Source organism: Lissotriton vulgaris, chromosome 1_1, assembly GCF_964263255.1.
Source record: "Lissotriton vulgaris chromosome 1_1, aLisVul1.2, whole genome shotgun sequence".
NCBI lineage: Eukaryota > Metazoa > Chordata > Amphibia > Caudata > Salamandridae > Lissotriton > Lissotriton vulgaris.
In genome coordinates, this window is record NC_141685.1 from 90,060,674 (window position 1) to 90,132,762 (window position 72,089).

General features: G+C 45.3%; 1 protein-coding gene across 1 annotated transcript; it reads right to left on the bottom strand.

Moving 5' to 3' along the window:
* Window positions 1-21,856: 21,856 nt before the first annotated feature.
* Window positions 21,857-23,115, bottom strand: LOC147737506 (uncharacterized). Its single transcript, XM_086935545.1, has one exon. It carries the CDS (start codon window positions 23,032-23,034, stop codon window positions 22,048-22,050), a length of 987 nt encoding a protein of 328 aa, XP_086791671.1. The 5' UTR covers window positions 23,035-23,115; the 3' UTR covers window positions 21,857-22,047.
* Between the last annotated feature and the right edge of the window lie 48,974 nt (window positions 23,116-72,089).

The window sequence follows — 72,089 nt, forward strand, 5'->3', positions numbered from 1 at the left end:
CCGCTCCTCTGAGCAACGAATAATCCAAAAGGAAATGACAAGGGGCCCCGTAAGGCTTCAACAAACTCTCGAGTCTAAGATGGGCAGGCTTCACAGGTGACAAGCACCGGAAGGAGGGGGAATAGGAAAGATATAGAAAACGTAATGAATCACACACACAGACACAAACAACAGTCTAAGCAACAGGCACTCTGGGAGATGCAGTTCTCTCATTAAGGGCCTGAAACGTGACAAAAATGAAGTGGGAGATCCGTATTTAGCAGCATGTGTACTTCTGTACACGTTTTAGTAACATGAAGGAAAAATGTTTCATGAGAAGAAGTGAGAGCGACTTCTGTTTGAGACAATAAAGCTCTTATTCTGTTCAACTTGTTGAACTCTGCTTTCAGGGTCGGAATGGAAGGCCAAATCGAGATATCAAGCCTCCCATGCGTCGGCGGGAAAAGCAAATTTTTACAGCAAACTACTCGCTGTGAAACAGTGACAATGTACGTAAATCCAGCCAACATCCCGCAGCAAGCTTCATTATTTAAAAGGAAATAGCTACCGTTAGCTAATAGTGTGAATGTTGGTACGATAGCTGGCACAGGAATTCCCTTCAAATGGAAGCTAAATTCGGAGCTTCCACATTACATGTCGTGCAATTGAACATTCTTGCATACAAGTGAATGATCAGGTGTGGAAGTGCACTCCTCCCCCTTTGAGTAACCTCTTAGCCATCCATCAGACATCTGTATGAGAAGGGAAGAAACCAAACTTCATGGAGAAAAGCGGTACCAAGTGGTTCATATCTACCCAGGGCATGGTGTTTCATACATGAACTAAACTTAAACAGAGGAAAAGGCAATGTTATTAAACCATGGATGAGCCACACAGCTGAATTAGATTCGGCTACAGAAAATGGTAATAGTTCTAATTTTTAAATATGCAATAGAGAACATGACGCATCCTTCATGGACATGAACTGTTGTTTTTCTGTTAAATTAAACGGTAAAAACACTGACAAAATATTAATGTAGTCCCAAGGCACTTTCCCAGATTTTAGAGTTTGTAAGGTCCATGCAAACTGAGGATGAACCGCAATTCATTTTGACCATGGAACAAAACAGAAACATTATCTTGCACAATATGCACAACAGATGAAACAATATTATCCAAGGTGTAAATCCTGGAAGAGAGTGTGTTAATGCTATTATCAATGAGAGCAAGACCTTTTTCCAAATTAGCTTAGTCTATTGCTCTTAAACGGGAAGCAGCCTCAACCTGCGACAGTTTCCAAACTTCATAGTAATAGAACATATATATATCTTTTAGATCTTCCACTCACAGGACCCTTAACAAAATCAGTTAAATCATCATTGTCGGTCAACAAAGATAAATGATGTTTAACAGACGAAAGAGTGGAATGTTTCAGCCAATTTTGACATCATTTCCCCACTGACTAGGGGGTAACTGAATTGGAAGTTTCAAAAAGGGATCAGTTCTGTCCCGTGTAAGGCTAGGAGTTAAATCCAGAAAGCCATGTTGACAAGAATTAGAACTTGTTGGCCACAGTAGGCCAACCCTCAGGATCCAGGGGTGAAATGTTAAAGGATGAATTTAAAATGAAAGATTGTAATTCATCAAGGGATCTATCAGTATGATTGTTCCAATTAGGGTAAGCATGCAGATTAGGAGTTTTAGGGGTATTCATGTGTTTTGAAGTGGCCAAACTAAGACAAGTTGTTTGTGAGATCGTACTATTTAAAAACAACATGTGGCCGAGAATAAGACATGCTCGGTGTAAAGCTTCAGTGCCCTGCACTTGCCAGGGTCTAAGACCCCAAACAGATTTAAGATCTATGGTATCTTTCCATAGCTTGTAGCCATCCACTGCTTACTGATCCATAAAGGATTTGGAATTCAACAATTTTGAGTGAGTAAGTCTCACTTTCGAATTAGATTTGTAATCTAATTTAAAATAAAATGAGCTCGAGTTAGACCGATCAAAGTCAGTAAAATATGTGAATTTATTCAAAAGGGTATTTGAGCTGCCTTCTGTGGGAGTAGGACAATGTTCCCATTGGTTGAAATTAACCACATTTCTAAATGTATTAGCCTTATGCAGAAAGTGATGGCCATTATTTATTTATTTTTATTTTGAAAATGTTATATAGCGCGAACAAGATCTTTGCAGATATCAGAGCGCTTTACAAAAACAAGGGGTAAGAAAAACAAGAGAGTGTTTAACAGACTCTTTAAGCACAGAATATCAACATCAAGGAGCATAGTCGATCAGACAAAACAAATAGTACAAGTAGGTGCAGAGTCCCAAATAAATCCAAGGTAAATGTTCAGGTGAATTTAGCCATGAGGATAGCTTTTACTTCCTTCTTGAAAAATGCAGTGGAGGAGATAAGTCTGGTTTCTGGAGGGAGTGCATTCCAGATCCTGGGTGCCATTCCTGAAAAGGAGCGTTTATAAGTTTTTTCCTTCCAGAATCTTCGAGGTTTCAGAAGAAGATTTTTTGTGCTTCTAGTGGCTCTTGAGCCACCTGAGATTGTCAGCTTCTGAGTGAGGTAGCTGGGCGAGTTGTGGTGTACAGCCATGTGTGCAACAGCTAGTGGAGGACCACTGGTATACCAAACGCACAGCAATATTTAAACGTATTACACACGAAATCACTAGAATTCAAAAATGCTAATCACATTTATCATCAAAGAAACATTCTTGAAACCAAAAAGTTGTGCGATGTATTCATTGTAATTTTCATGAACATAATACTGAATGTGGGTATCATAAACAACATTCAATCAATTTCAGTGTATTACAAACGAAAGAAATCAATACTGTATATTGACAGTACAATTGATTATTTTGAAAACTTGATAAACAACACATAATAATAAAGCCCAATGCATTTCTGGAAGTTCTCCCTTCTTCAGGGCCACTGGTAAGAAAAAGAAAAACATATTCAAAGTTTTAATACTAATCCATCATATACTGTTGACTCTATACTCAATTTGATTATGATGCTTCTTTCAACAATGGCCAAGTGTACATTTTAACCGGAATGTAAGGTGCCTCATGTGTCTACTAGAGGTCAAAACGTCCAAACGTGTGCAAAAGAAAAGCTGTCACCAAGTATGTTAGTGTTAACGTAAATCCACTAATATCAGAAATCAACTTATGGTGCATACCAAATCTTTTCAATAATTATCACCATAAAGCGTGTTCAACCCATCTCTCCCTCTTTATGTCTAAATTAAGTTTGGAAATGCAAGCTGACTCACTGTGCTCTTCAAGTCTATGCAACTACTACCTGGGAGACTCAGCGATGTAAAAAAAGTCTCTGCATGAATACAAGGGTATCCAATAAGATGTCTGCCTCCACTATTTAGTACCGTTAATAAAACGCTAAACTCGCAAACTCACTTTTATTAACGGTAGGGGAGGGTTATGGTGGAGGGCGGGGAGAGTGAGGGTGGGATGGATGTAGGAAGAGGAGTGATCTACGCCTGGGATTGAGGGGTGTGAGGTTCCTGTAACAGGTGGGTGAATGACTAGAATACTGGGGGGAGGGAGGAGGGGTGTGTCGTTCTGATGCTGTGCTAGGTTAGAAGGAGGGAAGGTGGGGGAGGATAGGCGATTAGTGGTAGGAGGCGCTGTGGAGTCAAGGGTGCTAGGCTTGGAGGTCAGATGGATTGGAGTCAGAGGGTTGGAGATATATTCTTTGAAAGTGGGGAACAAGTTGTCGAATAGGTCAAGGTTCCTGTTTGTGGATTGAGTTAAGATAATACAGTTGTTGTAGATAGTGATGGTTGCTCTCGCTGGGAAGAGTTGGGATGGTGCGGTGGAAAGTGTTAGGCCATGAGCGGATTTCTCCATTGTGCTCTACGTATAGTGTAGAAGATAATATCGGTGCTCTTGGCTCCATTGTTTAGTGAGAAGTAAGTGTCCACAAAGGGGGTTTCAGGGTGGGAGTTGTGTTTAAAACGTGTGGCGGTTTTTTTGGGGAGCTGGGGGGGTAATTAATTGTATATGTGTGCTTACCCGTGGGTTCCATGTTGAGAGTAGAGGTGTAGGTAGGTGAAGGAGGTTGTGTGGGTAGGTGTAGATACAGGGCTATAGTAAGTGCATGTAAGGTGTGGGTGGTTAAGCTAAATAGTGGGCATGAAGGAATAGAGATTATGACCAGTCTAAAATGGCCGACTCCTTAGGCATGGTTAAGTAATGAGGAATAATAATAATAATAATAATACAGAGTTTTATAAAGCGCGAACAGTTACCTCAGTAGAGGTGTCCTGGCGCTAAGTGTGCAGTGCAAGCAAACGCATGATGGGGCAGAGGGAAGGACGCTCATTGCTCAAAGAACTACGTTTTCTGTAGCTTCCTGAAAGTGGCTTCAGATGGTGCCAACTTTATAACCAGCGGTAGAGTGCTCCATAGCTTCGTCACGCTGGCTGAGAAGGTCCTGCCCCCCATCCGGGCACGCCTAAGTCGGGGGACACAGAGTTGGAGCAAGGAGTTGGAGCGGAGATGTCTTGACTGAAATATCTGGGGAGACGAGCCTTAAGGTAGTACGGACAGGTTCCATGCAAGGCTCTAAATGCCAGGGTTAGGGCCTTAAATTTAATTCTGCTAGCTACCGGAAGCCAGTGTAGTCTATACAAATGCGGAGAGACACGTTGCTTGAAGGGAATACGCTTTACCAGTCTCGCAGCCGCATTTTGAACGGTTTGTAGCCGTTGGATCAGATATTTCGGAAGGCCCAAGTATAAACCGTTCGCATAGTCCAGCCTTGAGGTGACCATAGCATGGATTACCGTTTTACGGCATCCCTCTGGCAAAATGATTAGTCTAAGATGGCCAAAAAGTTGGGGAGATAGAGAATAGTATTGTAGTCCTCTGTTTGTTTTTATGCTTTGAGACCAGGGGAGTAGACCAGTTTCGCTTTCTAATCCGGGGCAGATCGAGATAGTCCAGTTTCTACAAGTCCTACATCTATTTTGGTGATCCCAGTGCCATGCAGAGTTGTTTATTTATTTATTTATTTTCAGAGTTTTGTATAGCGCAAACTAGATCCTTGACAGATATCAGAGCGCTTCACATACATATGAGAAGAGGACAATAAGGGGGAGAATGACATAAGGAAATTTGTGCAGGGTAAATGATGCATACAAGGGGGAGAACAAACAGGTGAACTGAGTTAGTAGAGTTTATGTTCATGTGAATTTAGCCAGGAGGATCGCTTTGACTTCTTTTTTGAAGGATGCCGAGGATGAGTTAAGTCTGGTTTCTGGGGGGAGGGCGTTCCAGATCCTGGGCGCCATCCCTGAGAAGGAGCGCTTGTATGTCTTTTTCTTGTGGAATCTTTGTGGTTTCAGGAGGAGAGTTTCTGCGCTTCTTGTGGCTCTAGAGCCCCCGGAAATTGTCAATTTCTGGGCGATGTAGCTGGGCGAGCTGTGGTGTAAAGCCTTGTGAGTAATGCAGGCGATTTTCATATGTATTCTAGCTTCTAATGGAAGCCAATTCAGGGATTTTAAGTCAGGAGAAATGTGAGAACGTTTTTTTGATCCAGTTATGAGCCTTGCTGCAGCATTGATGGAGGCTCCTAATGGAGCAGTTGTTGAAAGGGGGAGGCCACAGAGGGCGTCACTTCCATAGTCAATCCTAGGGATAACTAGCGCTTGGACTGCAGTTCAGAAAGCGTTGGGTGGGAGGAAGTGTTTCATTTTCCTCAAGGTATTAATTTGGAAATTTGCTCCCTTTGTTGCATTACTGATGTGTTGTTGCATATTCAGATTGGAGTCGAGGGTGATACCTAAGGATTTAGCTGAGTCTACAATGGTAGGTTGGACGTTGAGTGCAGTGAGGTGTTTCAACCAATCCTTGGCGATGGGGATTTTGGAAGGGGGTGCGATTAAGAGGAATTCTGTTTTTAGAGCATTGAGTTTCAGATGGTTCTCAGCCAGCCAGGTGTGTGTGACCTTGAGTGTAGAGTTTAGTAGCTTGATGTCTTCAGGGGATTGTAGTTTGAGGTAGAGTTTGGTATCATCCGCATACATGTGGAATTGCACCTTAGATGCATGAAGCAGTGAGTGGCTCCATGATTAGGTTGAACAGGGTCGGGGATAGGGAGGAACCTTGTGGGACACCAAGAGTAACTGGTACGGGTGTGGACATGGTGTTGTTAATTTTGAATTTCTGGGTCCGGTTCTGTAGGAAAGAAGTAAACCATTTGAGTACTGACCCAGAGATACCCATTCTGAGTTTCAGCAGGTCGAGTAGGTTCTCGTACTTGACCGTGTCGAACGCAGAAAAGAGGTCAAGTAGGATGAGGAGGCAGGTACCATTTTGGTCTAGAATTTGGAGTGCATCATCAATTATGTGTGTCATGGCTGATTCAGTGCTGTGGCCTGCACGGAAGCCGGATTGATGTCGGTTGAGGAGGTCGTAATGATCGATGTGTTTTGTCAGTTGGAGGTGAACACAGTTCTCTAACAGTTTGGCTAAGGTAGGGATGTTGGAGATGGGCGATAGTTATTGAGGTTGGTAGGGTCCGCTGTGGGTTTCTTTAGTAAAGGCGATACTTGTCCAATTTTGAGGGAGTCCGGATAGATCCTTGCTGGAGAGAGCTAATAATGATTTTGGTCCAAAGCGGGAGAAGCCATGGGGTGAGGTCTTTTATGGCGTTTGCAGGTAGAGGGTCAGAGAGGTGATTAGAGGGCTTCAGAGTACTGAGGATCTTGCCTATGGATTCTTCCGTGTAGGTATTGAAGGATGCCCAAGTAGCATTATTTTTTAGTGTGATGGGTGTTTTACAGAGGGGGTTGGAGTATAGGTTTAGGTCAGCGAGGAGATCCTTCTCGATGTTGTCTGTTTTTAGATTGAAGTAGGTTGCGAATTCTTCACAGGATGGTAGCGTGCTGGTTGTGTTATGTGTTCGCTGTGGGTCATCTTTGGATTGAGTTTTGATTAGATCGAATAGTTTTTTTGGTCGGTTTTTTGCTTGGTTTAGTTGATGGCTAAAGAAGTCCGCTTTCAATCTTTTGATTTTCCTGAAATAAGCATTTCTTTTTTTCCTTAGAGTAGTGAGATGTATAGCTGATGGGGCGGTTCTCCAGTTACATTCTGATAGTCTCATGTCTTGTCTATCATTGTTAAGTATACCGTCGTACCAAGGCTTTGAGCTTTTGGAGGAGACTCTCTTTAGCTGAAGGGGGGCAACTTCGTTGACTAATGTAGCCATAGAGTTGAGGTAGTGATCGGTCAGAGCCTGGACATCGTTGTTGCCGATTGGGGGTATGAGTAGATTGTAGCTAAGAGAGGGAGCGGGGATAGGATTGAGGTTCCTCAGGTCTCTTTTCCAGATCTTGGGTTTGGTGGGTTGGACTGGGTAGAGTTTCACCTGCTCATTGATGAAGAATGTGATAATGTGGTGGTCGGACCAGTCACTAGGTTGGATTGAATCGAGTTGGATGACGTCAACTTTGGCGATAATGAGGTCCAGGATAGAACCCTTGTCATGGGTGAGGCTGTTGCAGAATTGGGTGCAGTCTAAAGTGCTAAGGAAGTTGTTAAGACAGTTAACCACCGAATCGTTTTGGTCATTCCAGTGAAGGTTGAAGTCGCCAAGGAATATTTGTGTGTTTTTTCGACCCGAGTTAGTTGTGATCAAGTCCATGAGGTGTTCAGCGAAGGTGAGGTTGTCCCCTGGTGGGTGGTAAATAATATGTAGAGAGCATACTGGGTTGCCTCCACTGTTGACGTCAAGGCAGAGATGTTCACAGGAGGAGAATATGGGAGAAATGGCTCTGGTTACTGAGAGGTTACTACGATGAATACATGCTATTCCACCTCCTGTCCTGCCACCCCTGTCTAATCTGATGATGTGATAATTGGGGGGAACTAGAATGTCGAGGAGGGGGTAGGAGGATGCTGTTAGCCAGGTTTCAGTGAGTATGGTAAGGTCTAGGTCATGTGCGATAATGAGGTCAGCTATGTCAGAGGCGTGTTTGGGGGCAGATCTGCAGTTAAGTAGAGTGCATTTGAGCCGGGGGTAGAGAGGGAGGCGGAGGGGTCCAGAGTGAGGGTGACTTTCTTCAGATTGTTAGAATTGGTGCCTCTATTATTTTGCGTGGGGGGCCTGTGAGGGTTGGAATGGATGGTGGGGATGGGAAGGTAGGTGGCGGCTGTGTGGGTCATGGGAGAGGTTGCGTAGGAGTGCAGGAGGGCACGAATGTCATAACGTGTGAGATGATTGATGCATTGGCGAGGGCGGTTGGGAGAGTTATGGGCAGGAATGGTAGTCCAATGAGGGGGATTGTGTATGTGTAGGTGTGTGGGAGAGGTGTGTGGGTGGGGTAGGTGGGTACTAGGAAGAGAGGGGAGTCTAGGTTGACAAGAGAGTATTTCTTTGAAAGTTTGCAACTCATCTTTGATTTGGAGAAGGGTGATCATAGTCTTGTCAAGGGTGGGGTTGGGAATGGTAGTAATGGGGGTAGTACAACGAGTTAAAGGTAGAGGGGGGATGGCTCGGTTGGGTGTGAGAGCTGAAAGGGGAGTGGCGAGAGTGGCGGTGGGAGGTGGATAGGATGTCGCGTATGTGTCAAGGGTCGGTGTGGAGGGTGTTTCGGAGGTGGAGACATAGGTGAGTAATGTAGGGGGGTGGGGGGAGAGATAGGGTAGGGGAGGGTGTTAAAGGAGGGCGGGGGCACGGACAGGATCTGTCTGGAGGGAAGCTGAAAGTGTTATGGGGGAAGGGGGCCAGAGGGTGACAGTGACGGAAACAGGGAGCAGGGTGGCAATCTAAAGGGGGGAGTGGGAGATGGGAGGGGGGTGGTGCTGTGAGAGGAAGAGTGGGGATAAGGTGTGAGGGGAGGGGGGTGGAGATAGGGGGGTGTTGGAGTAGTGGGAGGAGTAGAGGAGGTGGGTGTAGGGGGGTGGCGGGAGGGGATGTGGCAAGATGAGGTGGTGTTAGATGTAGGAGGCGTAGGGGTAATGATAGACTGGGGGGGCTAGATGTGAGCAGAGGAGGAGTGGTGACATAGGAGGGGAGGCTATGTGGGGAGAGGAGATGTATGTTGAAGGGTGGGGTGAGAGGCTCGAGGGTGACGCAGGTTTCTAGGCACCTAGGGGTCAGGAGGACTGGGGGTGGGAGGGTAGGGAGTTGAGTAGGTGGTGGTGAGCGAGGGGTTGGGGGACTAGGGGTGAGAGGGGGAAAGGGTAGGTGGAGGGCAGACTGGATGTAAAAGGAGGGGAGGTGGAGATAGAGGAAGGGGGCTAGAAGAGAGAGGAGGCGGGTTGGAGATGGTGGAGGGGGGATGGATATGAAAGGAGGTGAGGTGTTTATAGCCAGGGGGTGGTTAGGTGGCGAGAGGTGATGCGTGTTGTAGGGTGAGGTAGTAGGGTTGAGGGTGGCGGGTGGCTCTGGACATCTTGGAGTCAGGGGGGTTGGGAGTGGGGTAGTGTGGGACTGGGTTGATGAGGCGATGTGTTGAGAGAGGTGGTAGGTTGGGTCAGTGGATTGGCTACCTGCTCTTTAATGATGAGGAAAATGCTGTCAAATAGGTTAAGGCTACGATCCTTAGACTGGGTGAGAATAATGCCATTATTGTAAATAGTGATGGTAGCTGTTGCTTGGAAGAGTTGTGATGGAATAATATGCAACAGGAGACCATGTGTGGATTTCCTAGTGGAGGAGACTGTGAGTACAGCTAGGAAGGCTTTCCTCCATTGTGCTCTGCGTTTGGTGTAGAAGATGATGTCGGTGGTCGTGTGACCATTACGAAGGGAGAAATAGGGATCTGCAAAAGGAGTTTCTGGGTGGGCTTTCAGAAAATTGTGCTTGAAGGTTTTTGCAGATTGTTTTGAGAGCATGTGGCGTAGTTGATTGTGTAAGTGTGGGTGCTAGTGATCTCCATGGTGAGAGTCGTGAGGTAATGTGATGTAAAGAGCTATAAAGGTGAGGTGGACGCTGGAGTGAGTGTGTTTGTGATTGAGCTGATTGCGGAGGGGCTATCCTAAAGCCTGATCAATACTCGTTGAGGAGGACCTGTGCATTAGGGAGGGGAGAGAGAGAGGTTATAAGGGAGCTAGCAGCTGATGAGTGTTCCAGGATTTCCTGCCGAGAAAGTCAGAGACCAGTCCAAGATGGCCGACATCATGGAGGGAGAGGTAGAGGCTGGATGGTCCTTTGTCAGTTTCTGTGAAAAAGTGATTAGGAGTTGTCCCCTCTCACTGTCTAGCATCTTCGTGGGGTGTCCTGCTTTGCTAGTAGGGAGGAGGTGGAGGGGGAGAGGTCCTATTTCTGTTGTTATAGTTTACAAACAAGGAAGAAGTTAGGGTCTGACCAAGGGCTAGGTGTGAGCTGTTATCAGGACATTTTATGGCTCGGCCATTTTGTGCAAGAACGAGGGAAATGATTCATGGAACCTCCCTTTCAGGGAGAATAAGAGGAAGGTTTAAAGCTAAGCCAAGTGTTAAGCTTAAATAAATAAGAGTCACAGAAGCCAGTAGTTTTACATTTTTTACATAGCAGTTGGTGATGTCCCTGGACACCGGCAGTTGATGATGGGAGAAAATGTGCAATGTGAGCAGTGAGCAGTTCCTGATGGGGTGGCAAGAGGCGCCGATAGAAACAAGGGTAATTTATCGGTAGATCATCTCGTTGTGGCAGCCCTCTCTGAACGAGATGTGATGGGCGTTAGAAATGTTTTATCTGGGAGGGGCGGGCCGCATCTTGCCTACTTGTTATCACTGCGACTTTATCAGCTGCATCTGCGATCCATCTGCGAAGTCTCTGAGCGACACCCAGTGCCCTGCAAGACACCGCGTCACGATCGTCGAGTCGGCAGCCTCAGATAAAGCATTTCCTGCGTCACGATCATCAGTAGCAGCTCGAACCTTAATTCGGTAATGTGCTCCTGGTTGCAGGGAGGGGGGCAGGGTTCCGGGCTTTGTCCTCTTCAATCGGGATAAGTTATGTTATGTTATGTTAATAACTTTTATTCGGCGCACAGCTGCCCCAGCGAAGGGGCGTCCTGGCGCCTGATCGAGTACCACAACACAACAGATCAATGCTGGAAAGAGAGGGAATCAGTCAGCGGAGGCAAAAAGGTGGGTTTTTATAGCGCGTCTGAAGAGAGTCAGGCTATTTAGGGCACGAATATGGACAGGGAGGGAGTTCCATAATCCAGCCGCCAAAACACGAAAGGAGCGACCTCCCATCCTACTCAGTCTGAACCTAGACTTAGTTGCCAGATGAAGAGATTCCGACCTGAGCGACCGCGTGGGGACATAGGGAGAGACAAGGCCCGCAAGGGCAGGAGGAGAGGAGAGTTTCAGGATCTTAAATGTCAGACAGAGAGCCTTGAATTTGATTCTCTGTCTGACCGGCAGCCAGTGAAGGGAGGTCAGGACTGCAGAGACAGAACAACGTCTCGGGAGGCCAACAATGGCCCGCGCAGCGGCATTCTGCACCCTCTGCAGCCTAGTGGCCTCAGCCTGATTTACTCCAAGCAGCAGTGCACTCCCGTAGTCCAGCCAAAAAAAGAATGGAGGCCTGGACCACCAGTTGCCGAGTGGGAGGGTCGAAGAATTTGAGGACAGGTCTCAGTCCTCGCAGAATACCATAGCAGGTAGCTGCAATCTTCTTTGTGTGGCTGGTAAAAGAGAGGTTAGGATCCAGCCAGACCCCCAAGTTCTTAACTTCGGCCGCTGGGATGGGGGACACCCCCAACTCAGGAGGCCACCACTGATCTCCCCAAAGTTCCGCCTGCTTCCCTAGAATCAGGACCTCGGTTTTCTTGGCATTTAGCTGTAAGCAATTACTACGCATCCAGTTCGCCACAGCTATAAGTCCTGCACGGAATCTGGGCGCAGTCACCTCAGGGTCCCCACTGAGTGCCACCGCCAGCTGCGTGTCGTCGGCATACGATGTCATGGTTAAGCCACATTGTCTGACGACAGCAGCCAGCGGTTTCACATATAGGTTGAACAAAGTGGGGCTCAACGCAGAGCCCTGAGGGACTCCCAGTCCCAAAGGATGGAAAGAGGACTGACCAGGTGGAATGGCCACTTTGAAAAGACGGTCCGAGAGGAAAGAGCGGAACCATTGAAGAGCCTTCCCCTCGATACCCACTTCCTCCAGGCGCCGCATCAAAATGTCATGAGACACCGTGTCAAACGCGGCGCTCAGGTCTAACAGGAGGAGCGCCGCTGTCTGCCCCGCATCCAGCACTGAACGCAGGTGCTCGGTCATAAAGAGCAGAGCAGTTGTGCGCGAAAACCATTCTGACTCTCGTCAAGAATATTATTACGAGAGAGGTGGGCAGACAGGATGGAGTTCACGTGTGCCTCAGTGACCTTGGCGGTCCAGGGCAGGAGGGAGATGGGCCGGTAATTCTCAGAAAGCAGGGGGTCAAGGTTGGGCTTCTTCAAAATGGGGCTAACCACTGCTTGCTTCCAGGAGGAAGGAACCTCGCCCTCACTGAGCGAGAGATTAATCAAGTCCAGTATGGGCTCACGGCAGAGGGGCGGGAGAAGTGTAATAAGCTCCGGCTTCAACGGATCTAAGGGAGAGCCAGATTTAAATTTGAGGCTCAGAGTGTCAAAAACCTCAACAGACATGGCAGGCAAGGAGGACAGAGTTTCGGAAACCAAAGCCTTCACGTCACTAGGTTCAACCCCGGGTACAGATGGCATAAATCCTCGGTAGATTGCCTGCACCTTCTCCACGAAAAAGGATGCCAGACTTTCACAGTGAGAGTCCGTGCAGATTTCCAGCGAGGTGGCCCGTTTCCCCATCAGATGAGTCCGAGGGGGCGAGGTGTTAGTGAGCGGCCACAGATCGAGTCTAGTTGTCGTCGATGCGCTTTGGGTGCCGAGCCCTGTCCTCAGTATTCTGGCAGAGTCTGCGGGCTCAATGACTTTGGGCAGAGAGCTGTAGGGGGAGGCCCGCATCCATGTAAGGTTCGCTCCTAGCATAGGCAGCAAAACGGCTGAAAGAAGTAGCTGCGGTTGTGATAATTACTCCAGGTAGTCTCGGATGGTATGTCCAGGAATGGGGCCGCTAAACGGGGATAAACGGGGATAAAGACCAGAAGGTGATCCCCAGCGTACGGAGCTCTTCCTTGAGCGTCTGGTAGTAATGAAGGCGATTTATTGCTGTAGTTTATGGCCCCGGCCATTTTGGGCCTTTGTTCTCAGAGGGGTAAATGGACAAATATCAGAATCAAAACGAAGCAGAGACTATACCTTGTTGCATTCCTGTGTAGCAAGTACGCTGGTGTCATCGGCATTTCATTGCAATCATCGGTGTCATAGGTATTTTTTTTTTAAAGCTTCAATGCAGCTCTCGATGAACAGAAAGCAGAGAGCACCGGGATCGTTGTGTGCATCGTCGGGCACAGTCTGCGGGTCTGCTCCCGAAGGTTCTGGGAACATCAAGGGGGCCTTTGGAAGTCAGAGGCACGAGGCGAGGACAAAGATCGGTAATGCGGGCAGCGGGCAGATCCGCGAAGCAAAGACCAGGATCGCCAATGCGGGCAGCTGGGGGCCAGGACGAAGGTGAAAATGCCGTCGTCGGGAGCAAGAGCCTTTGTCAAGGCAGTGCAATGACACACCCAGGGGTTCGAGTCGGGTGCCCAGCCTGCCTCGATAAGAGTTGCCGCGAGCGCCCCAGGACCGCTCCGTGAGGCTCTGCCCAGTCCGCCCCCAGCGCTCCACTCCGGACGCTTCACCTGGGCATCGACGCCAGCACTCCAAGTGCAGACCCAGTGCAAACCCGGTCTTCAGCAGTCCGGTGAAGGTGGGGATGATTCCAGACGATTCGGACTCCACCGATGGCCAGCACAGCTTCCCAGGTGACCACAGGACTTTCAGCAGGCTCCAACCATCCGCCTCGGACTCCACTTATGGCCAGCAGCAGTCCGGTGAAGGTGGGGATGACTCCAGATGACTCGGACTCCTCAGATGGCCAGCACAGCTTCCCAGGTGACCGCAGGACTTTCAGCAGGCTCCAACCATCTGCCAGTCAGGTAAGAAGAAACAGTAAAGATTGCTGGTTACAATCCATTTACTTATGTGTGTTGAGTTCCTCAAAACAGTGGGTGCAAACAGGGGTATTTCCAAAAGTGGGATCCCAAGCACCAGGAGCAACACAAATAATTGCAGCACCAATAAATTACGTTCTGCCCCCTGTGGGCAGTTCTCTTTCAACTACATTGATTTTTTGTCATAGCGGTGTTGTTTTACAACAAATACTGTGTGCTTTCCACAATTCCGGCGTAGTTTGTGGAGTCTAAATATAAATCCTCAGCATCAAAGGCAGCATAATATTTCAAATCAGAAAGGAGAGCTTCAATGGCTTGGACATCTCAATCATCAAAACGTATGTTTTGTTTCACAACATCTCCCATTGAAACACGAAGTACATTAGGAACATTAACCACCTCTGTGGGTCCATGAATTTGAAATTTTACAGCATCCCATTCAATAACATCTAGCACGGGCTACACTGTGATGTTGACAAAAGTTTGGTCTCTTTTCATGATGTGTGATGAGGAGTGTGGGGCCAAAGTTCCATCAATTAATCAGATTTTTGATCGTTCAGTTATAAAGTGTCCATTTACCAGACGGAAAAATACCATCACAAATCCTATCGACATGAACAAAAAAATGGAGATGAGAACCAACCACATGTAAGTCCAAGGTGGAACCAAAAAATGTCTTTTAAACCAAGTAACAAAAATAGAAAACCTCAATTGTACACTCGATGTTATAGAGTCAGAGTCAAAGGAAAAAAGTGACTGGTCAGCTAGACTTGTTTACACACCAGGCAATAACAAATCTGTGGGATATGTATACTCAGTATCTTCATGTGGATCGCCAGCTGGCGAATTTAATAATGGATTAGTGACTGTGGACATCTCTATAGCAAGGTCAGGGATGTTAGTGTCAGCAGAGGCCAAAACAGAATTTCTCGGAAGTGCTGGACAAGAGACAGCAGGAGTCATACTAAGAAGAATCGGCCACTCGTTGTAGTTTGACATTGTCAATGGAGTCGTACCTGTTTCCCTTGCGACCAGGAAGTGGTGGTAAAATTAATGTTCTTGTGCCCTGCATGCCAAGCACTGGAATGGGTGCATGATATGAGGGGCTGAACTCCTTGTTCTCCACCTTCTCACAGACCAGGTCACCGACTTGGGGTAGCCAGCTAACTACCGGAATTTTACCGGAATCTGTAGAGCAGCTTCAGCTCCATATGTGGTGGGCAAGTGTTCCTTTGCAAGACTGTCTCGAGTCTCTTATAGGTTCTGTAACACAGCAGAATGATTATCTACGTCAAAGAATACGGCTGTCGCCGCCATGTCTAGACCATCAAGGTCCGGGACAAACATTTTTATGCCAAAAAGCATTTTGTGCGGGTCTTACCACCCAGAGATCTTCTAGGAAGATTATTTAGTGCACGTAGTACCTAAAACCCTAGCTGTCAAAGATTGCTTTAAGTCACGGTTCATTCGCTCCACAACAGAATTGCTCTCAGGCCGGTATGGAGACAAAAATTTCACCTGCACCCCCAAAGACCCCATGGCTTCCTTGTACACCGTAGAGGTGAACGCTGGACCTGATCAGAATGGAAGGTGCCACATGCAAAAATTCCCACAAAGACAAGCAAATCTCGGATGACAGTTCAAGCATCAGCACTCCTTTGTGGCCAAATGCAGAGAAAACGTCCACTGCAACTAAGATATACTTATACGCAGTATAAGCAGAAAAAGATCAGCAGTGATTAAATAAACACAACCAAGTGGTCTATTAGATATGTACAGCTGAGTTTGTGGCGGCCGTGCAGCAGTTGAAGGTTTAATCTGCTGACATACATAACAAGAAAGGACATATTCACATGTTTATTTATACAATCCACGCCACCACTAACGCTGCTGTAAGATAGAGACATACACTGAAACGTCGGCATGAGCCGAGGCTATGCCTTCGCGAGCGACTGTTATCAAGGGTAACCTGCGGTCCACGTCAGGAATCAGCCTGTCACCAACGTTGTTAATTCTCACATAGGGAACTTTATCAAGACTTAAATGATAAGGGTATTTAGAAGGGAAACCCTTAGGGTAATTATCACCGATCTCTGTAGCAGCTATAGCTGCCAAGATGTCATCATCATTCTTACTGTTGGATCTTGTAACTGCTGCTACTACATATGTTGCTACTGCGGTCTTTGCTGCTTCATCAGCAAGACTGTTGCCAACAGCGTGTACTCCTACACGCTGGTGACCAAGAGTATGAATTACATTTACGAGAGGCAGACGTTCTTTATTAGGGATTCCCTGATTTTGGTGTAATGCCGGTACGAGTAGTCTCGTGCGATTGGTATTTTTCCATAATAGACAATAAAAAACAAAGCTTGCCCTGACGCACCTTTCTCAAACTTTGCTATAATAGGGGGTTAGGGGTTTCCCCATGCCGAGGGCAAGCTTGACAAAAAAGAGGGACCATTGCTCAATAAACGGCTAGTAAGGGATTGGGACCTTTTACCCCTCATTCTCACTAACCCAAGCACTAGAGCACGTAGCTCTGCCAACTGGGCGGTACAGTCACCTAATGTCTGCGTGTGCATGACATCGGACTTGATTTCTCCATTCACCATGGTACCAGCCACGATTGCGCAGGCCACTGAATAAGAATGCTTAGATCCTAACGCCGGATGCGCCGAACAGTCAGTGTTAATGATACAATGGTAATCCTCAAGCGTGCGCATGGACAGAGGAGCAGAATGAACAAACTCATACTGTAAGAACTCCTGAGTTGGCAATGAGGGGTCAAAGATAAATGTGACATCCGGAGATGTCAACGAAGTTGCCCATTGTATCCAATTAGGATACAAAACTTTAGAATTTGGTACACTGGCTTTCATCACTGCTTCAAATGCAGGATAAGGTGTAACATCCAATATGTGTTTTCCTTGTGACTGCGCTCTCTCTTTTAGAATCGCCATCTGTACAGCTGTCAAGACTTTCTCGACAGAAGAAAATTGCTTTTCAGCTGAAGTGTACAAGTGTGACTTGTAAGCGATAGGCACTGTGTCTCCTTCATTAAACGTCAAGTACGTGAAACCCACGGCAACAGGCAAAATTCTTATTACCAGGTTAGTGTGGTTATCATGAGTCAATCAGTACTTAGATTCAAGAAGATCAGACTGCAAAAATTGCAGAATAGCTGAATGTTCAGGCAGCCAGCATGACTTGGTAAAAGTTGGTTGAATCAAAGCATATAGAGGTTTGATACGCTGGGCATAATCGGGAATATAAATACGCCCGAAATTCAAAAATCCCAGCAAGAATTGTAGTCTTTTCAGAGTTGTAGGAGACCATAAACATGTGCATTTCTCCAGACAGTGAGGTGCAAGACCTCTACCTTCATTGTTGAGCCCAGGAACAACACTGTGAACTCCGCAATGTCTGACTTTTCAAAGATAAATTTATAACCGAAGTCCGCAAACATAACTATGATGCGCTCAATGCGACACAGATGCAGCCATAATTTGTCATCCATTAGATAAATATCATCAATGTACGAGTACGCATCAGGATCAATGCCATCTAAGAAAGAGACGACACATGTGGCAAAGACACCTGGGCTGTTTTTATAGCCCATAGCCAATCTTTTAAATTGCCGCCACAAGTGAACGCTGTCCATTGACTACTAACGGAGGACAGCTTATGACTAAAAAAAGCCATTTGAAATGTCTCGTTTGATCTTAAATCAATTTCGCATCGGACTGTTAACGAGAGCTGAACTGTGAGTGTTCTGTACCGCACATGTACGACAATGTGAATTTAAATATTGATAATCCAAAACCAGAAAACACAAGAATATGTCTACACCCAATTAATTTTCAAAAACTTATTTCAGATCATAGGAGAAACACAAACTTATTGAGTTTGACCCTGTATTTTTATTTATACCTGTCTATTTCGAAGAAAAAAATTCATTCTTCTTTTGAAAGTTTCGCAAAAAAGGAAAAAACTCAACATTCAATACATTTAAATTCCAACACAAGTATCATACATTCCACAAAAAATTCACTATACAAACACAAACAATTGAAATTTTCAAAAAAGTGAATCTGATTTCATAAAGAATGAAGAGACAAAGTCAAAAGGAAGGAGCACGTCCTAAAATAAGGATGACTTTTACAACCAGCCAGAGCTAGTTCAAACGCTTAGTGATATTGATTGCTCCCTCAGATGTGCCGACGCGTTTCTAGTCCGAGGAAACCAGCTCCCAGACTGTCATCAGCGCTTTGTCACTTTTCTGTGTAAAATGCAGAAAAACAATAAAGTTTTAATTATCTAGCTTGAAGCCTCTATTCTTTCTAGTATTGCACTAAACGATCTAAAATATGTACCTGTTGGTCTCTGATGTCCTGGCCTCTCATGGTATCGTCAGGCTCAGGGAAAACTTTTATATGAATCTTTGTATTCAAGGAAGTGGCTCAAGCTGTGAAACAGGACATTTTATGTTGACTGCCTGTGATAGAAGGAAAAAGTCTGAGTTTCTCCACTCGTTTATGTACACGAAGCGGGGAGGAGGAATAAGATACAATCTTACTCATTCCTACCTCTTTTCCAGGCTCAAAGTCTTAATAGCGGCAAGTGGTTCGCCTGTGCTTCTGTTTTCAAAAGCAGGTTCTGATAAAAGAAATTGTAACAATATTGGACCCATAATCTTGTGTACCCAACACCAGCGTCGTTTGTTGCCACCAGTTTGCTATATAACGTACCTTTGTCAATGCGTAGGCACTGGATTGAAATACTATATCCTGATTACCATCAATCACCAAGCCCGGCAGGGGAACACGCTCCCTGTGTCAAGAGAAAAGATCGATACATTTGTATCCGACCTGAGCAACACGTCTAAGTCCAAACGGACGGCTTCCTACATGAGGTGGGCTGTACATACTTGATTCTTTTCTTTAAAGGTGTAACCGGGATAGCTTGTCTTTATCGTACGGCTCCTAAAATTATAACAAGACTTATTTACCGCGTGTAGCTTTTAAATTCACACGCGGTGTGCCGCTTACAGAGTCGGCATTTTTAAAGAAAATTTATTAAAACTTGTTCCGCTGCAAGAAACATATTGAACCTAAGCCCTATGTACCCCAACAAAAGAGATATAAAGTTGACACAAGTCGTCAATCGGGGCATTGAGATAACGTGGATATGGTGTGAACCCGGCTAAGACTGGCCAAGTGGCCCCCGGAATTGACAAGGGACCTAACCGAACCGGAGTTACGGTGTGGGGGAGGGTGCATTTAAACCAAACACGATGCTGCCATGCCGAAATTGGAATCTCTTGTGTCCTATATGGAGTATAGTTCACAGGAATCGCAGTGTGAGTGTATGTATGAAACGTATCCTCATCCGCATTTATTGCAGGAAACGTGACCCAAGAGTAGAAAAGCTCAAAGGGGAATGCCGAATCAGCACTCACCACAAAGATAACAGACATACCATCACCTGGTACTCCAAACTGCGCCAGATGACGCCGGAGCGCTGCCCAACTATGGTGAGCTATGTCAATATCACCCATGAGGACATAGAGAAGAAAAACAATTTATATAAATTGCAGTACAACAAAAAAGAGTAGTAATTCAAAATGTGAACCTTTTTATTAATCTCATGCTTGAATTAACCTATAACACATTCGTATAGGTAGGTTAATCCGTCACGCCTGTTAACCGGAAAAGGTGTTGAGGGTATTGTGAACAGATACAAGCACTAATCAAGACTTTGGGCGCCATGTTGCGGAAATTCTGCTCATGCACAGAACTATGCGCAGGAAACCAGGGCCTCAGTGTATTGTGGTGTACCAAAAATCCACCTCAGTGCCCAGAACCCCTATCCGACTAGCAACAGTGTCTCATTCATTCTCCGTACTACAGCGAAGCTACCAATTAACAAGCGACTTTGGGACCTCTCAGGAATAGTGGGAATCAAGAACACTCTTTTGTTTTTATTCTCATAAATGTCCACAACATGAGCAATCAGAGACACGGTATAGTTTAAAATGTTTATTTCAACTACGTGCTCTAAGATGCAGTATCTTTGCTAACATAAGTAAAAAGATGCATAAAATCAATACAATCAACATTGTTACAATTCCATAAAATACAAAGGGAGAAATCATATTATAATGATAGTGGAACCAGATCTATTGCGCCTTGTGTACCACCCTCCCCTTGCTAGGAGCTAGGTATTATAATAATGCAAGATCTCTAGGTTAAAACCGGGAACCCCATACCTCCAAAGTCAGGTGAAGTGAATCACATCCCAGATCAGCACAGCTCTTTCTCGATTGAAAGGTTTTTTCCAAGTGCTAGTCTCATGCATGCAGTGCAATATTAAAAGCACCTGAGTTTCAGAAATGAGCATCTGTGTTTGTGTTGTGTCTAGAGCGTGGGCCGATCAACCTGCATCAACAGCATACATTGTTATTTTAACCTTGAACACTTTGTGCAGAAGTGAGGTCGCAGTGTGAGTCTAGAGATATGAAAAACAGACCGTTCTCATGTGAAGGAAAAGCAAGCAGTTTGTCTTTATAAAAACAGAGACATGTTGTGTCATGTGCAAAAGCAGCAAAATGGCTTTTTCGCAACTAACTCACTTATGCTAATATAGCAATGTGTGCAGGCAGAATCCTCCCCTTGCTAGGAGGTAGGTATTATAATAATACAAGATCTCTAGGTTAAAACCGGGAACCCCATACCTCCAAAGTCAGGTGAAGTGAATCACATCCCAGATCAGCACAGCTCGTTCTCGATTGAAAGGTTTTTTCCAAGTGCTAGTCTCATGCATGCAGTGCAATATTAAAAGCACCTGAGTTTCAGAAATGAGCAGCTGTGTTTGTGTTGTGTCTAGAGCGTGGGCCGATCAACCTGCATCAACAGCATACATTGTTATTTTAACCTTGAACACTTTGTGCAGAAGTGAGGTCGCAGTGTGAGTCTAGAGATATGAAAAGCAGACCGTTCTCATGTGAAGGAAAAGCAAGCAGTTTGTCTTTATAAAAACAGAGACATGTAGTGTCATGTGCAAAAGCAGCAAAATGGCTTTTTCGCAACTAACTCACTTATGCTAATATAGCAATGTGTGCAGGCAGAATCATATTCATCCCTACACTTTTACAGGTAGCATGAACAGGAACACTTGGATGTTTTTCTTTGTAACTCTTCATCGCCAAATAAAAACCCCCAGTGTTTCTTTTCTTTTATTCCACATTGAGCTAGTCTCCCAGTGGATTTCCTGTTATATAACGTTGTTTTTTTATGTGCACCGAGGTGAACAATCACTGGGAACAGACACTTTCAATATTCTACAAATCTTTGGTTTTCTTCATTTCTTCTAGTCGAGTCTTCATTCATCTAGTATTTGAATAACCCACATAATTATATACTTGTTCCTGTAATTCCTTCATCTCACAATAACAGCACTGTTCTGCTCCTGTCTATGTCCTCAGATGAGTCAATATTATTGTTAATGTTCTTAAGTTCTTTTTGAATTCACTGCATCTCTAGGATTATTTCTAAGTGAGTTAAATGAAGGTGTGTGTTTGATTGAGGCTATGTAGGATCAGAAATTGACAAAAGCTTGTCACACTTTTAGTGCAATTGTAAGGTTTACCCCAGGTGTGTTTGCAATTGACAAAATCACTTCTGACATTCATTGCAATGCACATTTTTACTCTGTGTATGTTAGTTGATGTATCTGTAGGTTTAATAACTGACGGAAGATATTCACACATTCACTGCACCTGAAAGGTTTTTTCTCTGTGTGCATTAACGGATGAATCCTTAATGCGAAAGATTTCCTAAAGGTACTTCAACACTCACTACAGTCGTATGGTATTTACAGAGTGAGTGCAAGCTGATGTCTATATAGGCTTGATAATTGACTACATTTCTTCACACATTCATTGCACTTGAAGGCTTTTCTTCTGCGTGTGTTCGCTGATGCCTGTTTAGGATTGATAATGGACTTCAGCTTTTCAAGCATTCATGGCATTTAAAAGATTTGTTTCCCCTTTGTGAGCTCGCTGATGATTTCTTAATGCTGAAGAGTAAGTAAAACTAATGCCACATTCACTGCAATGGTAGGGTTTTTCCCCAGTGTGTATTCGCTGATGTCTCCGGAGGTCTGTTAACAGACTAAAGCTCTTTACACATTCATTGCAATGGTATGGTTTTTCCCCTGTGTGTGTTCTCTGATGTGTGTGGAGGTTTGATTGTACCCTAAAACTACTTCCACATTTACTGCAATTGTAGGGTTTTTCCCCAGTGTGTATTCGCTGATGTCTCTGGAGGTTTGATAGTTGACTGAAGCTCTTTACACATTCACTGCACTGGTATGGTTTTTCCCCTGTGTGTGTTCGCTGATGTGTTTGGAGGTTTGATAACCGACTGAAGCTCTTTACACATTCACTGCACTGGTATGATTTTTCCCCTGTGTGTATTTGCTGATGTCTCTGGAGGTCTGTTAACTGACTGAAGCTCTTTACACATTCACTGCACTGGTATGGTTTTTCCCCTGTGTGTATTCTCTGATGTTTGTGGAGGTTTGATAGTTGACTGAAGCTCTTTACACATTCATTGCAATGGTATGGTTTTTCCCCTGTGTGTATTCGCTGATGTGTTTGGAGGAGTGATAACCGACTGAAGCTCTTCCCACATTCATTGCAATGGTATGGTTTTTCCCCTGTGTGTATTCTCTGATGTGTGTGGAGGTTTGCAATTTGACTGAAGCTCTTCCCACATTCATTGCAATGGTATGGTTTTTCCCCTGTGTGTGTTCGCTGATGTGTTTGGAGGTCTGCTAACCGACTGAAGCTCTTCACACATTCAGTGCAATTGTATGGTTTTTCCCCTGTTTGTATTCGCTGATGCTCTTTTAGGGTTTCTAATTGGCTAAAGTTCTTGACATATTCAGTGCAATTGCATGATTTTTCTCCTGACCGTGTTTCCTGAAGGGTCAGCATAGTTAATAAACCATTTGCGTTATTTTCACATTCCCTGTATGTGTGTGATATTTCCGATTTAACTATAAAATACAAGACTCACTAAATACCTGCCACATTCATAATATCAGTAAGGCTTCCTTGTGGGTGATTGCATCTTCAGATTGGATAATGGCTTTGCATGCTTGCGGGTAAAGCTTAATCTTCCTTCCGGTAGGTGCAAATTGGGGCAATACTCTATACTTTAGAGAGCAGAACTCCCCTTTCCTTTAGCCTTCAGTTGTTAGGCTCCACTTCGTTGTGCTTTTCCCTGGTGCCTGCGGTTTGTCTTGAAAGAGTTAACAATACACCTAGAGCACTGAATAGAGCACTGAATGCTGGTCTGTTGCCAGTTTAGATAGCGAAGCACTGTTCTAGCCATATCATGATGGTGAAGCGACTCGTAATGTGTACAGGTACTCCAAAGAGTGTCACATGGCAAAGCACAGGTCAGAAAAGAAAGTAAATCCGGTTGTTTCAAACATGGACAAAAAGCCAAGTTTCCAAAATTTTTTAAAACATTATCATGTTACTAACAGCTCAAAGCTGAAGAGGGAGTTTGTTCCAAGCTGTGGATCCCAAATAGACACGAGACCTTCCTCCAACTCTCATACCGGCCTCATGATCAAAGCTGGTGTTGGACGCTTGATTATACAGCAGGTGGTTTGTCAGTTTTGTTGTCTTGGTTTTGTTGAGGTCATTTCTTCGTCTTGGGGTGTCGAGGTGCAGATCTCAGACTCGGACACTCACTGAATTGCCTCTGACTGCTTCTTCCTGGATCTGTCCTCTGCCTCTGATTGCACTGATGTTTTTGGAGCTCCTTATTTTTGATAATTTTTGCAGGTTTGATGTGTTATCTTCATTATTCATAATCAATCCGTGCTTTTAAGGCTTATTTTCTGTTGGATGTTAAGAAATGTAATATTACTAAATGCAAATGTAATACAATGTGAATACACAATATTTAACCAGCTGGATAAAACATCTCTTCTCTACCATAACTGAAATTTAGTAAGGAACATTTTACCATACATGGATATTTCATTAAAACTGTGGTTGAACATGTCACATCTTATTTACTTCTGAGAAGGCAGTGTTTACCATTGTTCAGAGTAAATTACTAACGAAAGGGCAGCTACAGAGCACTTATGTGCTATAGGTACAGTTTTGGGTAGATACACATGGATAAGATTTCATTTAAACAGAACAGATTGTGGAAAAAGAGAGGAATCAGAAAGCTCTGCCATTAATTCAATTTCAGGAAGTGTCTAACTTAGGTAGCTCTTCAGGAAGTGTATAACCAAGGTAGGTCTTCAGGAAGTGTATAACAAAGGTAACTCTTTATGAACTGTATAACAAAGGTAACTCTTCAGGAAGTATATATGACAAAGGTAACTCCGGACATCTTTTTCCACAATTCTTTTCTGTTCACACTGGATAAGCTCAAATGCCAACTGCCGCCTTTACCTTGCTTGTTCAAATCAAATCAATAAACTTTATTCGGATAATACATTAACCATAAAAGTACACACATAATTGTATACATAAGGGGGACCCTTCCTGCAAAGAAGCGCTGTTCCTGTGTTGTTGCTGTCTGGCCACTTCGCCACGCCTCGCGGCCCCCGCTTCGCGGGTGCCGCTCGTAGGCTTAGACTCTCTCTGGGGAACATCCTTTCTGCCTCCCTTCACGTGCTTTGAGCACCAACGCGCCCCTTGCAAGCTGTCATCTGGTCAACAGGGGTAGAGGCGGGACTGCGAGGACCAGCATTCCTAGCGGCGTGGATCGGCCGCAGCTGGTCCTCTTCCCGCCCCCTCCTCCTCCTCTTTAAAATCTGTGTGGAGTGAGTGAGCCTTGGGACCCTTCCTGCAAAGAAGCGCTGTTCCTGTGTTGTTGCTGTCTGGCCACTTCGCCACGCCTCGCGGCCCCCGCTTCGCGGGAGCCGCTCGTAGGCTTAGACTCTCTCTGGGGAACATCCTTTCTGCCTCCCTTCACGTGCTTTGAGCACCAACGCGCCCCTTGCAAGCTGTCATCTGGTCAACAGGGGTAGAGGCGGGACTGCGAGGACCAGCATTCCTAGCGGCGTGGATCGGCCGCAGCTGGTCCTCTTCCCGCCCCCTCCTCCTCCTCTTTAAAATCTGTGTGGAGTGAGTGAGCCTTGGGACCCTTCCTGCAAAGAAGCGCTGTTCCTGTGTTGTTGCTGTCTGGCCACTTCGCCACGCCTCGCGGCCCCCGCTTCGCGGGAGCCGCTCGTAGGCTTAGACTCTCTCTGGGGAACATCCTTGCTGCCTCCCTTCACGTGCTTTGAGCACCAACGCGCCCCTTGCAAGCTGTCATCTGGTCAACAGGGGTAGAGGCGGGACTGCGAGGACCAGCATTCCTAGCGGCGTGGATCGGCCGCAGCTGGTCCTCTTCCCGCCCCCTCCTCCTCCTCTTTAAAATCTGTGTGGAGTGAGTGAGCCTTGGGACCCTTCCTGCAAAGAAGCGCTGTTCCTGTGTTGTTGCTGTCTGGCCACTTCGCCACGCCTCGCGGCCCCCGCTTCGCGGGAGCCGCTCGTAGGCTTAGACTCTCTCTGGGGAACATCCTTTCTGCCTCCCTTCACGTGCTTTGAGCACCAACGCGCCCCTTGCAAGCTGTCATCTGGTCAACAGGGGTAGAGGCGGGACTGCGAGGACCAGCATTCCTAGCGGCGTGGATCGGCCGCAGCTGGTCCTCTTCCCGCCCCCTCCTCCTCCTCTTTAAAATCTGTGTGGAGTGAGTGAGCCTTGGGACCCTTCCTGCAAAGAAGCGCTGTTCCTGTGTTGTTGCTGTCTGGCCACTTCGCCACGCCTCGCGGCCCCCGCTTCGCGGGAGCCGCTCGTAGGCTTAGACTCTCTCTGGGGAACATCCTTTCTGCCTCCCTTCACGTGCTTTGAGCACCAACGCGCCCCTTGCAAGCTGTCATCTGGTCAACAGGGGTAGAGGCGGGACTGCGAGGACCAGCATTCCTAGCGGCGTGGATCGGCCGCAGCTGGTCCTCTTCCCGCCCCCTCCTCCTCCTCTTTAAAATCTGTGTGGAGTGAGTGAGCCTTGAGACCCTTCCTGCAAAGAAGCGCTGTTCCTGTGTTGTTGCTGTCTGGCCACTTCGCCACGCCTCGCGGCCCCCGCTTCGCGGGAGCCGCTCGTAGGCTTAGACTCTCTCTTGGGAACATCCTTTCTGCCTCCCTTCACGTGCTTTGAGCACCAACGCGCCCCTTGCAAGCTGTCATCTGGTCAACAGGGGTAGAGGCGGGACTGCGAGGACCAGCATTCCTAGCGGCGTGGATCGGCCGCAGCTGGTCCTCTTCCCGCCCCTTCCTCTTGTTTTTCCTTCATAGCTTGTGTGGACAACGCGCACGCGGGACGCGCGCGGGGCAACGGCCGGGGCGAAGACCGGGCAAAGAGCGGGCCGTTTGAGGCCGTTCGAGTACGGCAGAGTCCGGCCCAGGCCCACTCCCCCTGGACGTTCTGAAGACCACCCAAAATGCCATTAAGATCAGGGAAGGAACGTACTGTACAAATTAACACATCTAATGGCGTTGTCTCTGGCCCCTTGGACGCTTTTATCACCCGGGCCACTGGCATCTTAGAAAAGGAAATTGCCATGGTTGAGAAAAGGCTCTCAATAGACCTGATTAGTGGAAAACGATCCTCGCTGGGGGCTTTAGCTACATCTGTCTCCCCTGCACCATCTGTACCCCATGCTGCCTTCAATTGTGTCCATACCACCTCTACGGACGCAATAGTCCATATAGAAAATATTGGGGGTAGCCTGTCCACAAGAGACAAAATAATGGAAAAAAGGCTTAGTATTAACGACTCTAAAGATACGCAGGAGATTGGGATGGAGGATAATGACTCTGAGATTAATGAGGATCAGGATTTTAGCCAATTATCCGGAACTCCTCTTCTTAATCAATCCAATATCTCTAATCCTGTTGTAAAGGCTAACTCACCTATATCCAACTCTGCCCCCAATACCAAAAAGAGAAAACGGGATTCTAGAATGTTAGGGGAAAGAAATATGACACCCAATAAAGCAAATACAGTCCAAGGGGAATGGCGCCAGGGGCCCGAGCCCCAACTAAACTTGCTAAAACCCTCGGTGCCTAACAATAATAATATGCTATGCCCCTCACTCTTGGCTTTGGGTTCCTCCACTACATGTCACATGTGCCTCAATAGTGATGAGGCTCTGCTGGCAAAAATGGAGGCCATGTTTAAAACACTACTTTTACCAGTCCTGGAGCGGACTAGGCTCATGACCTCAAAGATCGATAGTATGGAGGGCCTGATCCAATCAAACCACGCAATGTTGCAAGCATTGTGTGGCTTAAATAATAAGGGCACTGTTAATATACCAGCACCAAGTAAGGCACCTAATAAGGTTACTAGTAAGAATATGGAAAATGGCAAAAATTCCCTTAATAAAACGACAGGAATAAATAACACCATAGCTAAAGGGGGTCAAAAAACCAATACTTCTTCTACCATCTCTTCTAAACCAGGTGTTAGTTCTCAGACTCAGACACTAAAGCCCCAAACGAAAACAGAGGCTAAACAAAATATGGTTGGGCGCCAACACATGGGTCATCAAATACAATCTAATATAAATCGTCCTTCACCAATTTCTTCAAGAACTCAAAATACTGCTTCTACCAGTCGCAGGGAGGGGGGGCGTAAAAGGCCAAACATCCCCAGTGTTGATCTTCCACCCGAAGCGGCCTTACACACCATCGTTTTGACAGGCGTAGCACCATTAAAACCAGGATCTAGGGAATCATATGGTGACCTTCGTAACAAAGTCACCTTTTGGCTGAACAAAAATCGCCCGCTACCCCCCTCCACTCCTACGGAGATATTGTATGTGAGGAGAGTAGATTGGGTGGGGCCTGAGGCAAAAGATTTAGAAGGAGACTGTATCCTTATATCGTTTAAAGACTCATGGGTAGTAGATGCTATTAAACGAGTACCCAGATTTGCAAGGCAGGGGGATGTTCAAACACTAGATTTATCCTACTTCTACCCGCGCAGGCATATACCCTTCCAATCCTATCCTCTGTTCCGTAAAGGTCCTGCTGCAAGACATCCCATGGTACTGACCCCGATTGACTGCCAGCGCCCCTTTCTCTTTAATCATTTTGGCCCCCTTTCCGGCTTGGAAGCTATAGATTGACTTAACAATCCCTTTAGTGAGTCTCCGACTGGTAGTGTGATAGCCCAAGTCCCCAGTGATTATAGCGTGGTATGCCCAATTCAACTGACCAATCTAGTTGACGGGGAGGGAGGCCGAACATATCTGCCAAACAGCCCTAGACCACACGTAGTTACTCAGGGGTCCCAGATCGAGGAGAAAATCACTGCCCCGGTAGACTGTGTTAAGCATCTAGTGGATAATGATGATATAAGGGCTGCTCATGGATCTGTACAGCCCTTACACTCTTTGTTGCCAGGCAATTTGAATGACCATCTAAAAATTTTGTCCTGGAACATAGCGGGTATTAAGGCACGCCTTGTGTCTGCGGATTGGTCAAGTTTTATGGACAACTACAATATTATCCTGTTGCAGGAAACATGGGCAACGGAACCTGTCCATAAGCTGGGCTATACTAACTTTTTCAAACCCGCAACTAAAGGAGGTAAAGGGCGGGCCGCAGGTGGCTTGTTAATCTGGGTGAAACAATCCCTGGGCTTTTACCCAACAGAGTTCCCAGTGGAGAATCAGGATTTGTTATCCATTGTTTTAAACAAAGGGAACAAGCAAGCTATGAATATTATTAACATCTATGCTAGAGGCCTTCCTGGCGGTCGATGCCCACCCCTGTTGAACCTTGTTGATCACATGATAACGAAAATGGTCGGAGGTATCAATACCATCATTGCTGGGGACCTAAATTGTACTATAGAACCTGTGCTAGATATGGGAGACACATGGACTATGGCAGATGATTCTGCTTGGGGTATTCCAGACTTACAAGTGGAGAAGATGGCTAAAGCTACAGAGGTTGCAGTGTCCTGGACGGCCTTTTGCTTACAAAATGGGTTCAGGGCATGTAATGGCCACTCTGCCTCTGATGCGAAGGGAAAAAGCACTTTTGATAATGGCCATAGGCAAAGCCGCATTGATTATATTTTACTGGACATGGAGCATTGGGCTCTCTTAATTGATATGGTAGTTTTAGAGCGCCCGGAAAGCGATCATAACCCACTGTCCCTATCGATGAAGACACCGGATCTAAATAGAAGGGAGGAACCATCTGCAACCTATACAGGGGATGTCGTACTTACCAATGATAGGAGGAGATTGAAGTGGTCACAGGTTATAGAAGATGAATGCTTATTAAATAATATCAATGTTGTAGTAGGAAATGCACTTAATGTAATGTTGCAAATAGATATGTCGGGGTGGAGATTGGAGCTGCAAATAGTGTGATGGGTGTTCATATTAAGTGCTTTGACAGCTTAAAATCAATGCTATCCAAACCATGTAGGAAAGTTGTTACTAAAACTAATCCCTTGCCCCAAAAATGGTATAACAAGGACTGTAGAGAGGCACATACAGCTCTCATCTCTGCCATTAAATCTCGGGACATGGTTAAAGTGAGAGCTGCTAGACTCCATTACAAAAAAACCCTTAGCAAAGCCAAAAGGGAGTGGGAGGATGAGTTCTGGTCAGATCTTTTAGAGGCATCATCCTCTAATAACCAGAAAAGGTTTTGGGAGCTGGTTAAATGGGGCAAAAACATCGACTCTTCTACACCCGGAAATAATGTGCCACTCGAGGATTGGGTATCATTTTACTCGGCCCAATTTAGAGCTGGGGACGATGATACTTCAAATCCCTCAGGCAATCCACTCGCGCAGACCCCAGAAAGCGGGAAACTCACCTTTACGGTTGCTGAGGTTGAGCTGGCATTGGCACTTACTCTCCGAGGCAAAGCCCCCGGTATGGACCTAATCCCGGCGGATCTTTTCAAATCTAATCCCACTTTGTGGCTCCCGTATATCACTAGAATAGCTAATACTTTGGCACTTGGAGCTACAGTCCCGAAATCCTGGAAAGGGGCAGAAATAGTTCCAGTCTATAAAAAGGGTGATAAATCTATTCCAGCAAACTACCGCCCTATCAGTTTAATCGACTCGATTCAAAAGATAGTGGCGCGTATGGTTTTGGGAAGGGTCCAGGGTTGGATAGAAATGGAGAACATCCTGTCCCCCATGCAGGTGGGCTTCAGCTCGGGAATGAGCACCATAGATCAGGTTTTTAGATTCTGCCTGATCTATTGGAAGGAGGTTTGGTTAGGTGGTGGTAACATCTATGCGGCATTCATTGATCTGAAGTCCGCCTTCGATCTGGTGCCCAGGGACAGGTTGTGGGGTGTGCTGGTAACTTTGGGATGCCCACCCGAATTATTGGACCTTATTATAAGACTCCACGAGGACAACTTTGCGAGGGTGAGGTGGGGGGGTCAGGGACAAGTCACAGAAACTTTCCCCGTAACCCGAGGCGTCCGCCAGGGGTGTGTCCTGGCCCCTACCCTGTTCCTCCTTTTTATCAACCAAGTTGTTAAATTTTTCTTGGATACTCCCACTGATGCCCCAATGTTGGCAGGGATGAGGTTCCCGCTACTCATCTTTGCAGATGACACTCTAATCCTCTCTAAAACACGCAGCGGACTACAGCGGGCTTTGGACCGCTTTGAGGAGTTTTGTGCCATCAACAACCTGGTAGTCAACGTGGGGAAAACAAAATTTATGGTCTTCAGAAAAAACCACCCAGTCCGTAGTTCAGTGAAGATGAATGGAGTAAACCTTGAACAGGTTGATACCATGACCTATCTAGGGGTCACCCTTGATAGCCGTCTGAGATGGAAGGATCAGATCAATATGCAACAACTCAAACTTGCCAGGCTTACTGGCTGTCTCGTTAAAGAACAGAAGGAATCAATCACTAGACGGGTCCTGCCGGCCCTTAAGATCTATGATGTTAAAATCTCTACAGCTATCTTATATGGCGCAGATCTATGGGGTCATATGGACTTGTCTAATCTGTATAAAACTCAATGTAGATTCCTCCGAAACCTAGTGGGCCTTCCACAGTCTACACCTTCGCTCCCTCTCTGCCTAGATCTTGGCACCCCCCCATAAATGAAATGGCAAGATTTAGGTTAGTGGCATTGTGGAGACGAATATGGACATCCCCAGACTTATTCCTTTTTGCAAAGGAATTGTCAGAAGTTAGGTCCATCAGGGGTTCAGGGAAATTACCATGGCTCATTGCTGTAAAAACAATTCTGATAGACATGGGCTTGGTACATCTTTGGTCATCCCCACAATCTAATCCCTTCCCACCTAAAGATGAATTTAAATCTCTATATTGGGCCACTACCCGCCTAAAAAGAGTGATGCTGTCCAATAAAAATGACCTCACAGGCAGGTTTCTAACATTCAAAATTGACCTATTGAGAGAGCCATACTGGGATGTTATTTCCCGACCGTTAGATAAGAAATTGTACCATCAGTTTAGAGTGGGCGCTTTGCCATTAAACATCTTTCTGAACAAATGGTCCACAGGGATATCACCTTATTGTATGTGCTGCTTAGGTCATATTGAGTCAGAAGGTCACTTCCTTTTTGCCTGTCCTAGGTATGGAGCACCACGGAAAAAATGGCTAAAACCTCTGTTCCAAAATTTACCATATAAAACAGCAATGGAAGCCATACAGGTGCTCAGGACTAACACCTCAGAGGTCTTTGTGGTAGCCCTGGCAAAGTACTTGGGCTGGGCTTGGCTCCTTAGGTTAAAAAAGCGCTCGTCTTAGCGCCAAGTGCAAAAGTCGTTCTGCTATTTGCCATAATCTGTTTAGTTTAAGTATACACCTGTTAAACCACCCTACGACTATGTTCTATTAACTGCATTCATTGTTCGCGATCTAGAACTGTGATCCTAACTTTTTAAATATTTTTTGTCTTCTCCTATTTTTCTTAAATTCTACATAAAATATTCAGGTCTTTTTTATTCACTAATTGAAATTTAATCCTGTTTTATTCACTTGTTAAGAAATGCTCTTTTGTTTGTGCACTTATGTATTTTTGTGAGTGTCTAAATAATAATTATGTTCATTGATTTCCTTTGGATATTTTAAATGAACCAGTTATATTCTTTTGTATTTTAATATGTCTTTTATGATTGCTAATAATCGAAATAAAGACTTTAAAACCTGTATACATAATCAAGATAAAAGAAAAATCACATTAACATGAGGTAGTATTGCTGAATATGTCCTTATTAAAACGGTAACCACAGAAAAGTACAAGGTGTCATTAACACATGTTTCGTGCGTCAATTAGAGCAAGAGCTTGCTAGGTCATTTAGCAGCATTATTTAAGGTGCCGGTTTTATAAAGTGCAGAGTGCATGAATCCTGATTGGTAGACTATCTTAATAAAGTGCAAAGTACAATGTCAACCATTGATTGTTAAAGATAGACAGGATTCTACAACTAAGTATATGCAGACAGAAAATAAATAACCTCCTAGTTATTTTGTTTAGTTATATTTACAAATAGCAACGTAGGTTAAAATATGGATGTGCAAAGTGCAAATAGGCCTCTTCCAAGTACATATTAATCACTTTGATCTAGTTGAATGAATGTTAATTCATGGAGGAACGGGATCGGGTAGCCATTTTTAGTAAAAGCATAACAGTCATAAAAGCATACATTACCATAGCACAAAAGATCTACAAGTTAAAAAATATGAGCCCAACTTTTGAGTGCAATTTCCTTTTACTTTGCGTTCATTTTACAGGATTAGCATTAGAGACAATACCAATACAACTAGTTTTCCCTTAATTAAGTACATTAATAACAGGTAAAATGAAAAACTTTCCATATGTAAATCAAAGATAACTATTATACAGTATTTCAAATCGATTGGAAGTGGAGATATTACAGCCACTCAATGCGCAGACACTTCTGCCCATCGAATGGTTACACTTTGCATTTGGTCTTAATGGGCAGAGGTATGACATACTGGGGTAAAAGTCATGTAGATCCCAGGTGGATATAGGGCCATCTCTTTTTTGGGGCTGCCAAGTTTGAAGATATGGGACAACGTGTTTGTTCCTAAATTTTACTAGTACTAGGTCGCCGGCAATATCTTTTGGGAGGGATCCTAGCCAGCCCACCCTTCTGACACTCATTATTCTTCCGTACAAGTTAGAGGGGAGGGGTCTATTGTTTGTTAGCCAGAATGTGACCTTATTTATTAGGTCCTGATGTCTTTCGACTTTTCCGCTTGTAAGTGCTGGCACTCCCGAGATAACGCACACAAACGGAGTGGCCTCCGGTGGTAGGTGTATATGATTAACAATTCTTGGCGTGTTGCCATGGTTAGCGACTGTCCCCTTATAGAATATGGGTTCTTTGCTCAACCCTACTCTTGCTGCAGTGCGCTGTGCTAATGTAGAATTGGTGGATACTCTGGGAATGTTTGGAACTGACGTAGCTGGTGCTACTGGTTGGATTTGGACATTATTACTTTGTACAGTTAGTTTGGGCACTTCTATGGCAGCCAGAGACTGCGCTTGATTAGGTCTTGCAATGTTTTTTGAGAGTATCAAATTGGCCTTGATCGTTTCCTCTATTCCCGTAAGCCTATCCCCTAGACCAGTGTTTCCCAAACTGGGGTCCGCGGACCCCCAGGGGTCCGTGACACATTCCTAGGGGGTCCGTGGGCAGGAGTTTTAAAAGCACAGCAAAGTTTCTTTTACACTTAGCAGCTTTCGAGCAACAATAAAAGTGTCAAGATAATGCCTGTGATTAATTTACCAGCTGGAGAGAGATGAGAGTTTTGTTCAGTGGCAGCTTTGACTTAACTAATGTAGCACAGAGGGTTAATATGCCTACTGCAAAGAACGTGTAACATGCATTTTAAAAAGCAGTATTTTATGTGCATAGGTTACTGCTTTTGTCACAGATTCATTTGTTACTGTGCACTTCATAAGTGACAATCGTAATCTAGCAGAGAGACCTATAAACTGTCATCAAAGAGCTGCTTGCACACTGCATGGTACCACTTAGTAGCTTATGTTTTTACCCAGGCATTCATTATCCTGATGCTGATAAAAAGGTTTATTTGGGTGGAAATACATTTTGAATGTTAAAGTCAGTGCTAGCCACTGTGTTATGTTCTGAATCCTGAGTTTGTGCTTTTCCACACCAAGCACTCTTTAAAAATGCCTACCAGTATGAAAGACATGTGAATGCTATACCTTGTAGTCCCCTTTACCTATGTAACATTTTCTATACACTGATTTACATGTATGATTCATTGTCTCTATATGTGTGTGATGTAAAATGGTGTGAGAGATGCTTTAAAACAAATGAAATCAAGGTGACAGAGGGGCTATGGACAGATGAGAGGCACTGTTGGAGGGTGATAATGAGGGAATCATTGAAAAACCCCAACAAAGATTGTTGCATCTTGGTGCATAGTAAGGCTTCAATTACTATTCTTTAAAAGTTAATACATTGCAATATATAATGAAAAAGGTGTTGTAGAATGCACCATTGTTTCCTAAATATTTTGAGGGGGAAAGCCTCCCAAAGCCACCTTTGGAGTTGTCAGGCTCACTCCACGCACTAGGGTGCACTGTATGTGGACTGGCCTGAAAACATTTGCCAGGGCTACTTTGGGTTTTCAGTCTGGCCCTGGCAGGAGCCTGGTACTGCAAAATAAAACCAACAATTTAAAAGTTAGTCACGGAGATGCAGCACCAACCTTCCCATTAAATGTTTTCATTTTTTTGCAAATTCCCTCAATATAAAATACTAAGGGCCAGATGTACGACCCGTTTTTATATGCGCAAATGGGTTTAAAAACCCGTTTGCACATGCAAAAACAAATTGGGCCATGTACAGAGCCTATTTCGCAAGTCGCAATTTTTTTGTGACTCACTAAATAGGTTTTGACACTTGCTATTTGGAAGGGGCATTCCCTTTCAAATAGCGAGTCTCAAAACCATGTACAAATGTTTTTGCGACCGCAACTTGCAATTACCACCTACTTCAAGTAGATGGTAATGCATTCGCAAATGGGAAGGAGTCTCCAGGGGACCCCTTCCCATTTGCAAATGCATGCAAAATTACTATTTAAGGGCAGGCAGTGGTCCCAGGGACCACTACCTGCCCTTAAAAAATGAATCGAAAACATTTCATTTTCTTTTTTTTTTTTTAATTCATGGAAAACGGGCTGCATTTTTTTTTTTTAAAACTGCTTTATTTAAAAGCAGTCCAAGACATGGTGGTCTGCTGAGCCCAGCAGGCCACCATCTCTGGGAGGGCTGGCATTCTCAATGGGCTCGCAAATTGCGAGAGGCTCATTAATATTAATGAGCCTAAACACACGGTTGTACATTTTATTTAGCGACTCGCAATTTGCCACCAATTGCGAGGCGCTAAATGAAATGGACGTACATCTGGCCCCAACATCCTTAGTATTTGAGTATTTGTTTTGTGTGCACACTTGTTTTATTTTTAATTACTGTTTTAATATTTGAAATTTAAATCATACAAATTGCTTGGGGGTCCCCGACTTCCAGAGGGGACTCAATGGGGGTCCTCAGGAGTCAAAAGTTTGGGAACCACTGGCCTAGACTGTTCATTTTTTCTATCACCGGGGATATTATAGATTTGACCAGGTGTTCAATCTGGGCCAATAGGGTTGCCTGGGTAGAAGACGCAGAAAAGTCTGGTTTCCCAGCAACCTCTGGTGATAACGGCCAATTGGGGGCTTGGGCACAATTTTAGTTGTTTTGATTGACTTCCCTGGTGTTCAACCCCTTTTCGCTTTCTTTTCACTAAGGGGACCTGAGGGAGCACTATGTTTTGGGAGATGACTTTTGCAGATAGTAAGTGGGGGGTACCTAACAGACTATCATTTAGATGGGGTGGTGTACTAGTCTGGGGACTTGTGCTTACTGTAGGACAGTTTACGGCGCTAGTTTGCTTAAATCTCGGTTCCAGTGGAGCGTACTTGGTTTTACATAAACTGTTTAGTTCCTCCAGTAATGTTAGGTTTTGTACTATGTCGGCTGCCTGTGAGGGAGATCGCTTGTTGGGTGTACTATCTATGGGCGGAGATCGTTCAGGTCTCTCAGTTTCACGGGGACTGGGCGATGTAGTCCTATTTAAGTAGTGGTCAAGTGTCCCGTTGAACGAACCCCTCTGGGAGATAGCATTTTTGGTAACCCCCTTACGAATCATAATGTGACTGGTTTAAGTGCAGTGAACGCCAAAACAGCGACAAATCTGATACTATCGGGGTTCACAAGTTAGTATTCATTGGGGAGGTCTGTAAGTGGGCATTAATATATTATCCAGATCTCTTTACCTCCTCTTGTTGAGATGCCAAGGGAGGTGGCCCGTCCCGTCCTCCTCGGGCCTCTGAGGGCCACAGAGGGCCTGCCCTTTGCCCGGGCTTAGCCCGGCACGTCCCGTGCGCGTCCTCACGGGACGAAGGAGCAGGCGAGTCTTTATGCGCCTCCTGGCGCGTGGGAAATGCGTGTTCTGCCCCTGAGGCTCCTGGGGCTTGTAGTCAGGCGATGTAGTCCGGAGCGCTGGACCGGCGGAGCGAAGCCCGGCCGGTCGGTGAAGGCGGGGGGCGAAGCTAAGCCCGGCCGCGAGGAAGGGAAACTACACAGCAACGAACACCAAGGGACTCTGCAACAGGCGAGTCTTTATGCGCCTCCTGGTGCGTGGGAAATGCGCGTTCTGCCCCTGAGGCTCCTGGGGCTTGTAGTCAGGCGATGTAGTCCGGAGCGCTGGACCGGCGGAGCGAAGCCCGGCCGGTCGGTGAAGGCGGGGGGCGGAGCTAAGCCCGGCCGGAGGAAGGGAAACCGCACAGCAACGAACACCAAGGGGCTCTGCAACAGGCGAGTCTTTTTGCGCCTCCTGGCGCGTGGGAAATGCGTGTTCTGCCCCTGATGCTCCTGGGGCTTGTAGTCAGGTGATGTAGTCCGGAGCGCTGGACCGGCGGAGCGAAGCCCGGCCGGTCGGTGAAGGCGGGGGGCGGAGCTAAGCCCGGCCGCGAGGAAGGGAAACCGCACAGCAACGAACACCACACCTTTCTTGTTACTAAAGACAGGGGTCCCTGTTTATACAGGGTGGTCACTCCTTGACAACAAGGGAGATGTCTTCAGTCTTCTAGTCGGTATAGAATGTCGAAGGTCCAAGAGTTTCATTTCAGATTTTCGTTCCAGGATAATCTAAAGTCCTGGGGACACAGCACCTATCTTTATACTAAGAAAATGGGCTGGATTACCACCTAGGTCCCTCCTATGGGTGCACCTGGGAAGGGGGTGGTTACACCCCTTACCCTTTGTCCAGTATCGCGCCAGAGCGGGGCTGGAGTGCCCCAGCAACTGGTTTGAACCGGGCTATGCATGGAGGATCTTGTGTGCCCCAGGCAGTGTCTGGAAAAGCATTGCTCCATTCAACCCACACTGCCCTAATACACTACAGGCTGTCTGGGGAGGTCCTAGCACCTTCCTTGACAGGAAACCCATTGTCCAGGCCTCCCTTGCTGGAGTTTCGTCCAGTAGCAGGAGGTCAGACTTGTGTCTGTGGCAGCAGCATCCATTTTGTGATGCTGAAGCTCTGTTTAACTCTAACCGGGTAAAGCAGTAACATACATGTCTTTTCCCTCTAGAAGGGTGGAATGCTACCAAAGTGTTTGACACCTTACACCACATGTTTTGATAAAGCCACACCAAAGTTAGCATTTAACCGCGAGGATTATAATGCACTTAAGAGTATATGGTATGTCTATATCATAGAACAGCTATAAGGACATGGTTCTGAAAGCTGCAGGGGGCTCAGCTCATGCTAGGGAACCCTCTCACATAAAACCAAGCACTCTGCCTCCAGGATTATCGAGGCTTACCATAGGAGTGATTTATAGGTGCATATGTGTCTATATATATGGGTAGATATAGGTATACTATATCTAAGTAAGGGGTGATTACACCACCTTACTCAAGCTGAGTGATCAGCCTGTGGTGTCAGTTTGGATGGCCAGCCAGGAGTGGCATAATACATGCTTCGGCCCATGGTAGGCCTTGGATGCACCTATGCCCTGGGTACCTATGGTACACTACACAGGGGCTCACAGAGATGATCCAATACCCAATCTGGCATGTACCTAAAGTATATGGAGTCCATTTTATAGGGAGAGCAGATAGCCTGGGGCCCTGAATAGCAGGATCCCAGGCCAACTAAGTCGAAAACCAGCAAAACACAAGGAAAAAAGTTGGAGCAACCATATAGTCAGATATCCACCTTCCTACATCCAGTGTTGGAAATTATCAATTTTATTAACAGCACAATATTAACTCACCACTGCTGTGGCTTGCAGTCATAAGGCCATTATGAACAGACTATGTTGTGTGCCAGAATGCCTGTGAATAGTTTAGCAAGAATGTTTGGGAGGGAGATTGGTCTCATGATGAGCAGGCCTAGGGGTTTTGCCAGGGCCTGTGAATAACTTATTACTGTTTCTCTCTTGGTGTCAGTGGGCTTGTCTGTGGCCTCAGCTCTTTCAACAATGTTTGAAAACAAAACTAGTCAGATGATAGCTGCCAGGTGTACATGTTTTGCATGTGTAGAATCACACACTAGTAGCTGTAGTGCATGCATGATTCACCTTGTCAGTTTGTGAGCAAGTGAGCATTCACAGACCCCAATCTGAATATTTCTGACACTGGAAACAGTTAGAGTTTCACTTCAACAAAATGCTGGAGTAACTCTCTTTCCAGGGTAGGAAGAGAAATGGATCACCCTCTAAACGTGGTGGCGAGTAGTGCTATAGTGCTTATCTGGGAAAAACTGGGGAAATGGTACAATGCACTGGGAAAATGGCATGTGATGACAATGTGACATGACATTCCCACTAAAACTTATTTTACACTTTTTTTGAGCTGTCTGTGTTCAGTTTATCAAGGCCCAGGGTTTAGTTTCAAGTCAAGAGATAGTGCAGGATTTGACTAATTATAATGTCATACATTCCAACAAATGCCTTTACCACGCAATGCCTTTACCCTGCAATGCCTTAAACACATATGCCTTTACCACGTAACACCTTTACCATGCATATGCCTTGACTATGCATAATGAAGGATTTACAAAAATGGCCCTGCCAGTAAAGGGTGGGTGCCCTTGAGCCCATCCAGGGTACCCACATGATCAATGTTGAGGGCCCCGAAAGTCGCGATGACGCCAGCGGGAGCCAGTATTGTTCCTACCCATAGGGAGCAGCTTAAAATCCTGTGCTCTGCGGGCAGGAACAACTTTTTCATGTGTTTCTCTGCCCGCTTTATAAGCTGTGCATTATGGGGAGTGTAAGTTATAGTTAGCCGAGGTAACTATAACTGCTCAGTTTCTACGGTTTTGAGTATGTAAAATCTGAACCTAAGTAAACGTCTCTGTAACCTTTGTTTTTTTCGGTGTATTTCTAAGGTTTTTGATGCTATTTCCTACCTATAACGTCTCTGTAAACTACGTTTTTTTTTCAGTGAAAATATCTCTCTATTTCTCTCTCTCTCTCTATATATTACCTACTGGCGGTCGCCAGTAGGTATATATAGTTAGGATTTTTTTCCTATGGGATTTCTGAAAATTCTATGTTGAATAACTTTGGCGTTTGTGGACGGAATTGGCTGAAATTTTCAGGAAAATGGCACATTTTGTTTCTGAGCAGCCCCTGAAAATTTGGGGGGGTTTTGTCAAGGGGGGCCGAGAAAAAAGGGGGGTCCTAAAACGCTTTTTTCCCATTCATTTTTCTATAGGGCGGTTGGAATCACTTTTAGCTCGAATGGCTGAAGGGATTTACACGAAACTTGGCAAAATTATAGATATGGTTTGCCGCACGTGCCTTTGCTATGTCTCAATATATGTTCTCCAGTGGATTTTGAGAAATTAACGTTTCAAAAAACTGATATATCTGTGACAGCGCTCCGGTTAGCGCCCCGGTTCGCGTACCTGACGCGTAACGGAACTTCGCTAGGAGAAGCGGATTGGCTCCCCGGTGACTGTGAATATTCTAAACAGTCCGGAGCGGCCGCCATCTTGTGTCTCGGTAGGATCGAGACACAAGATGTGGCAAAAACAAAGGGGGAAATGAGCATAAGGGGGCAGAGTACATCCTCCCTGACCCCCTAGGTTTGATGAGGGGGCTTTAAAAGGGCCCCGCGGGGGGGGAAAAAATAATTTTCATTATCGTTTTTTTTGCGGGGGGAGCGCTCGGTACGCGCACCGGGAAGCGGTCCGGGAAGCGTAATATTGGGAAAATAGGATGAAAGAATGTTCAAATATTGTATGTTTATTGATTGTTCTTTTTGTTTTTTTTTTTATTTTTTTTTATTTAAGTACCAACATGTAGGTACCAATGCAGAGTCTAAAAATAAAAATACACCGTTTCGTTTGTAGATATCTTGCATGTTGTTTCAGAAGTTATTGTGGCATATGGAATTCATAGCGTAGTCTGTCAGGAAAGCAGAAACACCATGGAGGCAGGAGATGATAAAGAGATGTTAAATACACATTGGAGATAATATAGTGGAAGAAAGGAAGTAACTATGAGCAAACTTACTATGTAACACAAAAAAGTTGCACAGTATATTTTAAGTCTAATTTTACATTATAATCAATTTGCTACTAGTTTAAAAAATACATATAAAAATGAATAATGTCTCAAACAATTTTTGAATTATTAAATATAAATTTATTTTTCTGATTCGTTTTCAAAATTAAAAAGAACTTCTTATAATTCATTGTCAGAATTTTTTCTCATTTTCAATTAGGTAATCTACAGATTCTACACATTGCAGAAGTTCAAAGTCCCGTGATTCATCAAAGAATTCAGAGTCAATTTCTGTATCTTTGTTGCATTCTGCAACAATTTCGAAGTTATTTTTTTTCTCTCCTTCCATTTTTGTGCTGTAAAATGAATTTAAAAAAAATATATCAGTACAGATAGGGCACTGTTGGGTTTAAGTACAGACAGGTAGTTTGGTTTTTTAAACAGTGATTTTATCTTTGGGCAGTGTATGGTATCAGACTGGAAGTAGAAATATAATAAAATGTATGTGATAAAGTCTAAGTCAATTCTTAATTATACAAGACAAGCCTAACTCCATCCATAATTAAAACAGAGAAGTCTATCTTATTCTATAAGTATTACAGAGGGATAGTATATAACTATCAGAAAATGTTTTCCTAATTAACTAAAAGTGCAGAACATACTTCAGTTTTTAAAATAACATCTTACCTTTCAAAAAGAAGTTTAAGTTCTCAGTTGAAATGCACTTGATATGTACTTCAGGAAGTAGTAGTCAAAATGGCATTGTTTCTCTCTCTTTCTTTATATATATTCAGGTACATAACCAATCAAATGTCATGAAATAATAGAAGATATTGAAAGTAGTATTTTGATTGGTTGTCAATTCTAACACTTTATAAGTGTTTTTGTTAGGTAATTTACCTCAGGATATTTAGTCAGGCTTACAGCATAATTTTCTCAATGGAATTCCATCAAATTTGGGTAAATGGTAGGGACTGCTATGTAGTAGGGCCTATTCTATATTTGATGAAAGTGTCTCTAGTGGTTTTTCTGTAAATTACTTTCCCACCTTTTTTTATCGAGCGCTTACCGGTGCGCTCCCCGGTACGCGAACCGGCAGCGTTACGGGAGTTCTCCATTTTGTGTATCGGTAGAATTGACACATAAGATGGAGGACAAACAATGTTAATGGGTAGAAGGGGGCACGGTAGACACTTTGTGAGCCTCTAGGTTTTCTAAGGGGGGATTAGGACGTTGATATATGCAAAAATAAAAAATAAAAAAAAATGAAAATTTTGCAGGGGGAGCGCCCGGTACGTGCACCGGTAAGCGAACCGGGGAGGGTACTTTGGTGAAAAAATTTTTTTTTTGAAAAAGATAAACGTTTTGAATGATCAGATGTAGGGTAGCTACTACTAGAGCTATTGGGTTCTGTAGCTAATTTAGGTACCTACAAGTAGGTTCCAATGCACACTTTTAAATAAAGGACGAATATTCTATTCCCTTCATCGGGGAAGTCCACACCATCTCTTCTGTAGATGTCTTGAATGTTGTAACGCAAGTTATTGTTGTATATTAAACCCATTCCATAGTCTCTCATGTAAGCAGAAACAGATTTATTCACATGTTTCCGTTCTTTCTCAAATTGTGGAAATAATTGGTTGGACCACTTACAATTCAATTTCAATCTTTATTTCGGCCAATTTGACCATCAAAGATATGCAGTAAAACACATACAGTACAGCATAAAATCATCAAAGGTATGCAGTAAAACACATATAATACAATAGTAAACCTTTCCACCATAAAAGATGAGTACTTCTTAAGTACAAGCAGATAAAAGGCCATACATTAAAATTCATATTCTTGTAGTTAAGTGGTCAACTGCGACTTTAAAATACGGGTGCGAGTATGCCAGACATTTGTAAGGAATTTGGCTAGTGCAAACACCGTTGGTCCCGAAACATCAGTTTTTAAGATTCTATACATCGGGAGGTATTCCCTACAACCAAAGTTTTTAATAAGGGGTAAAAGCCAATATTTCCTAGCGGCCTTGTAAGTTGGACAAAACAAGACCACATGTAGGTTGCTTTCCTCAGCACAGGTGCATGCCGGGCATTGCTTGGTAGAGGGCGGTGTTGACCAGGAGCTGGTGTAAGACCGCAGTGGCAGTGTGCCATATCTCCATTGGAGAAATAGCTTCCTGGCCAGCACAGGAGTCATCCCATCCAGGACCCTCTCCAGCCTGTAAGAATCCTTGCATTGTGTAAATAGAGATGTTAATGACCCCTCGCGCTGGCAATCTAAGACAATAGCCAATTTCTGCTCATAATAAGCGTTGGCCAAGACTCTTCGTGGGATCCTAAGTGACGCATTAGCTGGATCGGACCATAGATCTGGGAACCCCATTCTCACACAGGACTTTTTTATATATTTTATCCAGGGAATCTGTAAGGCTTTGGGGTGGGTTAAAAACTCCATCAGTTCTGCCCTATAGGCAAAAAGTTCCTCACTGCTCCATAACCTTCGCCAGAAGGCTATGGGTCTGAGGCCCAATTCGTCTGCTATGGGTCTCAGGCCCAAGTCCATCCTCAAAGGGAGGAGCGGTGTACTAGATGGGAGTGCAACTATCTGTCTAATAAATTTGTTCTCGGTTATAGACAAATTGTGGGCAGGTGTATGACCCCACAGTTCCGCCCCATATGTGGTAGCACCCCTAGCCTGTGCCTTGTAGATCTGGATGACCGGCCCCAGTGGTCGATATGTGGAACTTTTCATCATCCATAAGATGCCACCTGTGGTCTGCACTAATTTGAGGTTAGCCCTAGTCTGGTGTGTTCCCCAGGACATGGTTTCATTCAACGTTACCCCCAGATATTCAAAGGTGGAGACTCTCTCTAAACGTGATGATCCCAGCAAGGGGCTCGGGCGTGATCTTTGGGTTGGGTTCAAGACCATGAACTTAGTTTTTATAGCATTGATCTCTAACCCCCTTTCCGTGCAGAAAAGCACAAAGGAATCAAGGATCCTCTGTATCCCCATGGGGGTTTTGGACAGCAGCAGGGTATCATCTGCAAACATAATTGCAGGTACCCTGCTGCCGTTCAGTTTAGGAGCATCAGTATATTCAATGCCATTGAGATGGGCGATTAACCCGTTGACAAAGAGGCAGAACAGGGTCGGTGCCAGTACACAACCCTGCCTCACCCCTCTGTCAACGGGGAATCTGTCCGTTAATTCCCCAAGCTTCCCGCACCTAACCCGGGCATAGTTGTTTTGATGCAATCTCTGTAAAATTGCCAGAATGTCCGGGGGAACCCCCATCTCGGCCAGTACACTCCAGAGTTTCCCTCTAGGCACCAGGTGGAAGGTGGCCCGCAAGTCCACAAATATGGTGTACAAGCTGCCGCCTTCGAATATCGCCGTCCTCCAGTAAATAATGTTCAAATGAAAAACCTGGTCCACTGTGGAGACTCCCTTCCTGAAGCCCGCCTGGTATGGACTAAGGGCATCAGTTTCCTCCGCCCAGTCCTGGAGGCGATTCAACAATATCCTACGAAAAAGCTTCTGGGGCACGTCAATCAAGCTGATTGGTCTGTAGTTGGCTGGGAGCAGAGGTGAGCCCTTCTTGAATATAGGAACCACCTCTGCCCCCAGCCAAGTACTCGGGAGTTCCATGCCATGCAGGACTGCGTTAAATACAGTAGCAAGGTAGGGGGCCCAAACATCGGGCTCCTGCTTGAACAGGTCCCCGGGGAGACCGTCCAATCCTGGCGCCTTTCCCGATGCCAGACCTGCAATTGCTGCCTTAACCTCCCCCACTGTAATCAAGTCCCTGCCATACTCCGCCAGTCCATTACCGATTGGAATCGTGGTTTCTCCCAGCTCTGAACTATAGAGTGACTGGAAATGTGCCTGCCATACCCCTGCTGCAATATTTGGCTCAATTGCCGAGTGGAGGCTCCCCGATCCCCCATTTACTACTCGCCAAAACAATCGGTAGTCTCTTGTTGCGAGGGAGCTGGTAAGCTCCTCCCATTGGCCCTCCTCCCATTCAGTTTTAGCATGAGCAACTAACTTTTTATATGCCCGTCTGCTTTCACGTAACTTCTCTCCGCCTATTCCCACTTTGATGCTTCTGAGGAGTTCTCCCTTTGCCTTCCTGCAGGCTGCATTGTACCATGAGGATTTGTGTTGTTGCGCCCTCCTAGAATTCTGTACCTTACTAAAGAGCTCACATGCCGCTCCCTTTATGAGGTCCTCATGGGCCTGATATAATTTATTATGGGAATCTTTATTGCTCACATCCTTAGCTAAATCTCCCACTTTTTCCAAAATTGGAGTTAATCCTGCATAGAGCCTCGGGAGTTTCTCTTGACTCGTGACTAATTTTTCCCACCTGGACCACTTACATTTCTGTCTTTGACATATATTGGAATATACCAAGGCAGTTTGGGGAGAAAGTGTCATCAATTGAAGAAAGGTGTTCTTTAAAAGCATTTCCAGACCAACCCCAGTCATAATGCCCAAATCATTTCCACCACAGTGCACTATTAAGAGGTCAGGGTTTGGCAGATGCATACATTTTTTTTATTAAAAACATATAAAATATATTTTTGAATTAAAATAAGAATACATTTTACAGCTTTTGATATTTACTATTAAAAAACCATTGAAATTCACTGAAAAAACCATAGGTTATAGACCATATATAGTTAGGAATTAGCATTTACAAAACCTTAAAAATTCACTGAAAAAATCATAGGTTATAGACCATATATAGTTAGGGATTAGCATTTACAAAACCTTATTTTACTCACACAAAACCATTGAAATTCGCATTTATAGTTAGTTCCACTAACTATATATCGGGCACCCGCAATCCACTGCTAATGATGTCACATATTACATCATTCATGACATGGTCAGTGACATCACTGATGACATCACTGATGACATCTCAAATGACATCACTGATGACATCACTGATGACAACATCCAGTGACTGTATGTTTCTGTAAAGTTAAAATATGTCTTACATATTGAAGAATGAGTGGATGTATAAGTGTCTGGAGGAAGGATTTAGTAGGTGCATGACTGACTTTATGAGTGAGTGATTAAATGTGTCTCACTGAGTGCATGGGTTAGTGACTAAACTGTCTTAATTTGTGCATCCTTATGTCTGTTGTTCTGTAAACTGCTGCATGTGTTAATCAGTAGCTATATGAGTAACTATATGGGTTATTGATTGGTTGACCAAGTACTTGTATGGGAGACTGAGTATGTGTGTGGGTGGCTGGGAGGTGTATGACTCTGTGCATAGATGTGTGAGCAGTTCATTCACTAGATGTATGAGTTAAAAAGTGCATGTGGAAACAGCTGTATGGGCAGTTGACTGTGTGCATGAGTGTATTGGTGAGTGAATGGATATCTCAGTGATACATGTCAAAGTAAGTACATATGTAAAACACAGTACATGTGAGAGTTGATATATATAAATAATTGTGCATAAGAGCCAGTGAATGTGTGAGTGGCTGTATGGATCATTGTGAACTTCAATCAAGGATTGTATAAAAGAGTAAATATGTGTTAGTATATGTTTGAATAAGTAAGGTGTGCATAACTGTATAGTTGAGGAAATGGAGATGTGATTGATTCTTTGCATGACTGACTAGGTGTGTGAGTAACTTAATGGATGAGTGACAGTGTGTGAGTGTCTGTTTACACTGAGTGTATGTAAGGTTATATTAGAGTCTGAAGAGGTTCAACGTATTATCACATGAATGATATCATCAGTGATGTAATCAGTAATGTCAAATGAGATGTCATCAGTGATGTCATCAGTGATGTCATTTGAGATGTCATCAGTGATGTCATTTGAGATGTCATCAGTGATGTCATCAGTGATGTCATTTGAGATGTCATCAGTGATGTCATCAGTGATGTCACTGACCATGTCATGAATGATGTAATATGTGACATCATTAGCAGTGGATTGCGGGTGCGCGATATATAGTTAGTGGAACTAACTATATATGCGAATTTCAATGGTTTTGTGCGAGTAAAATAAGGTTTTGTAAATGCTAATCCCTAACTATATATGGTCTATAACCTATGGTTTTTTCAGTGAATATATATATACATATATATATATCTGTCTCTCTCTCTCTCTCTCTATATATATATATATATATATATATATATAGAGATATATATATAGAGAGAGAGAGACAGATATTACCTACTGGCGGTCGCCAGTAGGTATATATAGTTAGGACGGTTTCCCATAGGAAATCCCCAACATTCTATTGGGAATAACTTTGGCCCTGGTTGATGAATCTTCACAAATTTCTCAAAGAAGATGGCTCGCTCCGCTCCGCTCCGCTCCGCTCCGCTCCTTCCCTGAAAGTTTGGGGGGGATTCGTCAAGTGGGGGCTGAGAAAAAAGGGGGGTCCCAAAACGTGTTTTCCCCATGTTAATTTCCATAGGACCTTTAGACTCGGCTACAGCTTGAACCACTGAAGGGAATTACACCAAACTTGTCAAAATAGTAGTGTCTGGTATGCAGATCGCGCATTTGGTAAAATCGTGTAAATCCCTCCAGTGGTTCCTGAGAAAATTAAAAGAGAATCAAATTATATATCTGGGCGGAGCCTAACGACATATCTCTGATCGTGCGATCTGATTGGCTGTCAGCATCTCATCGTGAGATCTGATTGGCTGTCAGCAGTTCATCCATGAAGTGTTGGCACCCCGCGATTTTGCGCTGTATTTTGCCACTAGCGCTTTGGGAGCGCTTTATGCTTTATGCATCTTTTCAGGCCGGTGCCCACCCGGCATTGCCCGCTGAAATTGTCCCGCTGTTGCCTCCCGGCCGCGACCAGGAAGTCAGGCAGGCCGGGGGCGGAACTGTGACCTTATTCCCCGGGCCGCGCTCTGATTGGCTGCCGGCCCGGGACAGGACAGAGGAAGCCGGAAGCTGCCGGGAGCCGACCCCGGGATCCAGTGAGTGTACCGGCGTAGCTAGGGGGGGGCGGTCCGCCCCAGCAGGACAGAGGAAGCCGGAAGCTGCCGGGAGCCGACCCCGGGATCCTGTGAGTGTACCGGCGTAGCTAGGGGGGGGGGGGCGGTCCGCCCCAGCAGGACAGAGGAAGCCGGAAGCTGCCGGGAGCCGACCCCGGGATCCGGTGAGTGCACCGGCGTAGCTAGGGGGGGGGGTCCGCCCCAGGCGGCACCACGCACAGTCACTGGACCAGGAGCCGGTGCTGGGCAGAGGGAGAGCAGAGACGGTCACCAGAGGCTGCAGGCGCTGCTTTTGCTGACAGCGTGGAATCTTGCCTCTCAGGCCGCCTGGGAGCACAGGGCAGCCCCAGGGCCCGAGGGCGGGTCACTGGCACGGCCAGAGCTGCACCGCGTGCCCCGAGGCACCAGGGCGCACCCCGGAGGAGCCCGATGCCCCTCCGCACCTTTCTTCCCCACGGCCAGCCTGCGTACATGCTCTAAATGCCGACCCTACAGGCAACTCCGGCCACTTGCAATGTGATGCCTGTGCCCCGAGGGAGAGCCGCCGCTCTAAGATGGGTAACAAGCAAACGATATTTACTGACGAACAGCTAGACGCCTACCAGGTGAGGACCGAGGAGCCGCGTGGCGGGGGTGTGATGGGAGTGGGCGCTGTGCTGCACCTGGCGTGAGAAGGCTCAGTGTTGCAGCTGTCTGGGGGGTGGGCGCCGTGCTGTACATGGCTGTGGTTGGAGCTGTGCTGCACCTGGTAGGGGGTGGGAGACGTGCTGCACCTGGTAGAGGGTGGGAGCCGTGCTGCACCTGGTAGAGGGTGGGCGTCGTGCTGCACCTGGTAGAGGGTGGAAGCCGTGCTGCACCTGGTGGAGGGTGGGAGCCGTGCTGCACCTGGTAAAGGGTGGGAGCCCTGCTGCACCTCGTAGAGGGTGGGAGTCGTGCTGCACCTGGTAGAGGGTGGGAGCCGTGCTGCACCTGGTAGAGGGTGGGAGCCGTGCTGCACCTGGTAGAGGGTGGGAGCCGTGCTACATCTGGTAGAGGGTGGGAGCTGTGCTGCACCTGGTAGAGGGTGGGAGCCGTGCTGCACCTGGTAGAGGGTGGGAGCTGTGCTGCACCTGGTAGAGGGTGGGAGCTGTGCTGCACCTGGTAGAGGGTGGGAGCCGTGCTGCACCTGGTAGAGGGTGGGAGCCGTGCTGCACCTGGTAGAGGGTAGAAGGTGTGCTGCACCCGACGGGGTGGGAGCCGTGCTGCATCTGGTAGAGGGTGGGAGCCGCGCTGCACCTGGTAGAGGGTGGGAGCCGTGCTGCACCTGGTAGAGGGTAGAAGGTGTGCTGCACCTGGTAGAGGGTGGGAGCTGTGCTGCACCTGGTAGAGGGTAGGAGCCGTGGTGCACCTGGTAGAGGGCGGGAGCCGAGCTGCACCTGGTAGAGAGTAGAAGGTGTGCTGCACCCGACGGGGTGGGAGCTGCTGTGCAGGCTATTGCCGCTGTTTGAAGGATGCTCAAGTCTTTCTCCTCCTGGGCGTGAGGTCGATAGCTCAGTTTCGTCTGATTCCCAGAGGAGCGATATATATATTCTGGTGTGATGTGATCTGTAGCCATAATATTTCAACAGAAAGAACATTTATTCTAATTCATACGTTTTTTTTTCTTCAATGATCATTGGAGCTAAACCGGTATATACCTAGTAAGTAAATCCTTAAAAGAAGCTTTATTTCAATGCACGCGCCTTCGGTAAGATAGCTCACTTGGTTAATGAGCCTGCTAATGAAACCCTTATCTGCTTGTGGTAGGTTTTTCTATCAGTAAGCGCTCTACCCGAAGATCACACATTGACATATTAGAAAGCAGCTCAGTGGATTAACGCACAGATCACAGAGGCAGGGAGGCCATGTGTCCTGCGGGTTCTAGCATCAGTAAGGTAGCTCAGGGGAATAGTTCACTCTGTGCGGTGTTTACGACCTGCCGCTCTACCCTTTTGTGAGCAGGATGGAGCTCAGTGGGTTAATGCACCTGCAGGGGAGATGCGTGTGTAACCTCCGCCGGTATGAAACCAGCGGCCAGGGTAACATCCGAGGTCGCTGGCGAGCTGTGCATGCGGGAGAGCTTCGTCCTAAGGCGGAAGGCCGTGCCCTGGGAGCCCGGGCTGCACGTTCAGCTGCATCAGTAACTGTTACATAATCTGCTGGGAGCGAGCCCTCATTACCGTGATGTATTAGCAGCAGGTTCGGCCCGGCAGGCAGGCACGCTTCCTCCCAGCCAGGCTCAGGAGAGCTCGCGCAGCAGCAGCCTCTACACGCCGGCACTTATGGGAGCTCCTGGCTGCAATTTATGATAATGTCCTTTTATCCATTCGGCTGCCATGTCATTATAGTCTTTTATGTGAGTTTAACCATGTTAAATGTTTGGTTAGCATGTGCATGTGGTTACGTATGGGTCATGATTATTTTAATGTAGGTGATCTGTAAATATTAAAACACGAGAGGGCTTAAGCTGTTTCATGTCTGCTGCGAATGGCTCTCCCAGTCTTACTCTTACATTCTGGTATTTGTAAATCTGGTTTTCTTTTGCTGTGCTAGGCCTGTGTATGTAATGTAAAGCCATTTATCCATAAGAAACCACAGTATCTTGCGCCAGATTCTGGTATTAGAATGCAAATTAAATTATGTCTCTGTGGCTTGCTCACTCACTCTCAGGTTGGAAAGCTCGGGCCCGCTGCTCCTGAGTGCTAGGCACATAAAATGTTCCAGGTCAACACAACATCTGCGAGTATATATGTATATTCGCCGAGTATATATATATGTATGTGTATGTGTGTATATATATATCACTGAAAAAACCAAAGGTTATATACTATATATAGTTAGGAATTAGCCTTTAAAAAACCAATGAAATTCACTAAAAAAAACATAGGTTTTAGGCCTTATATAGTTAGGAATTAACATATAAAAAAACCATTGAAATTCCTCCTATATATATATATATATATATTAGCATTTAAAAAACCAATGAAATTCACTGAAAAAACCAAAGGTTATACACTATATATAGTTAGGAATTAGCCTTTAAAAAAACCAATGAAATTCACTAAAAAAACATAGGTTTTAGGCCTTATATAGTTAGGAATTAACATATAAAAAACCATTGAAATTCCACCTATATAGTTAGCTGGACATTTTATTGACATAAAACCCAATGAAATTCCATATATAGTTAGTTGCAATAACTATATATCGCGCACCCGCAATCCACTGCTGATGATGTCACATATTACATCATTCATGACATGGCTTCTTTATTACTGCCAACGCGTTTCGAAGCACCAGCTTCTTCTTCCTGGGCAGCTGATGAAATGCGGCAAAGAAGCCTGGAAATGCCATTGCTGGTCTTCGTGTGTTTAATGGAACCGCAAGGCTCACGTCAGCTGTGAGTGCATACTTCAAGCTTTCGGGCCTTTGTTTGTAATGAATATACACGGCTGCCCTGCCGTGGAAGTGTGCACCATTTCGAAAGGAAAAATGAAAAGCTGTGCGGAAATGGAATCCTACCAACACCGCAATCAGCACAGCTGATGACGAAAATATGGACCTGGCTGACATGAAAGGGGCCTACTAAAGGTATTTTAATGTACAAGAAAGCTGTTTAAAAAAGAAATGTGGCATGGGACCTACTAAGGGAAAACAAACTTCCATGAGGGACTGTAAATCCCAGCATGCATCTCGAAAATTAGCTCAAGAAAGCGTGGCCCACTGGGGGCTAATCTACATAAAAGAAGCATGCAGGCTTGGAAAATCTTTGCCGCATTTCATCAGCTGCCCAGGAAGAAGAAGCTGGTGCTTCGAAACGCGTTGGCAGTAATAAAGAAGCCTGGAAATGTCATTGCTGGTCTTCGTGTGTTTAATGGAACCGCAAGGCTCACGTCAGCTGTGAGTGCATACTTTAAGCTTTCGGGCCTTTGTTTGTAATATATATATATATATATATATGTGTGTATATATACATAATTTATGACTTATTATTAGAGACAACTCTATAAGGCCTTGTAGAATGCATTATTTATAGATTGTAAATAATTGTTGTGACAGAATAACTTACTGCCATGAATGAGGAAATGATATCATCATCTCGCACACAGCACTTTAAGAGTACTTCACAGGAATGGAAGGAAAATAAAATGGCGATTGTATTGAGCCATAGTTTGTAAATGTAATGTAAATGTCTAGTGTTTAATGAACACAAAGAAGGGTACTACCACTGATCACTTTTTATAAATTTACTAGACGCATGGGACCTAATGGTCCAGTTGAAGGCTAATTGTAGCCGAAACGCGTAGGCCGTCCTATTCTTGCACGTTTTTGCACATGGCGTTTTAAAAATAAAATAATTTACATAACCTACCTGCTGTCGTGCCGTGACTTCCCCTGGGAAAAGAAAGGTGGCGAGAGGTATCGAAGGAATCTATGGTGCATGGACTGGGACGGACATCACAGGCACTCACGAAGGAGGCGAGGTGATCTGGGAAAAATTCCAGTCATTTGAAGAATCGGAACAAGATGATCGACGCCTTTATCATCTGCCATGTTTAAACGCATCCAAACAAACAAGAGAAAACGGATGCCTGGAGTCTGAGCGGCAAAGACCCGGCGGTGAGTGAGCGAGGCGGGGGGTGGACGGTGTCTGTACAACTTAGTAGCGCGGCGGAGGCGGCGTATGAGGAGCGGGGGCCCGCGGCTGCCTACTCGATCACAAACCGCCGGGAAGTGTAGCCGAGCATTGTGTCATAGCGAAAGGGGCAAAGAAAATAAGACGCTTTCCAAAAGACGAATGATACGAGACAACACATTGCGTTCTCGACTCCTAAATTACAGCCAAAAACTGTCTCTGCAAGAAACCCGGAAGAAGCTAAATGAGAGGTATTGAGCATTAAAGAAACAGTATGGTATATTGTGATCCCTCGAACGTGGGGAGTAAGAGGAGCAGCAGGTCAATGGGATTCTGAACTAATCTGGGAGCAGACGACAGAATCCTGAAATAAAACAAATAAAACACCAAAGCAATTACAGACAAGAAACTGTGAAAATTATAACCTCATTTACATAGATGGCAGATAAAACCAGGAATCACCAGCTAAGGGCAAGTGAACTACTCAATGATGATGAAACAACTCCCTCAACTAGCACAAATACAAGAGGAACAGCAGGAGGAAAAGGAAAAGAAAAAGATAACAGAACAATAGTAAATGTCCTAAGAGAATTACAACAAAACGGGATCTTGGAAATTAACAAATGGTGGGAAAAAACATTAGAAAAATATATAGAGTTTAAAAGAGTCCCTAGAGGGCTACGGATACTCATCATGCCCACATTGAACGAGCTAGACCCCGATTTGATAAAATTATGGCAACAGGACACCAATGAGTGTTCCTTTAACCTCATGAGGACATTAATCATACACGCTGGGAGGAAATTGGAGAAAATTACGAGCATAATCCAATCACTGGAACAAGAGTTAGCGAAAATCCCGGTATCTGAAGAAAACAAGGAATTAATTGAAAATAAGGAGAAAAAAATTGAACAAACATGAGACGGAGGTAGAGAAACGAAAAGCAAACAAATTCACGAGGGACCGGATGGATTATGCAAACTGGCGCATATACATGTTTGCCCGCAAGTACGACACTCTAAGAAGTAGAGTTGTGATGGACAATTGAACTGGAACAGTAAATACCGATACAATAGACAGTTCAGAAATCAGCTCAGCTGATGAGGACACAGTAACAACTCCACTGGATTTTCGCGGGGAGATTCAATTGGCGCAAATGATAACGCGACAAAGAGGAAGAGGCAGAATCAACACGTGGGGGAGAGGACAACCAAAACCAGAAGAAAGAGCAAAACCAAAGAGAGGAAAAGGAAAGCAAAAATAATCCTTAAAAAAAGCGGAATAAATCAAGATAAAATGAACATATCCGACAAACAACTAACGGACGTTCAAATCAAACTATTGAATCGAGGACTATTCTACGGCCCCAACAAGGATATGGATATCCCCAATGTACTGATTGATCTCTACAAGTTTTGTAGGAAAATTAAACTTAAAAAATACTTTGCGGAGAAGAAACCTCAACCTAATACCTGTCAATCAACAACAAATGAGAACTTAAACATCCTGGGATGTACACTGGCGAACCGTTTTTCTCCACTCTCCGGAATGGATGAAAACGACTGACTAAATACCCACCTGGAACAGGGCTATGTTGAGGGGCACCATCATCACCCTGTCGAGTGTTGAGTTGGAATATAGCTGGCATAAGGGCAAAAATGGGAAATGCTTTATGGACGGCATTCGATATAATATTCCTCCAAGAGACCTGGGACCTCCAAAACTGTTTTTCCTTGAATGAGTATTGTCACTTTTTCATCCCAGCTAGACAAAGTGTCGCTGGGAGAGCGAAGGGCGGTCTGATTAGCTTATTCTCCCTAGAGATAAAGGGTTCTCTTAAACAGCTTGATGTAGGAGGGTTTAACAGCCTAGTTGTAGAACTATCAGTATCCGACATAAAAAAAGTACTTTTTATTAATGTCTATAACTCCATGGAAGTAGATAATAACTTAGATCTACTCGATCAATTTCTTTAAAGTCATATTCCTTTGAAAATGTTCTAATGGGAGACCTAAACATTCACCCGTGTGAAAATCAGTGTGGGATTAGGGATTATGAGGGCCCCCCGTTCTCTGCAATACCTCACTTTGAACACACAAGACAGGGTGAGGAATTGGAACTCTTTCTGGCGAATTGGAACTTATATGAGTCAGGTTGTGTGGAGGTTGAAAATAGGATCCCAACATTTAAGGGCAAAGACAAAGGTACAATCATTGATTATGTATTTTTAACATTGTCTATGTTATTTCAAGTTTGTAGATATCTAACAGAGGTCTCTGTTTTTAGTGACCACAATCCCGTGATAATTGAATTAATCCCAAGGGGTCCCCTATCTTTTAGATCTACATCTCTTAGGGTGGTGAGGGAGGTCATCCTAAAAGACCAGGGGAGAAAACTGAAATGGGCAAAAGTGGTCCCAAAGACCTATTTTTCAGAGCATTTACCTAGAATAGAGCAGGAGATTAATACTTGCTTAGATGTCGATGCCGGGAGCTCTGACATCATAAGTGCTTTTAATAAAATTTGTGTACAAGTCAACGATAGCTGATTAATTAAAGGAAAGCGAAAACAGCAGACTGGCCGAAGATGGTTTAATAAAAAATGCTCCCAGCCCCACGCTGCCCTCCTGAAAGTCTTTTTTTTTTTTTTTTTTTTTTAATTTTTGGAAAACCTTTATTGGTCAAAATGCAGACAGGTACGGGCCTACAACCTTCTGGCCGGCCTCGAAAGCATCATATACATATTTGCAGATTGACGGATCCCAGCAGCATCACAGTACAAATTCGCATACAATTAAAGTTACACTGAAGCGTGAGAGAACTGCCGGGATACAGGAGACGTGAAGGTTAATTTTAAAGTTTTATAAAAGATATACAACTAGAGACTCAAGAGGATCAGGGACCAAACAGTCATGGAAATATTGAAACGGGCAGCTACGATCAGCAAACATTAATCAAGCAAGAACGTGGGCAGTATAGCGACACTGTGTGCTACAGAAAAACAAATTACCACTCACCATAACCCTACCATCATCGCCCCCCCACCACCTAACCATCCCATCGATCCAGAAAAAAGGGGAAAGAAAAAGCAAGCTCAGAAGAGAAGAAAAGAAAGGCCCATAGAACCGAAGACAAACAAAAATTCCCCCCACCCTACACGCATGCAGAGGCTACGGCCTACCCCCCCCTTGCAGTGTGTCTGTCGCCCAAAAAAGAAGACCCGAAATGCAGCAAAATGAAAGAAAGAGAGGAAAAGAAAAAGGATTCACAGAAGAACCAGGAGGAGGGCCAACACAATACAGTCTCGGTCACTCCAGCCCCATACACACACTTCACCCCACTTATAGATATCAGAAAAAGCAAGCAATTACAAGTCCAAGTGGGGAGAGTCATCACTTATCGTGCGTCTGAATCAGGTACAAAACAGTCTAATCCCAATCTCCGTCTGCCAGTGAAACATAACTGCGAAGGATAGGCACCTAGCCCTGGCCCGATTTAGGATGGCCCCCAAAACGAAACCTATGAGGAAAGCCGCCCCCCTCTAAAACGATGAAACAAAATGGCCTCAGATAGAAGAAGGAGGGCTCGTGATCCCAAAATGGACGTCTCCAGTCCCCACGAAATCCGTCATCAGCAATGAGGAGCGACTCCAGAATAGTCCGATGGCACACCTTGCAAAGTCTAGAAAACGGAGGCCTCCGAGAAGCGTTAGACATGGGAAATGGAGGCCACACAGACGGCACCCAAATACGATGCAGTGGTAAACAAAACAAAGTTGCAGTCCTTGGAGGAAGGGGAAACAAAGTAGCAGGAGTAGTGCCGGCGGAAGGTAGAGTGCGTGCGCCAGTTCTATCAGTAGCTGCCCCCTCGTCGCTAGAAACATGTGCAGACATTGTAGCCCCATCAACCGGCAGTGAAGGCAAGTCCACACGGTGCCGAGAACCGACCCTCCGTTCCCGTCCCAGGTCAAGCAAAATGTCGTCGAGTTTCTCACCCAGTGTGCGGGAGCCAAGGTCCAACGCAGATCGCAGGTCCCGAAGGGCAGCGAGGACGGTTCCGTAGGTAGGAGTGAAATGTGGAACCTCCGTCTCAGAATCGTGAGAGGGGTCCGGGAATCCGTGCCCCAGCTCAGTCCGATTTCGGCGGTCGCGGGACGAGGGTAGACAATCTTCTCCACATTGGGAGTCGCGGGGCACCTCCATTTTGATAGCGATCCAACGATGAAGCTGGGGCGGGTGCGGCAGGAAGAAGCTGCAGTCCGAGCCACTGATCTTGCAAAGCGAGCTGCAGTCGGTCGTCTTTTGCTGGAAGCGTACGTGGCTCAGTTATGAGGTCGGGGCACACCAGGACCAGCTCGCCGGTGACGGGCAAAGACAGCAATGGAGGCTAGGCAGGTCGCCTCCGGCACTACTCAAAGAAGTCAAACATACCGCATATCCCTTCCTCGCGGTCGTGCAGCAGGCACAGTGTTCGAAGAAGCCACAGCAGGGCGATGCAGTCCGGTCCGTATCTAGGCAGGAGACGGCCCTTCCCAGCCGCCGGCACCAACCACTCAGCACGGCCGTCCTTTGTCCTTCCCGGTCCGGCGGTGCACAGCGGCTCAAGCCGGGGCCAGAGCCACGGGACGACCTCGTAGGTAACTCCGGTCACCGGGCAGGTAGAGATCCCGGGAAAACGCGGGCAGAATCAGCGCAACCTCCAGAACACGCCACTGCCAAAATGCGCCAGGATAATTAACAGGATATCGATGCGGGGCTCAAGGGCTGGCGGAGCCGAGGGCTTACACGTCTGCCCCGATCGCCATCTTCCCCCCTCCTGAAAGTCTTAAAGGCAACCCCAAGGGATAGGGGGCTTATAGCCTCTTGTAGAGCAGCCTATAAAGAAGTACTAACAGAAAGAAAACAGGAGCTGCGGGAGGAAGCCGGGTCAAAACTCCTCACGATAGAAGTACTGAAAGATAGTGGGAAATTTTGGGCAACAGTAAATCAGCCACTGTTCACAAATGACGATAATTCCCCCTTGGATTGTAACATTGTGGATGAGGCGTGGATAGCCCATTTTGAAAATATTTATAGTCTTCCAGGAAATGGCCAATGTTCCCCACATAAGCTGTCTGGTAGTGCCCTCTCTCCCTTAATTTTTGAGGTTTCTGAAGTTGAAAGGGCTAAAGGAGAAATGTCTAAAAACAAGGCTCCTGGGCCAGACGGGGTGCCTGCAGATTTGTTTAGAGCTGCTCCGAATTTATGGTCAAAGATTTTAACCCAAGTTTTTAACTCTATAGGCCCAGACAGTTTACCAGCCTCGTGGGCCACTTCAGTCATTATTCCAGTCTTTAAAAAGGGTGCTAGGCAAGACCCTGCCTGCTACAGACCTATTTCTTTAATTGATTCTTCGGTAAAAAATATTGGGTGGGTGGTACTGCATAGATTGACTGAGTGGCTGGAAGAGAGAGGGGTTCTGTCTAATGCCCAATATGGTTTTAGATCAAAGCGGCGTACCATCGACCAGTGCCTGACCCTTCATCTTTTAATTAGCAAGTATACGGTGGCTAAGGAGGGGTCACTATACATGGGGTTCATGGACCTCTCCTCCGAGTTTGACCTCGTAAATAGGACAAAGCTCTGGAATATACTTTTAGACATGGGAATTGATGCACCTTTGGTGCACTTTTTAGCAGTCCTTCATTCCGACCTCTCGGCAAAAATTCGAGTCAAAACTGAGGGGCGATGCACAAGACACTTTAGATTGGATAGGGGGGTCAGACAGGGGTGTATTCTGGCTCCCCTGCTGTTTACATTATATATAAACGCCCTTGACTCTCAACTTGGTGAGGTCTCCCTAGACATTCCGCTTATAGGGGAACTGGTCATACCAGCTCTCCTATATGCGGATGACGCTGTCCTCCTGGCACATACCGGGGTAGGTCTTCAGAAGCTGCTGGATGCTTTCGGAAGTTTTATGCAGAGCTTGGATTTAAAAATAAATGCAAAAAAATCTCAGGTTCTGATTGCTGGGAGGGCAAAGCGGAACACCAGAATGAAGACTTTTTTCTGTAGTGGGGGAGAGGTCTGTAGGGTCCCCACTTTCCCCTATTTGGGGGTTGTATTTAATGAAAAGGGACCTTGGCGCCCACAAAATAATAGCCGCAGTGTGGCGTTTGCAAGGACCATATCAAGGACCATATCAGGACTTACAGGGTTTACTAAAAAGCTGGGGGCTAGACCTGTTGAAGCAATTTTAATGGTATATAAAGCCAAATGCCTGACAGTTGCAACATATGGTTGTGAAATCTAGGGTTACACAGCTCAGAGTAAAATCCAGCTAACAGAGAATAAATTCCTGAGAGGGGTTCTCTCTGTTCCCCAGTCTACCCCTACTTTTTCTACTCATACCGAATTGGGAGTCGGATTTGTTACGGACCATATCAAAATTGCACCATTGATATATTGGTTAAAGATCTGGCTAAATGAGGAAATTTCACTAAACCATATTATATTGAAAAACTGTTTGGCGATGGACAAAGCCAATAAAATCCCATGGTTGGCATACATAAAATCTGGTTTTCAAAAAATAGGGCGTGCGGTCCTTTTCTCCTCACCTGAAACTATAACTAAAAAGGACATTGCACTGACAAAAAATGCTATGTTGGACTTGTTATCACTAGAGCGAGAGGAGACCGAACTAGTGAAACCAATGGCACGAGCCAACTATGCCCTGGTTAGCTGTGCAGGCCCTGAACCCTATCTGATTATAGTGAACATCCCATACCATTGGTACCTCCTGATCAGATTTCGGTTTAACCTGATACACTACTCCTTGGGTTCCTTCCGAACTTGGTGTTCCCCAGACCAGGCAGACCCCTGCAAATGTGATAATTTCTCAAACCAGGATACATTACACTTTTTTATGTTTTGCTACTACTTTTAGGAATGTAGAAGGAAGTTTTTATACAATATTCCAGCGTCGACCCTAAGTGTCCCTGAATATTTTATCTTTTTTTTTTTAGGTAAATTGGTTTTAGGGTGAAGCACAATCATATGGTAGTCTCTTTTTAAATGTTTTAACATTATATTTATGTATGTGTCACAAATTATGGTAAACTGTATAAAATGAAATGTTAACATGTATTTTTTATATATATAATCAAGTTTTTAATTGAGTATTTAATTGTTATCCTGATTGTACCATGTCTTTTTTGATATTAAGTTATCGAATAAAGGAATTTTGACTGACTGACTGACCTGTCAATCAGAAGAAACAAATCCATCCTTAACTGCCCAAAAAGATCTACCAGCACTCAGAGCATTAACATCTTTTGAGAGAGGATGAATCATCAAACATAGAGACAAGTCAAGATTCGTTCACATCAGATATTGACTTCTGTAACACTATTGGACTGACAACAAACATAGGAGGTGAAAGTGGACTAAGAAAACAGTCCAGGTTCTGTCCACATATGCCACCCGGGAATATAATTGACCTATTCCATGAAATAATGGTAGAAGAAGTTACCAAGATGTCAAGCAGATCCATCGCTAATAAGAAAATGCAATTGGAATAATAACAACAATAAAAAAATGTGGAAGCTCTCGCCAAAAGAATATGAGGCAATCACAGAACTCAAAAGCGATTCTACAATAATAATCAAATACTCGGATAAAGGAGGAAACATTGTGGTCCAAAATGTTACCGATTATATAAATGAGGCAAAGCGACAGTTGGAGAATCAAGATCATTATGAGCTATTGGCCAACAACCCGATGGAAGATTGGACGAATGAATACCATATACACTTGCTGGGGTGGAAAGAAAGAGGCCTAATTGATTTTGATGAATATTGCTACTTGAAAACAGACAGTCCGATCATAGCAACAATCTACTTTCTGCCGAAAGTTCATAAATCAATTGAGAGACTACCTGGTAGACCGATAGTGAGTTCCACAGGATCGCTTTTGGAAACAACCTCAAGATTCATTGACATCTTCCTCATGAATTACGTATCTGAGAGATACCATGGACTTTCTAAACAAAATATCTAAAATTGAGTGGAACACGGGATACTTGATGACCACAATAGACGTAACATCACTCTACACCTCGATACGTCATGAAGACGGAATAAGAGCCATCAAGAAATTTCTGGAAAAAAGATCGACCAGTCAACTTGAACACTCAGCCATGCTAATCGACATGTTGACCTACTGTCTTGAACATAATATTTTCCTCTTCCTTGGTAGCCTGTATTTACAAAAACAAGGCACGGCGATGGGGACATCTTTAGCCCTAACTTATGCAAACTTAATGATGGCGCTCTGGGAAACCAAAGTCATGGAGGAAGAAAACAAAAAGCACTCGAAAATAAAAACATGGTGTTGATTCATCGACGATTTATTCGTCATATGAGACGGAAGTCGTGAAGACTTACATAATTTCATCGACTCTCTGGAAGAAAATTATTACAACCTCCATTTCACATCATCTATCAGCGAGACCAGTATAATTTTTCTAGATGTGGAGGTCTTCATTAAAAACAAGAGACTGTGCACTAAAATGCACCGGAAACCGACATCCTGTAATAGCATTCTTCATGCTAACAGTGGCTATCCAGTGAAACTAAAATGGATTATACCTTATGGTCAGATGCTTAGAGCTAAAAGAAATTGTTGAGAGATGGAGGACTTGAAACTGGAAATCGAGGGGATGAGTAGTCGATTTCTGGAAAGAGGATATCCTTTGGAAGTAATCCTAACGGCAAAATCTAGGATGAACCTGAAACAGCGATCGGACCTCTTAATCCCTGCGGCGGATGCAGCCAGGACGACACATGAGAACACAACAGAAACAGATGGTACAACACGTTTGATCATGGATTTCAACAACCAAAGTAAGGAGCTGAAGAAGGTGATAAGGAAGAACTGGGAGATTCTGTTACTGGATGAAACTCTGAAGGAAAACCTAACATCTTTTCCAAGTATAACATATAGAAAAAGAGCATCTCTACGCGATATTCTAACTCAGAGTCACCTGGAAATTCAATCACCAAAAAAGACAACATGACTGACGACACCAGGTTTTTGGAAATGCTCCAAGTGTAAAGCTTGCGAACAGGGTTCTAACATCACAGAATACAAATTACAGATTGGGAGAACTGAGAAAATTAAGGATCACATCACGTGTGAATCAGAATTTGTGATCTACAGGTTGACATGTCCTTGTGGAAAGTACTACATAGGGAGTACCATTAACAAATTAAAATTACGGATTCTGCAACATCTCCGTGCAATAAAAAACACCCAAACTACCCAATGGCCAAACATTTTCATGAATTCCATCAAAACGATTGCAGTAAGTTGAAATATTCTGAGATTAGAATCTGAAAACCATTAGAAAGAGGAGGCGATCGTACATTGAAACTTCGGAAAATGGAGTCTAGGATGATTTTAGGGATGGGTACAGAATACCCACATGGACATAACCTGGATGCTGAACTGTATATCCATTTGTAAATAAGATCAGAATATCAGGACTGTGTAAATAAACCTGAAGAGTTTCCGCTCAAAAATCTGAAATAGAATGACCTTTTGTATATAGCTGTGTATAGGATAGAAATAAAATTCCTTTCCTCCCTGGAAATCTGTAGACAAGTGCATATGGAAAGGGGCGACCACTCGGTCCCCCCGAACGTATGATCGGGTGCCCTGATCCTACCGGGAAACCATTTTGGGCGGGGGGCGTGTCTCGGCTGGTATGCCCGAAGCGGCGTAGCCGTGGCGCGCCTTTTCCCGCCCAAGAGGGGTTGTCCTAGACACCTACACCGATGACCACACCCAGAGGCGTACCTGGGGCGGGTACACGCCCTCCCGAAGAAGAATAAAGAGTGCGGGAATCCGAAGAAGCGTCCTCTTGTTCCTGTGCTTGGAAGGCTGCACCCACTCGTTGCTCGTGAGCCCTCGACGGAACAAGGAGCCATTTTTGAGAACTTGTAATTCTTGTGTTTCTCTTTCAGTACAGCGAAGGATCCAGGACCGTGTCGATCGACCCGGAGGAGATAATCGAAACCATGTCCGGCAAGAAGGCAGGAAAGGGTTCCGAGACAGACCAGGTGCTTCGCATGTTGGTGAACAGAATGACGAGAATAGAACGGAGCATCGGGCAGGTCCCAGCGCTTGGTCGGGATATGGCGGGCATCAAGAAACAACTGGCCGCAATGAACAAGCCTGGGAACCCGAAGAAGGTAATAGGCCCGGCATTGCCGGGAGTCGTCCCCGAGGGTAGAGGGAAACGGGTCAAGAGGAGGGCGGCGGCAGGGGAGGATCCGGTCCCTGAGGTGCCCCCGGTCAGCCCTGCCATACCAGCTGATGACCCAGTACCAACCCCAGACGCGGGTCAACCGATTCCGGTTGTGATTACGCCCGCTAACGAGGAGGATATGCCTCCTGAATTGGCCACCCAGTTGGCCGCATGGCTCAATAAGAAGGCAGGAGGTGCTACGGCGCCAGGAGACACGGCCGAAGAGGCCAAATTACTAATCCAGCAGTTGCGGCAGTCGCGAGATGCCGCGAAGGCGAATCTCCCTCTTGTCTCCCCACAGGCGACACTGGAAGGACCGGCAGCAGGTCTCGAGAAAACGGCGGGAACAATGACCGCACCAGGTAAGCTCGCCTTGCCAGTGGCAGGGGAGGGCTCATTACCCTCAAGGCGGGAGAGGGTGGTTCAACATATACCGTTGGCCACAAAAGAGTTAATCTGGGCAGACAAATATGTCAATATGTTTTCATTGTTAACCGACCATCGCAAGATGGAGTATGCTAAAACACAGAAAGATTTGTGGCACCCGAGTGTCTGGCGCGCCAAGATGGCAGAGTTCAGGGTTGAAGAGACGATAACAAATTGGGCTAAGGCTTTTGCAATGTTTACTGCGATTATTGGGGAACGTAAGCCCGAGGTATTGCCCGAGCTGTCTTGTTATGAGGCACTTATAATGGATTTTTATGAAACGTATGAGGGGGGTGAATGGAAAGGTTACGACATGAAGTTCCGTAAAGCAAAAGAGTATGATTCCTCTCTGACATGGGATTGCCTCGACTCCATTTCTTGGCATAAACAGCTCCTGCCTGGGGCAGGTGGGAATGGGTCGGGGGTTTCCCGCCAGAAGCCCGCGGTGCCCTTTCGAGCGGGCACCGGCGACGATCACCAGCCGAAATGCGGCGGGAATGGTGGAAAGCGGGGGGTTTGTTGGGGCTTCAATAGAGGCAATTGCAACAGACCGCAAGGTACATGTCGGTTCAAGCACGTGTGTGCGGGTTGTGGGAATCCCTCTCACACGGAGAGTTCATGCAGATCAAAACATAGCGGGGCGGGAGGTAAAGGAGGGTCCAAGCAGGACTGAGGTAGATTGTGGGGTACAATTGCCTACTCCCGTTGATCTCATGGCTATGACTCCTTGGTTAAACAAATACCCGGATTATGTCTCCGCTGGGGTGTTGAGGAAGGGATTCTTATATGGCTTCCACATCCCGGCGGGGGATTTTCATGGGGAACCTTTTTGCAAAAACCAGCTTTCAGCACAACAGAATCCAGGTGCTGTAGAAAGAAAAATCGATAAAGAGGTGAGACTAGGCCGTGTGGCTGGGCCTTTTCGGCTCCTGCCAGTGGCGAATTTCATCTGTTCCCCGTTAGGGGTGGTCCCCAAAAAGGACCCGGGGGAATTTAGGCTGATCCATAATCTGTCTGCTCCAAGGGGCTTCTCAGTAAACGATGCTATTGACCCAGAAGTCTGTTCGGTGCGGTACGCATCGTTCGATGATGCCGTCACCATGTTAAATCGCCTGGGCCCCGGAGCGCTGATGGCGAAATCGGATATCGAATCAGCGTTCCGGTTGCTCCCGGTACACCCTCAGGATCAGCGTTTGCTAGGTTTTGCGTTCCAAGGACGTTATTACATGGCTAAATGCATGCCGATGGGTTGCTCCATTTCTTGTGCCTATTTTGAAAAATTTAGCTGTTTCTTAGAGTGGGCATTCACTGAGGCCACGGGGCATAGGCATGTTATGCATTACCTAGATGATTTCCTGTTCTTGGGAGCAGCCGGCGACACGCAATGTGCGCAGGCGCTACACGACTTTTGCATCCTTATGAGGGAGTTTGGAGTGCCATTGGCACCCGGTAAGACGGTTAGACCATCTACTTCACTCGAGTTTCTGGGAATTGAGCTCGATTCTGTGGAGGGATGTTTCCGTTTGCCATTGGAAAAGGTATCAAAATTTAGGGCTTCCCTGGAAGTTTGCCTTGGTAAGGCGAAAGTGACCCTGCACCAGTTACAGCAGGCAGTGGGTCAGCTTAACTTTGCCTTGAGAGTGATACCAATGGCCCGCCCCTTCTCATGCTCTATTGCACAAGCTATGGTTGGTCTCAAAGAAGGACACCACCGCACGAGACTGTCTGCAGAGGTTCGCCAGGACATGCGCATTTGGTTGGCATTCTTGGCGGACTTCAACGGTCGAGTGGTGTGGAACAAGCCGCCAGCGTCCTCGGACGAGCTGGGTTTGTGGACCGACTCGGCGGGAAGCGTGGGATTTGGCGCCATCTTTGGTAATCGATGGTCGGCGCAAACATGGCCGACGTGGTGGCACACCAGCGGTCTCACAGGTAACATAGGGTTCCTCCAGCTATTCCCTATTTTTGTTGCTCTAATGGCATGGCCGAACGAGTTCCGAGACCGCTCGGTGGTATTTTGGTCTGATAATATGACTGTTGTCGAATGCATCAACCAACAGGCAGCACGCTGCAAATGGATCTTGAGATTGTTGAAGGAGATTGTACTGCTTTGCATGAGACTGAATGTACAGTTCAGGGCGAAACATGTGCCGGGTGTACTGAATCATGCGGCTGATGCACTCTCTCGTTCACATATGCAGGCGTTCAGGGTTTATCTACCTACAGCGGACCTAGTGGCTACACCATTCCCCGAAGCACTCTGGCTAATCGGTGCCCCGGATTACAAGACCTCGTGGCAGCAAGCTTAGCCCCCAGGACGAGGAAAGCATATGAAGGAGCGTTTCGTTCCTATTGTGCATTTTTGGGTCCGACAGGGAGTCAGAACTGGGGTCAGGAGGATTCCTTCCTTGGGTTCCTGGTAGCACTGCACAGAGAGGGCCGATCAGCGGCTACGGCCAATAGACACAGGACGGCCATCTCATTCATGGCTCAGGTCCATGGCATCAAAGACCCAACAGGTTCCTTTTTGGCGAAAAAAGCCCATCGCGGCTGGCAGCGCCTCGAGGGTCGCAAGCAAGACGTGAGGCGCCCGATTGGCTTTGAAAGGTTGTCCCTGCTCAAGGAAAAACTAGGCACGACATGCTCCTCCCAATTCGAGGCGGTGCTGTTCCGGGCAGCTTTCGCATTAGCGTTCCATGGGGCTATGCGGGTGAGCGAACTGGTCGCAAGAAATAAGAAAGATGTGGAGGGTGGCTTGTGCAGGGATCACATCTAATTAGGGGTGATTCGATGATAGTCACGATAACTAAGTCCAAAACTGACCAGGGAGCGATGGGAAACAGTGTGGTTGTCCAGCGCATGCGAGGGTCCCCCACGTGCCCGATAATGTGTATAGAGGAATACTTGGCACTGAGGGCGGATACATGGGGGGGAGTCTGCTGAGGCACATCGATGCCACCCCACTGACGAGGTTTCAGTTCCAGAGGGTGCTAGCACTGACAATCGCTGCGGCGGGCATGGACCCGTGCGATTTCGGGACCCACTCCTTTAGGATAGGGGCTGCTACTGAGGCTACAGCCAGGGGTCAGAGTTCAGAAGAAGTGAAACAGTTAGGACGATGGTCCTCGAATTGTTTTAAAAGGTATGTGCGTTTGCACATGTTGTGAAGTCAAGTTACATGCACTCACGCTTCTTGTCTTCTGTTTAGTTTACAGTTTCGCGAGCATGTCATGCGGGGCGGAATTTGCAGTCGACCCAGTACCAGGGGACCAGCGGTCATGGATCACCGTCTGAGGAGAGAGTGGTTTGGGTCGTGGGCCACTCATACGTGAGGCGGGCTGGGGACGTATTCAAAGCAGGTGACGCGACCCGCGCAGCTGGGGAATACGGGTACAGAGTGACCTTCCATGGAAGGGGCGGGCTCTGTATTGACCAATTCGAATTGTTTGTTGAGGGTCTCTTAGGGCGGCAGAGGTCACTGCCATCTGTAGTCATAGTACACCTGGGGGGCAACGACTTGGTGACTCTGGGTAGACGAGTATTACTCGAGCAAGTGTTGTCGGCCGTTAGCTGGTTGGCAAAAAGAATCCCGGGGTGCCCGATTGCCTGGTCCCACATGGTTCCCAGAAAGGTGTGGCGGGGGGGCCTTTCAGTTTCAGCACTGAACCATTCGGTGAAGAAGGTTAACAACAAAATTGATAGATTGTTTTGCTCGGCGCAGTTGCATAGCATTCCTCATGGGTGTATTCGGGGTGATCACATGTATCTGAATGATGGGGTTCACCTGTCCCGGGAGGGGAATGTTTTACTCATAGGAGACTTCATAGCATGGCTAAGGGGTTTGAAGAAGCATGACCTTTAGGAGGAGTTTGGGGGGGGCCGGATAGCCGGTCAACTATCCGGCCTGTGGCGGTAAGGTCATGATCGGTGAGCAGTAATTTCAAGGTCCCTAGAGGGGGGCGCCACCCACTATGGATGGGAGCGCCCGGGGGGAGGTGGCCATTGGCCCCTCCCACTGGGAGGCGGCACCCACTAAGGATGGGTCGCCTAAGGGGAGACGACCATAGGCCCCTCCCAGGGGAGGAGGCGGCTATATGCCCCTCCTACGAATTTCCCGGGGCCCGGATATCCGCGACGGCGGATGTGATAGAGAGTGTGGGGGTGGGGGGGGAGTCCACGCTGTCCTTCCTACAGATACCTCACACGGGTGCTCGGACGACCTTTAAGATGGCGTCGAGCGGAAAGAGGGGCCCCCAACAAGACAAGGGAAATTACAGTTGGCCATGAGGGTACAGTCCTCTGCGCGGCCGCCACTCACACCGTGAGGGCGAGAGTTTTTGGTAGTAGGGATCTGACACCGGTTAAGACCTTGCCGTTGGCCCTTAATGGTAGGATGTACAATTTTAATTTAGAAAGTATGCATTTGCAGGATGTTAAATTCGGCTAGGATACCTTTGTATTAGAGATTTGTTAAGGTTAGCCAAATAACATGTCTTCATCGAAATGTAATAAATGAAAATTGTACATGATTATGAAACTTTTATTTAATGTTTTAATTTTGTTTCCCTCCCGCCTTCCAAAAGTTCAGAACTGCGTCCGTCTTCCCATCCTTGGGGAGTGTGTTGGGAGGGGGTGACGGGCATCCCGGGCATATGTGCAGGAGATATCCTCATGAAAAGACCAGACATGAGAAACCCGAAAATTGGATATAAACTCTGTGTACATAACTTGTATATTAGAATCTTATGGAAAGAATCTGAATTAACTGTATATAGAATTAACCATAAGAAGTGGAATGTGGGACCTGGTACTTTACCATGAGGGCCACAATATAGCAGCATCTCAGATAAACTAAACATTGGAGGATTAAGGACATGTATATGAGAATATATCTACCATAGAATTCAATACAACCGAATGGTCTTGGAAAGAATGGGTTTCCGCAATGAGATGTATTACAACAACATAATGACTAGAAATTATAAATAATTGTAAATAACAGGGTTGTAAACATGTAGAAAATGAGTAGTAAGTCACGGTATGTCCATCTCAAGAAAAAGTACTTTACAATGAAATGTATACATAATTTATGACTTATTAAATATTAGAGACAACTCTATAAGGCCTTGTAGAATGAATTATTTATAGATTGTAAATAATTGTTGTTACAGAATAACTTACTGCCATGAATGAGTAAATTATATCATCATTTCGCTCGCAGCACTTTAAGAGTACTTCACAGGAATGGAAGAAAAACAAAATGGCGATTGCATTGAGCCATAGTTTGTAAATGAGGTTAACAGTCTAGTGTTTAATGAACACAAAGCAGGGTACTACCACTGAGCACTTTTTATAAATTTACTAGACGCCTGGGACTCTATGGTCCAGTTGAAGGCTAATTGTAGCCGAAACGTGTAGGCCGTCCTATTCTTGCACGTTTTTGCACATGGTGTTTTAAAAACAAAATAATTTAGATAACCTACCTGCTGTTGTGCTGTGACTTCCGCTGGGAAAATAAAGGTGGCAAGAGGTATCAAAGGAATATATATATATATATATATATATATATATATATATATATATATATATATATATATATATATATATATATATATATATATATATATATATATATATATATATATATATATATATATATATATATATATATATATATATATATATATATATATATATATATAACGCTCCAATTCCTCCTGATATAAACAAGAAGACAAACAGCACTCGGAAAGGTAAATTTGCCTGTCACGCTGATTTCATTTTCGCGGAAGGGGCTCACACAGACGCGTTTCGGCGTGCTGCCTTCGTCAGTGTGTGTTACACCGAATACAGTGTCGACATGTTCTTAAAGCTGACAACTGATTAGAGACATGAACACAGACAAAGGACTCTCATTACAACATCCAAAGGGCGCGCTATCTTTGACCGACATTCGATGTAATGTGTCACAATCAATGCTTAAGATTGAGTGCAATAAAGCCCACAGATGGGCAGTCGCCCCTTGGAAAATAGTAATGCCTATAATATAAACGTGTTCTTGAGATGAACAAGAAATCAAGCCGTGGATCGGCTAATGTCCCTTATCTTACATGTCAATTGTACCCAACATAATTTATAAATTGCATTTTGATTCCATACATGGAAAAATTACTTATGAGGGGGAAAAAAGCTATACAAACAGATGCAGTGGGTATAACAGCGGGAAAAGTTGGCATGACAACTCATTATTTCAATCAACTCAGTGTATCAGTCCTGCTGAGTTGTATCTCTAAATGATACTAGGGCTCATAAATAGCAACTGTGGTATTAATCAACGTCAGTCACTTGTTCAGAGATAAAAAAAAAGGGAATTATTACACCCTCTGAGACATAATCATGACAGCATTATGAGGCACTCATACATATAAACTTGTTTAAGGTTGCATAATTACTGTAAACTCAGCATAATTCATTAACACTAAAATATTATCCTCAAGTACTGAGATTATAGGTTTCATCATATTGCAATCATAAATTCATAGTTTCAAAATTTCATAATCATAAGAATCAGATCAGATCCAATGGATCTGAATAAACTTGTAGTTAACATGATGAATATCAAATATTATGTATACAGAACCATCATGTACAATAAGGAGGACGGCATACTAAGAGATAAATTCCAGCTAGCTCTAGATCACATTGCAAGATTGTGCTCAAACAGTGTCCAAGTTCTAAGTTCATTACTGTGAGCTATATCTCTTATTTACCTAGATGGAATGCCATCTCTTCCCCACTGTTAAGGCCTTTAGGATGTTTCGTAGAGAGGTCTTTAATGTATGTCGATTCCAACCTCCGCAATTGTCTTAGGCGGTCACCAACCCTCGCATTTGGGGGCACAATATCTATGCCAAAATATTGCAGTTTGTTACGGTCCCGCCCATGGGCCTCAGCGAAATGGCGAGCCACCGGGTCTGCCTTGTCTATCGCTCTGAGATGTTCTAGTATTCTTAATTTAAGCTCTTTAATAGTGCTTCCAATGTAGCGAAGGCCACACGGACAGTGTAAGCAATAGACGGCATACTGCGTACTACAGGTGATAAACTTGTTGATAGTCATTTTTCTCCCTGTTTCTGTTATTATGTACGATAGGACCCGTTTACTACCTGCGCACGCTTTGCAGCGGCCGCAGGGGTAAAAGCCTTTTTCATCCCTTAAGGTGTTGGCTCTAGGGGCCAATTTCTCAAGGTGGCTGGTTACTAGCATGTCGCCCACTGATCTTGCTTTGCTAAAGGTGAGGAGTGGATGGGTTGGTAGGTCTTCCTTAAGTACATTGTCGGTCAACAGAATGTGCCAGTTTTTATTGAGCACCATTCTTAGATCTTTCGCCCCTGATGAATATGGGGTAATCAACCTGAATTTCCCTTTATTGTTGGTTTCCTTCTCCCCACGTCTTCCCCGTATCGGGTTGGAGGTGAGGAGGATCCCTCTTTCGATCTTCCTTACAAAAACAACAGTTTTTCGCCATATCCCCTGATCTTAAAGCGGGATACGCACTCCGAGGCAGCCGCCTCGAAGTCGGAATCTCTGGAGCAGTTCCTGCGGAGCCTCAGTAATTCCCCGTAGGGGATACTGTTGATCAATTGGGGAGGGTGGCTGCTGCTGGCAAAGAGTGTTGAATTGCCAGCAGTCTCTTTCCTAAATAGGGAGGTGTGAAGATGTCCTTCTTCAATGAATATTCTCAGATCCAGATAATCCGCTGCCACCGGATAAACTGAACCCGAGAAATGAAGGTTTAAACTGTTGTTATTCAGCATGTTTATATACTTATATGCTGTATCACTTCCACCATTCCATACGATGAACAAGTCATCGATGTATCGATGCCAGCATATTACCGTCCCCTCTTGCTGCTCAACTTTACAGCTCCTGGGCACCTGCTCCTCCCACCAGCCCACGAATAAATTCGCATTGCTGGGGGCAAAGCAGGTGCCCATCGCCGTCCCTGACCTCTGTATATACAGTTGATCCTCAAATAAGAAGATATTATGGGTCAGGCAAAATTCAATGAACTCCAGAATCATGATGTTATGTCGGGCAAAACGTAATTGACGCTGTTCTAAAGCATATTTGACTGCTTCTAGGCCATGTTGATGTTCAATTCTAGTATATAAACTAGTGATGTCCAATACAATCAATAAGTACCCCGATTCCCATTTCAAGTCTTGTATTTTTACCATATATATATATATATACAGGTGAGCCATATGAACATTAGGAGGCGGAGCAGGGTGAATATACACGTGACAGGATTGCACTAGTCACAACGGCAGAGGAAACACTGTGTGGGGGAGGCGCTGAAGAAGGCACAACACGCCGAAATGCATCCGCCCTAAAGAACCCTCAATAAAGCATTTTTTCGAGCCTCTCTTCGGGTGCCTGCTCTTTTCTTTTGGGAGAAGATTCCTTCAATATATATATATATATATATATATATATATATATATATATATATATATATACATATATATACATATTCACTGAAAAAACCATAGGTTTCACATCTGTTATAGTTAGGAATTAGCATTTAAAAAACCTATTAAATTCACAAAAAAACCATAGGTTTCACACCAGTTATAGTTAGCTGGAAATTTTACTGACACAAAACCATTGAAATTCCCACGTTATAGTTAGTTGGACTCACTATAACTTGCGCGCCTGCAATGCACTGCTGATGACATCACATATTACATCACTCATGACATGGTCAGTGACATCACTCATGACATCACTGATGACACCATCCAGTGAATGTGTGTCTTTCTGAAAAATAAATATGTTTTATATATGTATATGAAAAAGGACGATGGAAGAATAAATGTTTAAATAAGTGTCTTAATGGATGTTTTAAAAAAAAAAATTGATTGGTTAACTGGCTTATTGTTAGCCAGTATTGTTTAAATATTTAAATGTTTGTATCAGTGTTTCACTTTGTGTATAAGTGGCTGCA

Bases quoted from the DNA above. Each gene is read 5' to 3' on its own strand.
- LOC147737506 (XM_086935545.1), bottom strand. From the start codon at position 23,034: ATGCTGACCCTTCAGGAAACACGGTCAGGAGAAAAATCATGCAATTGC.